Here is a 72,089-nt window from a genome sequence, read left to right on the forward strand (position 1 = left end):
TTATTTATTTATGCATAGTAGTTTATATCTTTTAATCCTTTATCCCAATCTTGCCCTTCCATCCTTTATTTACCCTACAGATACCCACTAGTTTTCTATATTTGTGAGTCTGTTTCTGCTTTGTTACGTACATTCATTTGGTTTATATTTTTAGATTCTACATATAAGTGATAGCATGCATTATTTGTCTTTCTCAGTTTGAATGATTACACTAAACATAATATTTCCACAAGTCCATCCATACTATTACAAATGGCAGAATTTTTCTTTTTTATGGCTGAGTAATATTCCAGTGTGTGTGTGTGTGTGTTTGTGTGTTTATCTCTTCTTTATCCATTCATCTCTTCACAGACAGACAGGTTGCTTCCATGTCTTGGTTGTTATAAATATTTTTGCTGTGAACGTCAGGGTTTAAGCATCTTTTTCAATTGGTATTTACATCTTTTTAACAGATATGTACCCAGGCCTGGAAATGCTAGATAGTAATGCAGTTCTGGTTTTAGTTTTTTGAGGACACTCCATACTGTTTTCCATGAAATTACTTTCCTATCAACAGTGTAAAAGGTTTCCTTCTCTCTATATCCTCAGAAACATTTATTTGAAGACTGTTCAGTGATAGCCATTCTGATAGATGAGAGGTCATAAATACATTGTTGTTTCCATTTGTATTATCTAGGCAAGAGTACAAGAGTGGGTTGCCATGCCCTCATTCAGGGTCTCTTCAGGATCCTAAGCCTCTTTTCATGCTACTATCAGCCATTTGTGTGAGTTCTTTGGAAAAATGTCTATTTATGGTTGTTTATTTTTTGACATTGAGTTGTATAAACTATTTATATATGTCAGAAATTAATGTCTTGTCTGTCATATCATTTGCAAATATTTCCTCCCATTAAGTCTTTTTGTTATGCTAACAGTTTCATTTGCTCTGCTAAAACCTTTTAAGTTCAATTAGGTTCTATTTGTTTATTTTTACTTTTCTTTCTTTTGTCTTAGGAGACTGACCCAAAAAGTATTACTAAGATACATGTTTAAGAGTGTTTTGCCAATATCCTCTTCTAGGAATTTTATGGTTACAGGTCTTGCATTTAGGTCTTCCACTCACTTTGAGTTTATTTTTGTATACACCATTAGGAAATGTTCTAATTTAATTGTTTTACATGCAGATCTTCATTTTTCTCCAGCACTACTTATTAAACATACTATATTTTCTCCACTGTATATACTTGCCTACTTTGTTATAGATTAGTTGGTCTAAATGTGCAGGTTTATTTATGGAAAATGTGTTCTGTTCAATTGATCTTTGTGTCTGTATTTGTGATGATATTATTTTTTTCCTTCTGCTGACACTATGTTCTTTTTCTAATTCCTCTATAAGGTATGCTGTTGCTGCTAAGTCGCTTCAGTCATGTCCGACTCTGTGCAACCCCATAGATGGCAGCCCACCATGCTCCCCCATCCCTGGGATTCTCCAGGCAAGAACACTGGAGTGGGTTGCCATTTCCTTCTCCAATGCATGAAAGTGAAAAGTGAAAGTGAAGTCGCTCAGTCGTGTCCTACCCTCAATGACCCCATGGACTGCAGCCTACCAGGCTCCTTCGTCCATGGGATTTCCAGGCAAGAGTACTGGAGTGGGGTGCCATTGCCTTCTCCTTCTATAAGGTGTACTAGATTATTTATTTGAGAATTTTCTTGTTTCATGAGGTAAGCCTGCATCACTACATACCACTTGAAAGTGCTTTTGGAAAGCTGTTTTTTCTATTTTCTTTTGTCTCAAGATATTTTCTGATTTCGTCATTGCCCCACTAGTTTTTTGTAGCTTGTTCATTAGTCTCTGTTTGTTTTTTATTTTCTCCTTTTACTTCCTGTAGTTGATTTCTAGTTTCCTACTCTTGTGGTCAGAAAAAAAAAAAAAAAATGCTTGATATAATGTCTAGCCTCTAAAATTACTGAGGCTTGTTTTGTGACACAGGATGTGATCTCTACTGGAGAATGGTCCATGGATATTCTCCTGCTTTTGAATGGAATGTGTTATACATATCTATCAAGATTAATTGGTCTATTGTGTCATTCAAGATTACTGTTGCTTTATAAATTTTCTTTATGGATGATCTGTACACTGGTGGAAGTGGAGTATTAAAGCCCCTTCCTATTACTATATTATATAATTCTCCCTTTATTTCTGCTAATGTTTGCTCTATATATTTTGGTGTTCTGTATATGTACTGTATTCGGTGCATATGTTAACAACAGTAACATTCTCATCTTGTACTAATTTTTTTATCAATATAATGTCCTTCTTTGTCTTTTGTTATAGCTTTTATATTAAAGTATAATAATATACTTATAATGATATAAGTATCATTATCTCTTATTTCTTGTTCTTTCTGCTTACATGAAATATCTTTTTCCATCCTCTCACTTTCAGTTCATGTGTGTCTTCAGTTCTGAAGTGAGTGTCTTGAAAGCATTGTATTCATGGATTTTTTTTTTTTTTTAATTTTTGTGTATCTTTTTTTTTTTTTTTGGATTACCATCAGGTTCTGACATGTTGTCCTATAACTATGTACTTGCTTTAAACTGGTAGTCACTTGTAGTCCCACTGGCTTTCCAAGCAGCCAAGGGAGTTCATCTTCCTTGTGCTGGCCTAAGGACTGGAGCACCAAATATGTCTCAGGCTACTCATTCTCCAGGGAGGATCTCCACACCTGTAATCTTCCTTTTCTTCTGAATCCCTTCCCAAGGGTACAGGTCCTAACCCAATTGCTTCTTTCCTTTTTCTTCTTCATTCTATGTGAATATTTCTTAGAGCCTTGGTTGTATAGAAGTTTTCCTGCCAATTTCCAGTTAATTTTCAAAGAAAATTGTTCTATTTGTTGTTGTTGTTCAGTTGCTCAGTCTTGTCCAACTCTTTGCAACCCCATGAACTGCAGCACGCCAGGCTTCCCTGTCCTTCACCATCTCCTTGAGCTTGCTCAAACTCATGTCCATTGAGTCGGTGATGCCATCCAACCATCTTATCCTCTGTTGTTTCCTTCTCCTCCTGCCTTCATCTTTCCCAGAATCAGGGTCTTTTCAAATGAGTCAGTTCTTTGCATTAGGTGCCTAAAGTACTGGAGCTTCAGTTTCAGCATCAGTCCTTCCAATGAATATTCAGGATTTATTTCCTTTAGGGTTGACTGGTTTGATTTCCTTTCTGTCCAAGGGACTCTCAAGAGTCTTCTCCAACACCACAGTTCATAAGCATCAATTCTTTAGTGCTCAGCCTTCTTTATGGTCCAACACTCACATCCACACATAATTACTGGAAAAACCATACCTTTGACTAGACAGACCTTTGTCAACAAAGTAATGTCACTGCTTTTTAATACACTGTCTAGATTTGTCCTTTTCTTCCAAAGAGCAAGTGTCTTTTAATTTCATGTCTGCAGTCACCATCTGCAATGATTTTGGAGCCCCAGAGAATAAAGTCTATTGTTATTTACATTGTTTCCCCATCTATTTGCCATGAAATGATGGGACTGGATGCCATTATCTTATTTTTTTGAATGTTGAATCTTAATTTTTCAATGTTGCTCTTAGTTTCTGAATGCTTTGTGTGGTTGAGGAGGAAGAGCTGGCCTCCTACTTGGCCATCTTGACCAGTTTCCAAAGTCTTTTATTTTAAATACTCTTTTATCCTGAGACACCTTGAGGGACACTAGAGGGCAGTGATATAACTGGACTTTCATTTTGGTAATCTCTTTATGGGAGCTGTCTTCAGTGTCATTTATAGGAGCTCAAAGTGAAGTAAGGAGACTATACAGGAGGAATGATGATTATTAGAATATTTTCTCTCTGCTTAAACCTATTCTATGTTATGCCTTATGATCTGGCGCACTACTCTCTAAACCTGCTAACTTCCAATTAGTTGTGTCAATAGAGATGTCAGTGACTCCCTGGAAACTGAAGGAGAAAGGAATGACTCTATCCTTCCCTTTGTTTCTTGTCCCTTCAGTTGGACCCCAGCAGTTCACTAATAATTCCAGAGGCAGTAATCAAGCCCAGTTTGTAGTTTCTTCAAAATTCCATTAACCAATCTTTTTCTGCCTTCTGAGTTTCAGGTCCATAAGTCTCATCCTTGAGTTTCCAGGCTTTTAATTTATTTGTCTATATCACCATTTACAACTTAAAGAGCACATATATGACACTAAAACTGTAAAAAAAAGCAAGAGAGTTACTACTATAAATGTCAGGATGGTGTTTACTCTAAAATGATCAGGGGGATCTAGAAGGGGAATGCTGGGGAGATGGAGACTTCTGTTGTGACTGAAACTTTATTTATTGGATGATTGTTTTATGATAATTTATTGTATAATCATTAACTATGCTGTATATTTCTCTTTTATATACTTTCAGTGAATGTTTTATTTCACAATAAAAATCACAGATAAATTTAATGTAAAGTGTAGTGTTATTCTGTCAGTATGTAAACAATATCTATAAATTGCTTAATAGATCTCTAAGTTGTTGAAACAAAAGCAAATGTGGAAAATTTTACCAAATTATTAGGTTAGCAAAGCTTTCTCTTCAATCAAAATTTGTATGAAATGTTTTGATACATGTGTTTTGATTTTTTTTTCCAATCTTTTTCTTCTGGTATTGAGATATACATTGCTTTTTTCCTTTTGTTGTTGTAATGAAATTTATTTATAGAATTTCAGTATTAAATACATCTTTCCTTCTTGGTTTGAACATAATTATCCATTGATTTCAGAAATTTAAATTGAAAGAAGATTAAAAAGACAAAATGTTATTTGAATGTTTACAGGATTACTCAGACAACACTTTTAAATAATTCTGTTAGTAATTACAGTTTTTAAACATTTAATTTCATTTATATTACAATGTATAATAATTACTTATCTGTGCATTCTTTACCAATCTCAAAGTTATTTTTAGATATTATTCTTTTAAAGATAAATTTTGCTTTTGCTAATACGTTATATCTTATAATTTAGTTTTTCCATTCTTCCTGCCTTCATTCTGTTATTCTAAGTTACCTCTGTGCTTAAAATGTAAGCTTCTCTTTCTCTTCTATGTATATACTATTCTTCAAAATACTATATTAGAAACTCATGTTTTTATATGCAACAATTTTAGTCTCTTTGCATTCCCAATTGATTTTAAATTTCCATTTTTTTCATATTTATATTCTCAGTTCAGTTCAGTCACTCAGTCGTGTCCAACTTGTTGCGACCCCAAGAACTGCAGCACACCAGGCCTCCCTGTCCATCACCAACTCCTGGAGTCCACCCAAACCCATGTCCATTGAGTCAGTGATGCCATCCGACCATCTCATCCTCTGTTGTCCCCTTCTCTTCCTGCCCTCAATCTTTCCCAGCATCAGGGTCTCTTCCAATGAGTCAGCTCTTCACATGAGGTGGCCAGTGTATTGGAGTTTTGGCTTCATCATTAGTCCTTCCAATGAACACCCAGGACTGATATCCTTTAGGATGGACTGGTTGGATCTCCTTGCAGTCCAAGGGACTCTCAAGAATCTTCTCCAACACCACAGTTCAAATGCATCAATTCTTTGGCACTCAGCCTTCTTCACAGTCCAACTCTCACATCCATACATGACCACTGGAAAAACCATAGCCTTGACTAGATGGACCTTTGTTGACAAAGTAATGTCTCTGCTTTTTCATATGCTGTCTAGGTTGGTCATAACTTTCCTTCCAAGGAGTAAGTGTCTTTTAATTTCATGGCTGCAATCACCATCTGCAGTGATTTTGGAGCCCAGAAAAATAAAGTCTGACACTGTTTCCACTGTTTCCCCATCTATTTCCCATGAAGTGATGGGACAAGATGCCATGATCTTCGTTTTCTGAATATTGGGCTTTAAGCCAACTTTTTCACTCTCCTCTTTAATTTTCATCAAGAGGCACTTTAGTTCTTCACTTTCTGCCATAAGGGTGGTGTCATCTGTGTATCTGAGGTTATTGATATTTCTCCCGGCAATCTTGATTCCAGTTTGTCCTTCCAACAGCCCAGCATTTTTCATGATGTACTCTGCATATAAGTTAAATAAGTAGGGTGACAATATACAGACTTAGTGTACTCCTTTTCTTTGAACTTCTATCAACTTTTAAAAATATGTTTACCAAGGCTCTCTTATTACATGAAGACAAGTATAAAATTGTTCATGCTTTTTGAGTGACTTAGTTCTTCATAATTCCATAGTGATTTCTACTTGATGAGAAAAATCTATTTTGTATTAAATTGGCATGCTGCTGCTGCTGCTAAGTCGCTTTAGTCGTGTCTGACTCTATGCGACCCCATAGACAGCAGCCCACCAGGCTCCCCCGTCCCTGGGATTCTCCAGGCAAGAACACTGGAGTGGGTTGCCATTTCCTTCTCCAATGCATGAAAGTAAAAAGTGAAAGTGAAGTCACTCAGTCATGTCTGACTCTTAGCGACCCCATGGACTGCAGCCTACCAGGCTCCTCCATCCATGGGATTTTCCAGACAAGAGTACTGGAGTGGGGTGCCATTGCCTTCTTCAATTAAATTAGCATAGCTTTATTCAGATTAACATTTTATGCAGATTTCCACCCATAAGTTGTCTTTCAGGCATTCAATGTTTGAACATTTTGGTACTTATCTCATTAAAAGCTGTAGTTTGATTTTGCATTTTCATACACACAGACCATTATTATTTTTGTTTTTAATCTACCATGTTTAATTTGCATATCATATTGTTACCAATTATTTTGCATTTAGTTATATATATATTGTGTACTTCCAAATTACCTCGATTTTTTAAACCCTTCTTTTGTTCTTTTATTACTGTCAGTGGAGTGTATAATTTCCTTGGTTCTGTCTCATCACAACAAAAATATGAAGCGACAGACATTAAAGCCCACGGTGTGTCACAGCTCTCGAACAGATCAGTGTTACAGCTCAGTGTTACAGCTCAGTTTTATTTAGAAAATAAAGGAAAATATATTCTAGAGGCATGAGGGCATGCCCACCCAAAAGACGCGAGAGAAAAGAGAGAGAGACAGAGTGAGAAAGCATGAGTGAGAGAGACACTCCCAGCCCTTTGGCTCCTCTTGATATGTTTTTTTCTCCTCCCCCAGGCCTGCCCTATGTAAACTGGGTTATCAGGAGTGCTGTTTGTTCTACCTAAAGTCCTCACTCTGGTCCTTAGACCTTCCTTTGTTCTATTCTCACAGGCTTTTCCTTTCCTTGTTTTTTAGCCACCGCCATTCTGGACTCCTTTTTCCTATTCTAATTAGCTAACATTATCATAAACATACTACAGTCCATTACATATGGACTGATTAAGATTACCCTTTCCCATGCCACATTTCTTGCTATCAATTTGGATGTATTTAAGATTGCCGGGAGAAATATCGATAACCTCAGATATGCAGATGACACCACCCTTATGGCAGAAAGTGAAGAGGAATTAAAAAACCTCTTAATGAAAGTGAAAGAGGAGAGTGAAAGAGTTGGCTTAAAGCTCAACATTCAGGAAACGAAGATCATGGCATATGGTCTCATCACTTCATGGGAAATAGATGGGGAAACAGTGGAAACAGTGTCAGACTTTATTTTTTGGGGCTCCAAAATCACTGCAGATGGTGACTGCAGCCATGAAATTAAAAGACGTTTACTCCTTGGAAGTAAAGTTATGACCAACCTAGATAGCATATTGAAAAGCAGAGACATTACTTTGCCAACAAAGGTCCGTCTAGTCAAGGCTATGGTTTTTCCAGTGGTCATGTATGGATGTGAGAGTTGGACTGTAAAGAAAGCTTAGCACTGAAGAATTGATGCATTTGAACTGTGGTGTTGAAGAAGACTCTTGAGAGTCCCTTGGACTGCAGGGAGATCCAACCAGTCCATTCTGAAGGAGATCAGCCCTGGGATTACTTTGGATGGAATGATGCTAAGGCTGAAACTCCAGTACTTGGACCACCTCATGTGAAGAGTTGACTCATTGGAAAAGACTCTGATGCTGGGAGGGGAAGGAGGAAAAAGGGATGACAGAAGATGAGATGGCTGGATGGCATTACCTACTTGATGGACATGAGTTTGAGTGAACTCCGGGAATTGGTGATGGACAGGGAGGCCTGGCGTGCTACAATTCATGGGGTCGCAAAGAGTCGGACATGACTGAGCGACTGAACTGAACTGAACTGAACATTAAAATAAAACTATTTTAGTTGGTACTTTAATATTTTTACCTATAATATTTACTTTTAAATTCTAGAATACATTGACAGAGTAATATTCTCAAATATAATAGATTTAAAACATTTTAGCAGATCTCCCTATCCAAATTTACAATATTTTAGTTCTATTTTGTATTTTTACTGCCAAATATATGTGACAAATTCTGTAGTCTTAAAGTTTATTGCATATTTATCACATTAACAATTAGATAAAAAGTAGATATTTTAAAATTTTTGAGTATTTTATTTAATGTTTGACTAGAAAATATCCTAAAATTTACTTTATATTTGAGAGATAACTTTCTGGTGAATTATATACCTTTTTATAGGATGCATGAGTATGTTTCTCAAATCTTATTTCCCCTTAGAATTATCTTGGAATATTTTAGATAACAGCATTCAAAGTTTTAACTTCATGAAACCTGATTAACTGTATTTTTTATAGACAACCTCCCATCCAATTTCAGGTGATTGTAATAGCAGCTATCTTTAAAACAACTGGTTCACCTGAACTGTGGGCTCTTTGCAATCTGAAAAAAATTGTTTTTGCTATTTTTTTCTATTCCTAGTACTTTACAAAATACATCACATACGTTGGCTGCATGCTAGACAAATGAATAACCACATGCCATAATGAAATTCAAGACTCATAGATATCAAAATCTGGCATGTTCCCTAAAGTCAAGAACAAGACAAGGGTACCCACTCTCACCACTACTATTCGACATAGTTTTGGAAGTTTTGGCCACGGCAATCAGAACAGAAAAAGAAATAAAAGAATCCAGATTGGAAAAGAAAAAGTAAAACTTTCACTGTTTGCAGATGACATGATCCTCTACATAGAAAACCCTAAAGACTCCACAGAAAATTACTAGAACTAATCAATGAATAGAGTAAAGTTGCAGGATATAAAATCAACACACAGAAATCCCTTGCATTCCTATACACGAACAATGAGAAAATAGAGAAATTGAGGAAACAATTCCATTCACCATTGCAATGAAAAGAATAAAATACTTAGGAATAGATCTACCTAAAGAAACTAAAGACCTATATATATAGAAAATTATAAAACACTGGTGAAAGAAATCAAAGGGGACACAAATAGATGGAGAAATATACCGTGTTCATGGATTGGAAGAATCAATATAGTGAAAATGAGTATACTACCCAAAGCAATTTATAGATTCAATGGAATTCCTATCAAGCTACCAATGGTATTTTTCAGAGAACTAGAGCAAATAATTTCACAATTTGTATGCTAATACAAAAAAACCCTCAAATAGCCAAAGCAATCTTGAGAAAGAAGAATGGAACTGGAGGAATCAATCTGTCTGACTTCAGTCTCTACTACAAAGTCACAGTCATCAAGACAGTACGGTACCAAAACAAAGACAGAAGTACAGATCAATGGAACAAAATAGAAAGCCTAAAGATAAATCCATGCACCTATGGACACCTTATCTTTGACAAAGGAGGCAAGATATACAATGGAGAAAAGACAATCTCTGGTCAGCCACTTGTAAAAGAATCAAACTAGAACACTTTGTAACACCATACACAAAAATAAACTCAAAATGGGTTAAAGATCTAAATGTAAGAGCAGAAACTATAAAACTCCTAGAGGAAAACATAGGCAAAACACTCTCCGACATAAACCAAAGCAGGATCCTCTATGACCCACCTCCCAGAATATTGGAAATAAAAGCAAAAATAAACAAATGGGACCCAATTAAAATTAAAAGCTTATGCACAACAAAGGGAACTATAAGCAAGGTGAAAGATAGCCTTCAGATTGGGAGAAAATAGTAGCAAACGAAGCAATGGACAAAGAGTTAATCTCAAATATATACAAGCAACTCCTGCAGCTCAATTCCAGAAAAATAAATGACCCAATCAAAAAGTGGGCAAAGAACTAAACATACATTTCTCCAAAGAAAACATACAGATGGCTAACAAACACATGAAAAGATGCTCAACATCACTCATTATCAGAGAAATGCAAATCAAAACCACAATGAGGTACCATTTCAGACCAGTCAGAATGGCTGCTATCCAAAAGTCTACAAGCAATAAATGCTGGAGAGGGTGTGGAGAAAAGGGAACCCTCTTACACTGTTGGTGGGAATGCAAACTAGTACAGTCACTATGGAGAACAGGGTGGAGATTCCTTAAAAAACTGGAAGTAGAACTGCCATATGAGCCAGCAATCCCACTGCTGGGCACACACCGAGGAAACCAGAATTGAAAGAGACACATGTACCCCAATGTTCATCACAGCACTGTTTATAATATCCAGGACATGGAAGCAACCTAAATGTCCATCAGCAGACGAATGGATAAGAAAGCTGTGGTGCATATGCACAATGGAGTATTACTCAGCCATTAAAAAGAATACATTTGAATCAGTTCTAATGAGGTAGATGAAACTGGAGCCTATTATACAGAGGGAAGTAAGCCAGAAAGAAAAACACCAATACAGTATACCAACGCATATATATGGAATTCAGAAAGATGGTAAAGATAACCCTGAATGCAAGACAGCAAAAGAGACACAGATGTATAGAACAGGCTTTTGGACTCTGTGGGAGAGGGTGAGGGTGGGATGATATGGGAGAATGGCATTGAAACATGTAAATTATTACATGTGAAATGAATCTCCACATGCATGATACAGGGTGCTCGGGGCTGGTGCTGGGATGACCCAGAGGGATGGGATGGGAAGGGAGGTGGGAGGGGGGTTCAGGATGGGGAACACATGTACATCCATGGTGGATTCATATCAATGTATGGCAAAACCAATACAATATTGTACAGTAAAATTAAATAAATAAAACTGAAAAAAAAAAGTAAAGAAAACAATGTCCATTCACTTTTCTCTTGAAGTGTCTTTTATTTGATTTCAATGATTTCATTTATTTTTTGAGAATAGAATTATATGCATCACCATAATTTTCCATCTCCCTATTTTAATCCATAATTTGAAACTCTTAGTCATTGTTAGTATTTCACAATGCACTTGTTTATCTCCATTATATAAAATCAGACCTATTTTCTTATTATAACTTAAAAAGTTTAAAGTTAGCGATAGTTTTAAATGCAAGCAGCAGTTCTGACTTGTAGCTTATTCCACAAGGCAGCTGTGAACTAAAGATTTTTAAAACTGCTAGATGTCTGGTGAAATAGGTAGGCTTAATTAATGCCAAATGATGCTCACACCAGGAAAGAGATTTCTTGCAGTGAGGGAGGAAGCAGCACATTTAACTTGTTATTACTAAAGGAAATGTTATACTGGGGCTGGATGTTGAAGGCACAAAGGCCTATCTAACAATCTGTCAAATTAGATTCATTTGCATTCAATAGGTAATAAAGCTATATTTAAATAAATATCAATACAAGCTATATTTATTTTGAATTGATTTGTCTTAATTTTGGTTTCCAGCAGTTTGTTGAAAGTTAAATTCAATGTGGAGAGATAAGGGGGAAATGGCATTCAATCACATTTTAGCATTACTATAGATTATTCTAAATCCTGACTACCAGCTTAAATAGTGATCTTTCTATTTAACCATTAATTCATATTCCTGGTTGAACATATATAATAAACACAGTGTACCTATATTTGTATGTGTGTATAATCCTCATATGTTTTTAATTTCTCTAGACATATTATTTTCTAACATATCTGCTTAATTTGAAATGATGTTTACAGAAGTCTATTAATTAGACTGAAATTTTTATCAATATTTAATTGTAATTTTAATCTTGATGTATTTAACTGATTTGTTATTTGGTGCATACAATTGTAAAACTATTGTGTTTTCTCTATAAGTTTTGAATTTTATGATTACCCAATGTCCTTTTATACTCAATGATTTGCATTTTAAAGTACATATTTTCTTTTAATTTTAATGTGTGTAACTATTGTTATGTAAAATTCCTTAGAATAAAACTTTTAGAAAGAAGTTGAGGAGATACTGTTGTATACATATTTTAGCATGTTTTATAATTGTTGCTTTGAAATTTTTGTCTGATAAATCCAAAATCAATGTCATTTCAGATGGTATTTGCTTTTGAGAATCAATTCCACTTTTCTTATTTTCCATATGTGCACTTATTCTGGATTGTATCTTGGACATTGCAAGTATTCAATTGTAGAGTTTCTGTACTATTATGACTGAAGAGTTTGAGCTTATTAATACTATTGTTATGACAAACACCTGACTTTGTTGCCTTCAGACTGTAGTTCACTGAGATTTACTTCTGGTTTCTGGGAGTAAATTATTTTTAAAACCTAGGAATCCTTAGGTGGAAAGGAGCTAGGCGGTCTCTATTTCTCTGAACTAGGCATGCAGAGGAAGGCTTCCTGTGGAACGTCTGTTGATGGTTTCCTGTTAGCACATATAAAGAAAAGTTCCTTGCTATCCAGGATCCCTACACTCTCTGAGGTAGGTAAGACTCAGTATACATAGATAGACTCTTTTTGCTTTTAGAAATTAGTGTGTATTTCAACTCTGTGAATTAAAAAAAGGTAATTTCTACAATGATCCCTATAACCACAGATCTCTGAAAGCCAAACTCTGCTACATTATTCAAATCTATAATACACTTCTCTTGATATTTTAACAGGTAATGAGGGAGAAAGCCATGTCTTGTCTACCTGTTTTATCTGCCAGAATCATGAGTGCCCTAATTCATTATACAATGCTGCTGTGTAGACCCCAGAAATTTTTTGACTTAGAAAAGGCAAATAACTTGAGGTTAGGCATGTTAAAGGTGGAATCATATTCTGATCAACATGATTTTGCTTATATTCTTTACACTGAGACTGAATCAAATACATATTAATATATTCTTAAGTGAGTGTCTGTTTTTCTATGATTTTGATGTTCTTACTTTTCTTGCATACCTTGGCCAAATGCCCTGCTTCTTTAGTTGACCAGATTCTGCTTACACAGACCAGACTGTACCCTAGTATGGTACCAACACACCAAAACTTATCCCACTGCCTGATAATTATGTTCCTTAATAAATATAAATAAAACATTTATGTAAAATATAAAAGAATGAAATCAAAAGACGCTTACTTATTGGAAGAAAAGTTATGACCAACCTAAATAGCACATTCAAAAGCAGAGACATTACTTTGCCAACAAAGGTCCGTCTAGTCAAGGCTATGGTTTTTCTAGTGGTCATGTATGGATGCGAAAATTGGACTGTGAAGAAAGCTGAGCACCAAAGAATAGATGCTTTTGAACTGTGGTGTTGGAGAAGACTCTTGAGAGTCCCTTGGACTACAAGGAGATCCAACCAGTCCATTCTAAAGGAGATCAGTCCTGGGATTTCTTTAGAAGGAATGATGCTAAAGCTGAAACTCCAGTACTTTGGCCACCTCATGTGAAGAGTTGACTCATTGGAAAAGACTCTCATGCTGGGAGGGATTGGGGGCAGAAGGAGAAGGGGACGACAGAGGATGAGATGGCTGGATGGCATCACAGGCTCGATGGTCGTGAGTTTGAGTGAACTGTGGGAGTTGGTGATGGACAGGGAGGCCTGGCGTGCTGTGATTCAGGGGGTTGCAAAGAGTCGGACATGACTGACCGACTGAACTGAACTGAACTGACCCTTCTGGTTTATTATATATATAGAAAAACTATAAAGATTGTATAATGTAGCTGATCCAGATGTGGCAACACTTTAATTGGTAACAGTTTTTAATGTTTTTTTAAAAAAATAATATTCATAATTCAAGGGATGTGCCTATAGCTTTGCATGTCTTCCAACAAATCATTACTCAAAAATAGAGTCCACTGATCAGAGTCATTCTCTGAAATATTACCTCGTCTGTCACATGGTAATAGTGGAGACATCAAGACTGTTTTTAGTACACTTCCATAGAAATTTGTTGAAACACTTCTTATATGAGGAATGTAAAAACAATTGAAATGATCTTGCATTTTTATGTCTTTATTTCTCTATTGTATAGTATTTTCCTTTTTATTACACTTTATGGTATTATCTGTTTGCAATTTATTGGAAATTAAATAAATAAATATATATTAGGGTCATGGTAGAGAGATCTGACAGAATGTGATCCACCAGAGAAAGGAATGGCAAACCACTTCAGTATTCTTGCCTTGAGAAGCCCATGAACAGTATGAAAAGGCAAAATGATAGGATACTGAAAGACAAACTCCCCAGGTCAGTAAGTGCCCAATATGCTACTGGAGATCAGTGGAGAAATAACTCCAGAAAGAATGAAGGGATGGAGTCAAAGAAAAACAATACCCAGCTGTGGATGTGACTGGTGATAGAAGCAAGGTCCAATGCTGTAAAGAGCAATATTGCATAGGAACCTGGAACGTCAGGTCCATGAATCAAGGCAAATTGTAAGTGGTCAAACAAGAGATGGCAAGAGTGAATGTCGACATTCTAGAATCAGCGAACTAAAATGGACTGGCATGGGTGAATTTAACTCAGATCACCATTATATCTACTACTGCAGGCAGGAATGCCTCAGAAGAAATGGAGTGGCCATCATGGTCAACAAAAGAGTCTGAAATGCAGTACTTGGATGCAATCTCAAAAATGACAGAATGATTTCTGTTCATTTCCAAGGCAAACCATTCAATATCACAGTAATCCAAGTCTATGCCCCAACCAGTAACGCTGAAGAAGCTGAAGTTGAACGGTTCTATGAAGACTTACAAGACCTTTTAGAACTAACACCCAAAAAAGATGTCCTTTTCATTAAAGGGGACTGGAATGCAAAAGTAGGAAGTGAAGAAACACCTGGAGTAACAGGCAAATTTGGCTTTGGAATACGGAATGAAGCAGGGCTAAGACTAATAGAGTTTTGCCAAGAAAATGCACTGGTCATAACAAACACCCTCTTCCAACAACACAAGAGAAGACTCTACACATGGACATCACCAGATGGTTAACACTGAAATCAGATTGATTATATTCTTTGCAGCCAAAGATGGAGAAGCTCTATACAGTGAGCAAAAACAAGACCAGGAGCTGACTGTGGCCCAGATCATGAACTCCTTATTGCCAAAATCAGACTTAAGTTGAAGAAAGTAGGGAAAACCACTAGACCATTCAGGTATGACCTAAATCAAATCCCTTATGATTATACAGTGAAAGTGAGAAATAGATTTAAGAGCCTAAATCTGATAGATAGAGTGCCTGATTAACTATGGTATGAGGTTCGTGACATTGTAGAGGAGACAGGGATCAAGACCATTCCCATGGAAAAGAAATGCAAAAAAGCAAAATGGCTGTCTGGGGAGGCCTTACAAATAGCTGTGAAAAGAAGAGAAGCAAAAAGCAAAGGAGAAAAGGAAAGATATAAGCATCTGAATGCAGAGTTCCAAAGAATAGCAAGAAGAGATAAGAAAGCCTTCTTCAGCGATCAATGCAAAGAAATAGAGGAAAACAACAGAATGGGAAAGACTAGGGATCTCTTCAAGAAAATCAGAGATACCAAAGGAACATTTCATGCAAAGATGGGCTCGATAAAGGACAGAAATGGTATGGACCTAGCAGAAACAGAAGATATTAAGAAGAGGTGGCAAGAATACACAGAAGAACTGTACAAAAAAGATCTTCAGGACCCAGATAATCACGATGGTGCAATCACTGACCTAGAGCCAGACATCCTGGAATGTGAAGTCAAGTGGGCCTTAGAAAGCATCACTACGAACAAAGCTAGTGGAGGTGATGGAATTCCAGTTGAGCTATTCCAAATCCTGAAAGATGATGCTGTGAAACTATTGCACTCAATATGCCAGCAAATTTGGAAAACTCAGCAGTGGCCACAGGACTGGAAAAGATGCATTTTCATTCCAATCCCAAAGAAAGGCATTGCCAAAGAATGCTCAAACTACTGCACAAGTGCACTCATCGCACAAGCTAGTAAAGTAATGCTCAAAATTCTCCAAGCCAGGCTTCAGCAATACATGAACTGTGAACTTCCTGATGTTCAAGCTGGTTTTAGAAAAGGCAGAAGAACCAGAGATCAAATTGCCAACATCTGCTGGATCTTGGAAAAAGCAAGAGAGTTCCAGAAAAGCATCTATTGCTGCTTTATTGACTATGTCAAAGCCTTTGACTGTGTGGATCACCATAAACTGTGGAAAATTCTGAAAGAGATGGGAATACCAGACCACCTGACCTGCCTCTTGAGAAATTTGTATGCAGGTCAGGAAGCAACAGTTAGAACTGGACATGGAACAACAGACTTGTTCCAAATAGGAAAAGGAGTTCGTCAAGGCTGTATATTGTCACCATGTTTATGTAACTCATATGCAGAGTACATCATGAGAAATGCTGGACTGGAAGAAACACAAGCTGGAATCAAGATTGCCGGGAAAAATATCAATAACTTCAGATATGCAGATGACACCACCCTTATGGCAGAAAGTGAAGAGGAACTCAAAAGCCTCTTGATGAAAGTGAAAGTGGAGAGTGAAAAAGTTGGCTTAAAGCTCAACATTCAGAAAATGAAGATCATGGCATCCGGTCCCACCACTTCATGGGAAATGGATGGGGAAACCGTGGAAACAGTGTCTGACTTTATTTTTCTGGGCTCCAAAATCACTACAGATGGTGACTGCAGCCATGAAATTAAAAGACGCTTACTCCTTGGAAGGAAAGTTATGACCAACCTAGATAGCATACTCAAAAGCAGAGACATTACTTTGCCAACAAATGTTCATCTAGTCAAGGCTATGAATTTTCCTGTGGTCATGTATGAATGTGATAGTTGGACTGTGAAGAAGGCTGAGCACCAAAGAATTGATGCTTTTGAACTGTGGTGTTGGAGAAGACTCTTGAGAGTCCCTTGGACTGCAAGGAGATCCAACCAGTCCATTCTGAAGGAGATCAGCCCTGGGATTTCTTTGGAAGAAATGATGCTAAAGCTGAAACTCCAGTACTTTGGCCACCTCATGCGAAGAGTTGACTCATTGGAAAAGACTGATGCTGGGAGGAATTGGGGGCAAGAGGAGAAGGGGACGACAGAGATGAGATGCATGGATGGCATCACTGACTGGATGGACGTGAGTCTGGGTGAACTCTGGGAGTTGGTGATGGACAGGGAGGCCTGGCGTGCTGTGATTCATGGGGTCACAAAGATTCGGACACAACTGAGTGACTGATCTGATCTGATCTGATAATATTATGTATATATACTAAAAAGAAAGTATCTTTACCACTGCCATAGCAGCCTAGGCTATGGCTGGAAGTACAAGTATATTGATGCCAACAAGCCTGTGCCTGTTGGTAAATAATTAAGAACTTCACTCAAGAAAAGGATTTGAGACTGCAGAGTTTAAGAGGATCCTGGCAGTGTCAAAGTGAAGGATGCCTAAAGACAAGAAAACATACTGTAAAATTTAGTGTACGATGCAGAAACAGAACCAGTTTCAGGAAGATAGTGGCATAGGAAGAATAAAAATAAGACTTGAAGGATCTTGATAAAAATAATCGTAGGCCTGGATTCATTTTCTCATTTACCAGAGAAGGAAATGGCAACCCACTCCAGTGTTCTTGCCTGGAGAATCCCAGAGACGGGGGAGCCTGGTGGGCTGTCGTCTCTGGCGTTGCACAGAGCCAGACATAACTGAAGCGACTTAGCAGCAGTAGCAGCAAAACCAATGATAACTAAGATCATGGCATCTGATCCCATCACTTTATGGGAAATGGGGAAACAGTGGAAACAGTGTCAGACTTTATTTTTTGGGGCTCCAACATCATTTCAGATGGTGACTGCAGCCATGGGATTAAAAGTCGCTTACCCCTTGGGAGGAAAGTTATGACCAACCTAGATAGCATATTGAAAAGCAGAGACATTACTTTGCCAACAAAGGTCCATCTAGTCAAGGCTATGGTTTTTCCAGTGGTCATGTATGGATGTGAAAGTTGGACTGTGAAGAAAGCTGAGTGCCGAAGAACTGATGCTTTTGAACTGTGGTGTTGGAGAAGACTCCTGAGAGTCCCTTGGACTGCAAGGAGATCCAACCAGTCCATTCTAAAGGAGATCATCCTGGGTGTTCTTTGGAAAGACTGATGCTAAAAACTCCAATATTTTGGCTACCTCATGCGAAGAGTTAACTCATTGGAAAAGACTCTGATGCTAGGAGGGATTAAGGGTAGGAGGAGAAGAGGACGACAGAGGATGAGATGGCTGGATGGCATCACCGACTCAATGGACATGAGTTTGGGTAAACTCCTGGGGTTGGTGATGGACAAGGAGGCCTGGCATGCTGCAATGCATGGGGTCACAAAGAGTTGAACAGGACTGAGTGACTGAACTGAACTGAACTGAACTGAAAAACAATGATACCAAGGATTTTCCATGGGATATAATGAACTTTGTAATTGTTTTGGAGTTGCAAGCAATGAGTAAAACAAATAAAATTATACATGTATGTCTAAAGAAACATAATCTCAAGAGTATAAAACTTTGTTGTTCCATTGCTAAGTCATGTACAACTCTTTGTGAACACATGAAGTGCAGTACACCAGGCTTCCCAGTCTTTCACTGTCTCCCAGAGTTTGCTCAAACTCATATCCATTGAGTTGATGATGTCATCAAATCATCTCATCTTCTGTCACCCCCTTCTCCTCTTGTCCCCAATCATTGCCAGAATCAGTCTTTTTCAATGAGTCAGTTGTCTGCATTAGGTGGCCAAAGTATTGGAGCTCGAGCTTCAGCATTAGTCCTTCCAATGAATATTCAGGGTTGATTTCCTTTAGGATTGACTGGTGTGACCTCCTTGATGTCGAAGGGAACTTTAAGTCTTTTCCAGTGCCAGAGTTTGAAAGCATCAATTCTTTGGTGCTCAGCCTTCTTTATGGTCCAACTCACACATCTGTACATGACTACTGGAGAAACTATAGTTTTGACTATACGGACCTTTGCCAACAAAGCGATGTCTCTACTTTTGAATACTCTGTCTAGGCTTGTAATAGCTTTTCTTAAAAGGAGCAAGCGTCTTTAATTTTGTGGCTGCAGTCAACATTTGCAGCGATTTTGGAGCCCAAGAAAATAAAATCTGTCACCATTTCCACTTTTTCCCCATCTGTTTGCCATGAAGTGATGAGACTGGATTCCATGATCTTAGTTTTTTGAATGTTGAGTTTTAAGCCAACATTTTCACTCTCCTTTTCACTCTAATCAAGAGGCTTTTTAGCTCCTCTTTGCTTTCTGCCATTAGAGTGGTATAATCTACACATCTGAGATTATTGATAATTCTCCCAGCAATCTTGATTCCAGTTTGTGAGTCATCCAGCCTGGCATTTTGCAGAATGTACTCTGCTCACAAGTTAAATAAGCAAGGTGACAATATACAACCTTGACGTACTCCGTTCTCAATTTTGAACCAGTCCATTGTTCCATGTCTGGATCTAACAGTTGCTTCCTGTCCTGCATACAGATTTCTCAGGAGGCAGGTAAGGTGATCTGGTATTCCCACCTCTTCTAGAATTTTCCACAGTTTCTTGTGAACCACACAGTCAAAGGCTTTAACATAGTCAAAGAAGCAGATGTGTGGGTTTTTTTTTTTTTTTTTTTTAAATTCCCTTGCTTTTTCTATGATTCACCAGATGTTGGCAATGTAATCTCTGGTTCCTCTGACTTTTCTAAATCCAGCTTGTAGATATGGAAGTTTTGGGTTCACGTGCTGAAGCCTAGCTTGAAGGATTTTGAGCATATTCTTGCTAGCATGTGAAATGAGTACAACTGAATGATAATTAGAACATTCTTTGACATTGCCTTTCTCTTGGATTGGAATGAAAACTGACATTTTTCAGTCCTGTGGCCACTGCTGAGTTTTCCAAATTTGCCAGCATATTGAGTGCAACAGTTTAACAGCATCATCTTTTAGAATTTGAAATAGCTCAGCTGGAATTCCATCTCCTCCACTAACTTTGTTCATAGCAATGCTTCCTAAGGCCCACTGACTACACACTCTAGGATGTCTGGCTCTAGGTGAGTGACCACACCATAGTGGTTACCTGGGTCATTACAATCTTTTTTGTACAGTTATTCTTGCCTCATCTTCCTAATACACAGTTATTCTGTGTATTCTTGGCACCTCTTCTTAATCTCTTCTGCTTCTGTCCTTTAACGTGCCCATCTTTGCATGAAATGTTCCCTTGGTATCTCCAATTTTCTTGAAGAGATCTCTAGTTTTTCCTATTTTATTGATTTCCTCTATTTCTTTGCATTATTCATTTAAGAGGCCTTTCTTCCCTCCATTCTATTCTCTGGAACTCTGCATTCAGTTGGGCATATCTTTCCCTTCTGCTTCTCTTCTTTTCTCAGCTGTTTGTAAGGCCTCCTCAGACAACCACTTTGACTTCTTGCATTTTTCCCCGCCTTGGGAATGGTTTTAGTCACCATCTCTTGTGTATTGTTATGAACCTCTGTCCACAGTTCTTGAGGCACTCTGTTTACCAGATCTAATCCCGTGAATCTATTAGTCACCTCTACTGTATAATCATAAGGGCTTTGATTTAGGTCATACCTGAATAGCCTAGCAGTTTTCTCTACTCTCTTCAATTTGAGCCTGAATTTTGCAATAAGGAGCTCATGGTCAGAGCCAAAGTCAGCTTCAGGTCTTGATTTTGCTGACTGTATAGAGATTCTCCAACTTTGGCTCAAAGAGTATAATCAATCTGATTTTGTTATTGACCCTCTGGTGATGTCCATATGTAAAGTCATCATATCTGTTGTTGGAAGAGGGTGTTTGTTATGACCAGTGCGCTTTGTTGACAAAACTGTTAGCCTTTGCCCTACTTAATTTTTTTACTCTAAGAGCAAACTTGTCTGTTACTCCTTGTATCTCCTGACTTCCTACTTTTGCATTCCAGTACCCTATGATGAAAAGTACATCTTTTTCGTTTTTTTTTTTTTAATTATTCTTAAAATGTACTTTTTTCATATTATAAAGTTTTCCCTGGAAAAATTTTTCAGTACATATTTAATTAGACATTTCTAGCTTAAGTATCATTTTGAGACAAAGAACAGTAACTGAAGGAAAAAAATATTTATGTTTAATGGAAAATTTTGATGGAGGCTAGATTATACAGAAAAGTCAATTTCAGTCTTTGCTTTCTTTTATTTCTAACAATTCACCAATAATTAAAAAAGCTATGAAACATTTTAGGAACATATTATTATATACTTAATCAAACTGATTTTTAATGTAAATGCAACTAAAACATTTACCAACTGTGACTCTCTTCCCCATAGTCTGTTAGTACAAGTTTAGCACTAACAAATTGCAAAGATGATAATATTCACAACAAATAAATATCTCAAAATCTATATTAATGAAAGTGTTCCAATATAGTAGGATCATATGAAATGATTATTGTTACAAGTAATATTAATTAATGTATGTATTTGAGAATCTCTTCAAATTTTTAAGATAAAATCAGTTAAGTAAAATATTTCAATGGATATCTTGGAAGTCATAATAAACTGCATTATTTATTTCTGCATCATTTAACAGAGAATGAAAAATGAGTGGGACTTAATTAAGCTAAATAGAAATATGTCATAGTGATTGTAGGCATTTTATAAATTTATTATTGAATAATTTAATTCCTACATAAAATAGTTATTTTAAGATTAAAAAGAATATTTATAAAAAACAGATATAGAACAAATGATAGCAAGAGATACATCATTTGAATTATACATATAACTCTGTATTAATTGTTTACAAAGATCATTTTATTTTCTGACTTTTATATCGTCTTACATAGTAACATTGATTATTTGGAATTATGCCAGATTTAATTAAATGGCTATTCTATTACTGCTTGAGTATGTGCCTGTGTTTAATATCTTTTATTTTTTTTATGCATATTGGGCATGTCAGCAAATTTCCTGATTACCTTAAGCCCAGTTTGGATAACATACTTTTAATGAATAACATAGTTAAGAGTCAGCTCCCATAATTTGACCCATAATAAAAAATGAATAAATAAAACAGCAAACTTCAGTAATACATTTAAACTCATTTCTTCTTGTAAACTAATCTATTTACATAATATTTAAATATAGTTGGTGCCTAAATATCTGTTCTATCAATTTTAAAGCCCCCTGCTATCTTTTACTGCCCAGATTCTTCAGTAGACATCATTTCCATCCATTTGAAAGTTCTAGAAATACTGAATGCCTGAAGGGAACTGGTCAATCTTTATTCTCCCAGGAAACTCCTTCAGTTCAGTTCAGTTCAGTTGCTCAGTCGTGTCCGACTCTTTGCAACCCCATGAATCACAGCACGCCAGGCCTCCCTGTCCATCACCAACTCCCAGAGATCACTCAAACTCATGTCCATCGAGTCAGTGATGCCATCCAGCCATTTCATCCTCTGTCGTCCCCTTCTCCTCCTGTCCCCAATCCCTCCCAGCATCAGAGTCTTTTCCAATGAGTCAACTCTTCACATGAGGTGGCCAAAGTACTGGAGTTTCAGCTTTAGCATTATTCCTTCCAAAGAGTTCCCAGGGCTGATTTCCTTTAGAATGGACTGGTTGGATCTCCTTGCAGTCCGAGGGACTTTCAAGAGTCTTCTCCAAAACCTAACTCCTCCACTAATTTACACAAAAGTAACTTCATGGAAAGAGTTTTGAGAGAGACTATCTTTGAAAGGGTTCATATAGCTATTTGTGATACTTTCCACTCTTTTAAAACAATGTATATTATGTTTCTTACATTTACGTGACTTACAGAAGCATGTAATTGGTTCCACTTCAAAGAAGCTGCCCGAGTGTCTAGACCTCTACATGTAAAATGTATTTATAAGTTTGTGGCAATTCAAAAGAAGAGCACTTTTAGTGAACAAATGAAATATAAAACTTTAATTTCCCTCTTATCAGAACATCTAGCTACATCTTACTTTTCCACAGACTCAAATTTAGAACAGGCTTAAGATTCAAATATCAATTACATGCACTTTAGATTATTATTTTTGGTTTTACGTTTGACCTATCTTTTCATTCTGATGATGGAAAAAGACTTTCATCAATGAAAAGCCCTAGATATTTAGGAAGGTGTATGGGGGCTGGGGACAGGGGGATATGAGTAAAAGAAACCTATATGGGTAAGTTTACATCGTTCAATATATTTGATTTTAGCCTTTATACTGGTGTGATTTGCTTGAGGTAGAGCAGTTTCTGACACAATACCTCTAAAATGATTGGGCTACTGACAACAGCTTCTATTTTCTTTTATCTGTGTAATACCTAAGCCATTTGTTTATGCTGCTCTATAGAGGAGAGGACGTTAACACCAATAATATCTATTCTGTAAATAAATCCCTGCCAAAAACAAAAGGTGAAAAACATTAAGGACTCATCGTGTCATATCTATATAGTCACCAAACTGCATAAAAGCAACTAAGCAACAAACCTAAAATCACCAAAGACAAAAAAAAAAAAGGTAAACTTCTATGAGTTCTTACATTCTAATTGCTACCACAATAAAGTTAAAGAAGCACTGTCTTGGGCACAAGTAACAGTGTCCTTTGTTCTCAGCATAATGTCAAATTTTGCTCTTTATGCAATACTTGAATAAAACAGATTGTTAGCCTTCACAAAATTACACTTGGAACAAGCTTTGAATCAAATATTTTTACCTTTCTTTTCCTTTTTTTTAATAGCAACTATCCCAGCAATTTTTATATTAATTCATTTCTATGGTCCATGTCTAGAAATATGTGTGGTTTATTTTGCTTATCTTAGCTTGGCATCTTCTCATTATTATGACTATTTGTTTTTTTCTCTTATTTGCCATAAACAGATAATTATTCATTTTTCCTCAGGTATTATGTTTTTCAAACATATCTTTGGGCTTTGTTTTTGTTCTATTACTTAAGACATTCACACTCTTCACAGCTAATGTTTTGCAGTAGCGGCTGATACAATTTTTTCAGTAAAAGAAAAAACTTTCTGAACTTCTTTCTTAGTACTTGGGCATTAACAACCTCTCCAAGACCATATGGTACAGATGGCCATCCCATTTCATCTGGCACTTTTCCAAATGCAGTTCAAATTTAACTCCAAATTATTCAAAGTCAACTTATAGAAAGAAGTTAATCTGCCTTCTCTTTAGTAACAACTGGTGCATGGCTATAAACTTAGAAATGGGATTATTAAGTGGACTGAAAGATGCCCACACTTGTTTTCTCTGATTTCTGAAATATCACCTGTGAAAGCTATTATAATGTCAAAGTGTTTGTTTTTCCTTTTTATGAAATAAAATTTATTATCAAACTAAAACCATTAGGCTTTACATGAAAAGCCAATATCTAAAATATTTAATAAAAATATATAAAATATACTGGATAAAGCCCAAAGTAAAAAATGACTTGTAAAACATTTTAATACTAGAAAAATACAGAAAGGATAAAATGCTAAGAAAAAATAAAGCATAGTCTGTTTCCATTTAAATTTTGACAAACTGACATCAATAAATTATTAGTAAAAATAAATACTTTTGTAGAATTAAATTCCTAGTTAAAGAAATTTGAATATTTAAGAGCTATTGACTAAACAGCTAGGGTGTTCATAGAATTATATTAAGTTTGGAAACAAATGAGAGAAAATTTTTTTTCATCTTCAATAAATACAGTTTAATGAAGAACACAGCTGAATAAATGAATACTGACAATAAAACCTGATAGGCTGAGTATTATAACAAGAGATTTAAACAATATGTTTGAGATTTCGAGAAAAACAGCTTTTTTTTTTTTCAGAGAGTGAGGGAATGTCTGACAAAAGGGAAGATAGCTCATTTTCTTTAAATCCAAATATTCTGTCAAGAACATTAAATGGAGAGGAAAAGGTACAAAGAAAGATATTAATGCCCAGCACACACATTAACCATACTGCAGTAGAAATAATGTTGGTAAATGTCATAAGAATTTAGCTAAGGTATTCCATGGTATTGCTACCTCCTCGACCTCCATTTTTTTGCCCAAACAGCCTGCAGAGGTACCTTAAAATGTAAACTGCAAGAGCATGTTCTACATGATAGCCCTCAAAGTGGCAAGTAAATGTAAGTTCCTGACATGACTTCATCAATGGCCCTTTTGATTAACAGTCTCCCTTGCTTCCTAGGATCTACGCCTTCCCCCATTCACATCCATTATGTAAGACACTGCTTGCTGCTGCTGCTGCTGCTAAGTCGCTTCAGTCGTGTCCGACTCTGTGACCCCATAGACGGCAGCCTACCAGGCTCCCCCGTCCCTGGGGTTCTCAAGGCAAGAACACTGGAGTGGGTTGCCATTTCCTTCTCCAATGCATGAATAGTCCTTAAAATATACACACATCTATGGTTTGGTTTCTCTATGTTCCTGTATTCAAATTTTCAAAGAAAAGTTTTATAGCCAGAGTTTTATCCTTAATGTTTTGGTTAGACTTCATAATTTGTTGCTTAAAGTTTTTTAGGACAGGTAAAACGAGCAGCTTTTCCCATTTTGAAGAAAAACCTTGTCATTTATTTTCTTGATGTGGAAAATAAACCAGTTTATTGTGATAAAAAAAAAGAAAAGAAAAGTGAAAGTGAAGTCGCTCAGTTGTGTGCGACTCTTAGTAATTCCATGGACTGCAGCCTACCATCCATGGGATTTTCCAGGTAGGAGTACTGGAGTGGGGTGCCATTGCCTTCTCTGATAAGACACTGCAGAGCTTAACAAAACCCTTTTATTTTTGGTTTTAATAGACCAATCTGGCTTTAACCTGGGAATCCCTAAAATTCCACTGACAGAGCCCAATAAAGACACGAGTCCCAGATCCTATGCCTCTCTCTCTGTCTCTGTGACTACACCGTTCCTTGACCTCCCCTTGTAGCCTCTGTAGGTATGCCTTGCATTTCATGCAGGACCTAAGAGTAATAAATTACTCCATTTCAACTCCCCTGTGGTCTTTTGTAAAACCGGTTCATCATTCAACACCCTGAGTTCTACTTAACAGGTGTTAATTTAACTAAGTCATAACATACAGAAAATGGAAATTAGGACATTTTATGAAAGAGCTTTATCTCATAATAGAGGGTGTATGTTTTCATTTTAAAAACATGAATTGAGTAGGGTGCTCAACCATAAACATGACATAAAGGAACTGTATTTTTAGTAAGGAAAATTTGGTATTTCTGAGGAAGAGGGAGAGAAGTCAGAAGAGACACTTAGCAGGACAAAGTAAGATACTAGTGCAGCAGAGAATGCTGGTAAAATAGAGAAATGATGCAAAACTGGAAACATCCAGACTTTTGTAAAGTACTTTACTAGATAAATTATACTTTCTCTTACATTTTGTTCCCATTGAAATAATGGTAAGCCAAACCCTGATTTTGCATAAATCTCCTGTTGTCACTGTCAGAGAACTAGCTTTTCAGTACCTTAGCTTCTATCATATATCTGATGAAGAGTTAACTTTCCAATTATATAAGAAACTCTTAGAACTCAATAGCAAAAGGACAAAAAACTTGAATATACATTTCTCCAAAGAAGACAACAAGTGCCCAAGAGGTATATGGAAAGATAACCAACATCAATAATCATCATCGGTACATGCATGCTAAGTCACTTCAGTCACGTCCGACTCTTTGGGACCCCATGGACCATAGCCCACCAGGCTCCTCTATCCATGGGATTCTCCAGGCAAGAATACTGGAGAGGATTACCAAGCCTTGCTCCATGGGATTTTCCCAACCCAAAGTTTTAACCTGTTGTCTCTTATGTCTCCTGCATTGGCAGATGAGTTCTTTACCACTAACACCACCTGGGAAGCCATCAATAATCATCAGGGGAAAATGCAAAGCAAAATCACACCCATTAGGATGGCTATTATCAAAAACATTTAAAAAAAAAGATAAAACAAAAATATGGTAAATGTCAGTGACAATATGAAGAAATTGGAAATTCTGGATACTTTTGGTGGAAATGTAAATTGTATTATCTTTTTTCTAGGTTGAGTTCTTTCATTATTTTAGTTGTATGAATATGGAATCTCTCTCTTCCTCTCCTCTCTCTTCCTATATTGTCCCTAATATCCAAAGATAAACCTGCTAGTGTAGTGCAAATTAGTAAACAATGTTGATTTGGCTTTATTTATTCAAACTATTGGCCATCACCTAAACTACTATTACATGTGGCAATAACTCTGGCATCCATCATTACCAAGAGGAAATCCAAATAGGAGGAATAAATCCATTTAATTTTGAATCAAATTAACTTGTCTTCTACTTTCAACTGAAATTCTGTTTGAGAGAGAGAGAGAGAGAATAGGAAGGAAGAGAATAAGACAGGGAGGGAGGGAGAGGGAGACAAAGAGAGAGAGAAAGCTATAATATATATTTTCCCACACTAGATGTATTATTTTTAAAAGTATTATTACTTTTATTAACTCCACACTGATTATTAATGCAGACATGTCTTCTGTTGTTTGTTTTTCCTTCTTAAAAGTCAGGAAAGCTTATTGTGAAACAAAATAACTTTTAAAGCCACAGTAAAAATTCAATAATTTTGGTTATATAGACCTGCTGTAAATGTAGAAATATTTAATGTTGTAAATAGTATTGACTTCATACGGTTCCAGATACTTACAGCAAACAACGATTTGGGTTTTGTTTAGTACATTTTTAAATTAAATACATATATATATATATATTATATATAAAATATCCAGATCCCTTAGGCACCATTCCTACTCAAATAGATTTTAAAATTGAAACTCATTTAGTGCCATGGCAGCAGTGTTACTGCATCAGAAACAGCACAACTAAGAGCTGTTCCTAAAAACAAATGGGGTCAATATTTATTCTCCTTGTATAAGCACTCTGTAAGTTGAATGACTCAACCTCTGTTTTCACTAATTTATATCTGACAAGATATGAAATATGCCATTGCTCATGTACAGTTGACAGGTTCTTTGATTCTTCTTGTTATTGTGTTTTGGGGTACAAGTTTTATTTCCTCATTAAAAATAATGGACTTTTAATTTCATTTAAATTCATTAGCAGTAAAACAAAATAAAGGACTTCCCTTGTAGTTAAGCCGGTAAACAATCTGCCTGCAATGCAGGAGGCCAGGGTCAGTCTCTGGGTTGGGAAGATTCCCTGGAGAAGGAAATGGCAACCCACTCCAGTATTCTTGCCTGGAGAATGCCAGGGATGAGCGAGTTTGGCAGGCTACAGTCCATTTGGGTCACAAGAGTCGGACACAACATAGTGGCTAAACCACCACCATAACAAAATAAAGCAACTATAAAGGCAATAGCATCAATAACCCAACATGTTCAAAATGAGAAAAATCAACTAACATTAAAAGAAAATAAACACAAACTATATTTGTAGTTAACTCCATCTTTATACTTTAGTTTTAGTTACATTAAGTTACTAAGCTATTAAGAAAGTCATGGTTTTTTATTTGATTTGTGCTTACTTTGAAAATTTTTTGTTTATCCACAAAGCAAACAAAACCCCAAATAAAACATGTTCTATAAGCTACACATGAACTATCAAATAAAGCTTATTTAGTTTTACATCCTGTATATTTAAGTTGTACTATAAGAAATTAAATTATGTAAATAAATATACAAGAATATCTTTCTATTAATAGGAAGGGCAATGTTTATTTTTGTAAAAATATTTTTTTAATGACTGGTGTTATCAAGGGTATAGCATATAGTTGTTTTTTTTTTTCTTACTCTCCTAGCATGACACACCCAAGGATTCAATTATAATCTGTATGACCTGTCTATATTATCTGTTATGTATGCGAATATTGAGTCATTTTATAATGAAACTATATTAAGAAGCCACAGTTCAACATTTTTGTGCAATGACCATACTTTCAGTGTGATTTATAACATTGTTGCTGTTGTACTTGGTTGCTCAGTCATGTCCGAATCTTCCCAATCCCATGGACTGTAACCCTCCAGGCTCCTCTGTCCATGGGGATTCCCCGGGCAAGAATTCTGGGATGGGTTGCCAGGCCATCCTCCAGGGGATCTTCTTGACCCAGGAATTGAACTGGTGTCTCCTGCATTGCAGGCAGATTCTTAACTAGCTGAGCTACCCAGGCAGCATTATTAATCCATATATTTATATTTATACACACACACACACTGTGTGTGTGGTAAATTCCAGGGTAGATTTAATTAATTGTTATATTAAATGAATCTAAAATTCTAACTTTCTTTGGGAGAACTTTTTATGTAAGGAAGTTTTTACATTGATAAATGTAGTATATGAAAATTAGTGATAATAATAGTCACCATTTAATCTGGACCAAAAGCTGTGCTACTTTCCATATGTTACTTCATTTGATTCTAAAGGGAAGACTAAAATCTTTTAAGTGCACATTTTTAAATAAATGAAGCAGTAATTTCTGCCATGGTTAGTAAATTTAACTGCAAAACTAAAGCTTTTCTCTATCACATTCTATTAGCATCCTTGAAAAACTCAGTATTGAGAGAGTCAGGAACCCATAATAAGACTTGTCTGGCAGGGTGAAAAAATTCTGCTCTTATGGTGTGAACTGTGGTTCAGGATGTTTCTGAATACATATGCTCAGAACTCTGTCTAGTAGTTCAAAGTATAACCGTGTATGATAGCTGCTCAGACATGTCCAACTCTTTGCCATGCCAGGCAATGTTGCCTCCCAGGCTCTTCTTTCCTTGGAATTCTCCAGGAAAGACTACTGGAGTGGTTTGCCATTCTCTTTTCTGACTTTCCTGACCTGGGATTGAACCTGGGTCTCCTGCATTGCAGCAGAGAAAGCCTTATAACTGTGTGTGTGTGTGTGTGTGTGTGTGTGTGTGTATTTATAGATTTGTTAGTGCATGTCCTACGAACTATAGATTGATTAGAGTCAGTATCAAAATCATGCAAAAGTTGGCATTAAATATAAACATTCTAAGTGGTGGAAATTTACATCAGTATGAAGGGCAATAAGAAATTCAGAGAATATTCAAACCATAAGCACTGAAGTCGTTCAGTAAGTAACATCAGTTCAGTTCAGTCACTCAGTTGTGTCCAACTCTTTGCACACCCATAGACTGCAGCATGCCAGGCCTATTTGTCCATCACCAACTCCCAGAGTTTACTCAAATCATGTCTATTGAGTCGGTGATGCCATCCAACCATCTCATCACCTGTTGTCCCCTTCTTCTCCCACCTTCAATCTTTCCCCAAATCAGGGTTTTTTGAAATAGGTCAGTTCTTTGCACCAGGTGGCCAAAGTATTAAAGTTTCAGCTTCAGCATCAGGTCTTCTGATGAATATTCAGGACAGATTTCCTTTAGGATGGACTAGTTGGATCGCCTTCCAGTCCAAGGGACTCTAAAGAGTCTTCTCCAACAGCATACTTCAAAAGCATCAGTTCTTCAGAGCTCAGCTTTCTTTATAGTCCAACTCTCACATCTGTGCATGAGTACTGGAAAAACCATCGCTTTGGCTAGACGGACCTTGGTTGACAAAGTATGCCTCTGCTGTTTAATATGATGTCTAGGTTGGTCATAACTTTTCTTCCAATGATAAGCACCTTTTAATTTCATGGCTGCAGTCACCATCTACAGTGATTTTGGAGCCCCCCCCCCAAAAAAAATAAAGTCAGCCACTGTATCCCCATTTATTTGCCATGAAGTGATGGGACCAGATGCCATGATCTTCGTTTTCTGAAAGTGGAGTTTTAAGCCAACTTTTTCACTCTCCTCTTTCACTTTCATCAAGAGGCTCTTTAGTTCTTCTTCACTTTCTGCCATAAGAGTGGTGTCATCTGCATATCTGAGGTTATTGATATTTCTCCTGGCAATCTTGATTTCAGCTTATGCTTCATCCAGCCCAGTGTTTCTCATGATGTACTCTGCATAGAAGTTAAATAAGCAGGTTGACAATATACAGCCTTGATGTACTCCTTTCCCGATTTGGAACCAGTCTGTTGTTACATGTCCAGTTCTAACTGTTGCTTCTTGACTTGCCTACAGATTTGTCAGGAGGCAGGTCAGGTGGTCTGGTATTCCCATCTCTTGAAGAATTTCCCACAGTTTGCTGTAATCCACACAAAGACTTTGGCATAGTCAATAAAGCAGAAGTAGATATTTTTCTGGAACTCTCTTGCTTTTTTGATGATCCAACAGATACTCACAATTTGATCTCTAGTTCCTCTGCCTTTTCAAATTCCAGATTGAACATCTGGAAGTTCACAGTTCATGGCTTCACTGTTGAAGCCTGGTTTGAAGAATTTTGAGCATTACTTTGCTAGTGTGTGAGATGAGTGAAATTGTGTGGTAGTTTGAGCATTCTTTTGCATTTCCTTTATTTGGGATTGGAATGAAAACTGCCCTTTTCCATTCCTGTGGCCACTGCTAAGTTTTCCAAATTTGCTGGAATATTGAGTGCAGCACTTTCACAGCATCATCTTTTAGGATTCGAAACAGCTCAACTGGAATTCCATCACCTCTATTAGTTTTGTTTGTAGTGATGCTTCCTAAGTCCCACTTGACTTCACATTCCAGGATGTCTGGCTCTAGGTGAGTGATCACATCATCAATATTATCTGGGTCATGAAGATCTTTTTTGTATAGTTCTTCTGTGTATTCTTGCCACCTCTTCTTAACATCTTCTGCTTCTGTTAGGACCATACCATTTCTGTCCTTTATTGAGCCCATCTTTGCATAAAATGTTCCCTTGGTATCTCTGATTTTCTTGAAGAGATCTCTAGCCTTTCCCATTCTATTGTTTTTCTCTATTTCTTTTTGTTGATCACTGAGGAAGGCTTTCTTATCTCTGCTTGCTATTCTTTAGAACTCTACATTCAGATGGTATATCTTTCTTTTTCTCCTTTACTTTTGGCTTCTTTTCTTTTCTCAGCTATTTGCAAGGCCTCCTCAGACAACCATTTTCCCTTTTCACATTTCTTTTTCTTGGGTATGATATCATGAATTTCTGTCCATAGTTCTTCAGGCACTCTGTCAATCAGATCTAATCCCATGAATCTATTTGTCACTTCCACTATAAAATTGTAGTAAAATAATTTAGGTCATACCTGAATGGTTTAGTGGTTTTCCCTACTTTTTTCAATTTAAGTCTAAATCTGGCAATAAGGAGTTCATGATCTGAGCCACAGTCAGCTCCTGGTCTTGTTTTTGCTGACTGTATAGAGCTTCTCCATCTTTGGCTGCAAAGAGTATAATTAATCTGATTTCAGTATTGACCATCTGGTGACATCCATGTGCAGAGTCTTCTCTTGTGTTGTTGGAAGAGCATGCTTGCTATGGCCAGTGCCTTCTCTTGGCAAAAGTCTGTTAACCTTTCACCTGCTTCATTCTGTATTCCAAATCCAAATTTCCCTGTTACTCCAGGTATTTCTTGACTTCCTACTTTTTCATTCCAGTCCCCTATAATGAAAATGACATCTTTTTTGGGTGTTAGTTCTAGAAGGTCTTGTAGGTCTTCATAGAACTGTTCTACTTCAGCTTTCTTCAGCATTCCTGATCGGGGCATAGACTTGGATTACTGTGATATTTAATTTTTTTTTTTTTTGGAAATGAACAGAGATAATCTTGTCATTTTTGTGATTGTATCCAAGTACTGCATTTCAGACTCTTTTGTTTACTATGTTTATTACTCCATTTCTTCTAAGGGTTTGTTGCCCACAGTCATAGACATTATGGTCCTCTGAGTTAAATTCACCCATTCTAGTCCATTTTAGTTTGTTGATTCCTAAAATATTGATGTTCACTCTTTCCATCTCCTGTTTTACCACTTCCAATTTGCCTTGATTTATGGACCTAACATTCCAGGTTCCTATGCAATATTTCTCTTTACAACATTGGACTTTACTTCCATCACCAGTCACATCCAGAACTGGGTGTTGTTTTTGCTTTGGCTCCATCTCTTCATTCATTCTGGAGTTATTTCTCCACTGATCTCCAGTAGCATATTGGGAACCTACAAACCTGGGGAGTTCATCTTTCAGTGTCCTATTTTTTTTTGCCTTTTCATAGGGTTCTCAAGGCAAGAATACTGAAGTGGTTTGCCATTCCCTTCTCCAGTGGACCTCATTTTATCAGAACTCTCCACCATAATTGTCCCTCTTTTGTGGCCCTACATAGCATGGCTCATAGTTTCATTGAGTTACACAAGGCTGTGGTCCATGTGAACAGACTGATTAGTTTTCTATGATTATGGTTTTCAGTCTGTCTGCCCTATGATGGAGAAGGATAAAAGGCTTATGGAAACTTCATAATGGGAGAGACTGACTGAGGGGGAAACTGGGTTTTGTTGTGATGGGTGGGGTCATGCTCAGTAAATCTTTAATCCAATTTTCTGTTGATGGGTGGTTCTGTGTTCCCTCCCTGCTATTTGACCTGAGGGCAAACTGTGGTCGGGAGGTAATGAAGATAATGGTGACCTCCTTCAAAAGGTCCCATGCATGCACTACTACACTCAGTGCCCCCAACCCTAGAGCAGGCTACTGCCAACCCACACCTCTGCCAGAGGCTCCTGGACACTCCTGGGCAAGTCTGGGTCAGTCTCTTTGTGGGGTCACTTCTCCTTTCTCGTGGGTCCTGGTGCATACAAGGTTCTGTTTTTGCCCTCCAAGAGTCTGTTTCCCCAGTCCTGTGTAAGTTCTGGTGGCTCTCTGGTGGGGTTAATGGAGACCTCCTCCAAGAGGGCTTATGCCATAGCCGGTCGACTGTACCCAGAGCTCATGCCCCTGCAGCAGTCCACTACTGACCCATACCTCCTCAGGAGACACTCAAACACAGCTCTGTCTCAGTCTCTGTGGGGTCTCTGGGATCTGGTATGCACAAGGTATGTAACACAGCACCATCAAAAAGCATTCAACTTCCAGAGAAGACAGCTGGAAATGATGAGTTCTATTCTAGAGAGAACAAACTAAGTCATGTACTACTCTAAGACTTTGAACCTAGTGGTAAAAATCTGTTTATCAAAAATAAACTTGTGCTAAGCGAAATAATTCAGGCAGAGAAAGACATATATTGCATTGTGTCACTTATATGTGGAATCTCAAAAAGGAAATTAAAAGGGCAAACTCAAAAGAACAAGTAGAAAAATGGTTTCCAGGAGTCAGGTGAGTGGGGGAATAGAGAAAGGTTGGTTAAAGAGTATTGTAAGCCTTTCAGCTACAGGATGAATAAAGTCTGAGGATCTAATGTATACATGGTTACCACTGTGTATTCAAAACTTGCTAAGAGAGTATAATATAAATGTTCTCACCACACCCCCAAGTAAATGAACAGACAAACAAAAACACACCAAAAACCAAAGGTAAACATGTGAGGTGATAGAAAAGTTAAGTCCATGTAGGAGGATCCTTTCAAATGTATGGACATATCAAATCATCACCTTGTACACTTTAAATATCTTATGGTTTTATTTGCCAATTATACATAAATAAAGCTGGGGAAAATGAAGCTGGACTGGATTATTCTAAAATGATATAAACTGGAAGTAGTTATCTATTGCTTCATAAACAAAATGTTACTCAAAATTTAGTAGTCCACACAACAATTACTAGCTCACAGTTTCCTTGGGTCAGGAATCCAGGAATATATTACCTGGGTCTTGTGGTTTAGGGTTTCTCATATGCTACAACTAAGTGATCAGCTAAAATGTAATTCTGTCAACTGGGAATTGAGCTTTTTTTAAGCTTAATTTCTGCTCAGCTTTAAGTATCTATCTGTATGCTGACAACCTGCAAGTCTTTGCAATAGTCAAGAGAGGATAGTTTGTCTAATAGTTTAATCAGAAAATGTTCATAGAAAATGCATTTCTGGAGTTGTTTTATCTTGTTAATAGTTTGTGCTTTTTGTTTGAATGTCAGTTTGGTTTTACAAGAAACTTTTTTTTTTTTTTTGCTTGAGTGTCCTATGTTAATTATTGTTTACTGATCAAAAGCATATTTGTTGAAAAGTTTGATTCTTTAATGTATTTTTCTAAATCATTTTAGAAAACAATCTTAAAGTTTAGGTGAAAGAGTGCTAAAATGATAGCTTTTAAAAAGAGAGAACAGAAAAATAATGGAGTCCAATACTATGACTATACATATATTTAGTTTTATTTTATCTTTATTGTGATAACATGAGATCTACTCTCAATAGATTTTTAAGTGCACAAAAATTGTATGTCTTGAGGTTGTAATAATTGAAACCCACAGGCAGCATAAAATAAATAAAAACACATAAATATCTAGCATTCATGTCTATAAATAAAATAAATTGCAAATAAGACTTCAAAAATAATGGGAAAATGTCTTATTAATTATTATTGGATAAGGAATATTTGGGAAGTGTTGAGAGTAAAAACCTTTTTTATGATAGTACATTGTATTCATTTTTAGGTTAAATATGAATTTTACTATTAAGAGATGCTTACCAATGCTTAAATAAAATGGAAAATATAATATGAAATTCTGATACATGAAAATAAAATTTTTATGTGTCATATGTAATTTTTAAGATCTAAGAAAATTAAAAGCATCATTACATTTTAAATTTGGAGATATAGTTAAATATACAGTGGTCCAGTATAATGTATTTTTATTATTTTTAATATAAATTTATTTATTTATTTATTTTAATTGGAGGCTAATTACTTTACAATATTGTATTGGTTTTGCCATTCATCAACATGAATCCACCACGGATGTACCTTTTACTCAATATCCAAATTGCTCCACTCTGAGATGGTATCTTAATCTCTCCAAGGTTTTAAGTTAATAAAACTTAAAACACTAACATTATGTTTCTGGAGTTAGAGTGAAAATCAAATGCAGCTATTGGTTATTATTGATGTTAGTGTGGTTACTGCAATAAATTATGCAAGACAATCAGAATCATATACATGTAGTTTACCGCATACACATACATATGTATATATTTAAAACTGAAGGAAGTTCATCAAAATTAAAATAACTCTGGTGCTCTGTCCAATTTTTACAAATTTCTAGGATACATACATGATGTGTCATATTCATTTAAATTACCTATTTATTTCATATAATTTAATTTAGGCATGTTATACATAGTCATTTGATTCACATGTAGTATGCTTAAGTTATATGTGTCATATTCAAATATGTATCACTTAACATAAGAATATTTTAACATTAATAAAAGAGGCTTTCCTCTTTGTAGACAAGCACTTTTTTCACCCGAGTCCCTGCCAATCACTGATTTCAGTTCTGTGCTTCTTGTTTTACCTTTCCTAGAATGTCATATAAGTGGATTATACACTTGAAATCATTTAGAGTCTAGCTTCTTTCTCTTAAAATAATGCATTTATGATTCATTAATGCTTTATGTGCCATGAGTTTGTTCCTTTCATTTATATGCACACATTTTTCTTTTCTCCATTTGATGGTGAGTTGCTTCTAACAAATAAAGATGTAAAAAGAATTTGTATTCAAGAATGGCAGATTCATTTTGATATTTGGCAAAACTAATACAATTATGTAAAGTTTAAAAATAAAATAAAATTAAAAAAAAAAAGAATTTGTATAAACAGAAACTTTTTCTTTCAATTGGAAAATGCCTAGATAAGAGATTGCAAAGTCATCTGGTAAATGTTTAACTTCATAAAAAACTGGCAAGCTTTTTCCAAGTGACTATACCCATTGCATTCCCACCATAAAATATGAGAGCGCCAGTTGCTTGGCATTCTCATCAACAATCAGCATTTCAGAGACATTTAGTCACTCTACTAGCTGAGAATGGTGAGTTAAATAGATCACTTTTCAAAGGAGAATCTAGGTAAAACCCACTTGGTCATCATGTATGGTGTGTTATACATGTTGCAAAATTCAAATGATTATTGTTCCAGTATTTTTGCATCTGTATTCAGGAGGAATATTGTGTTGCAAATTTGTTTTTCTTTTGCTGCCTTCTAATTTGGGATCCAGGTAACACATGGTTTGGGACTTCCCAGGTGGCAGAGTGGTAAAGAATCTGCCTACCAATGTGGGAGACAGACACTGGTTCTATCCCTGGGTAAGGAAGATCCCATGGAGGAGGAAATGGCAACCCACTCTGGTATTCTTGCCTGTAATATTCCATGGACAGGGGAGCCTAGCAGGCTGCAGTCCATAGGGTTGCAAAAAGTCAGACACAACTTAGCAACTGAGCACACATACAACACATGCTTTATAATATGGATGATGTGTTGCTGCTGCTGCTGCTAAGTCACTTCAGTTGTGTCCGACTTTGTGTGACCCCAGAGATGGCAGTCCACCAGGCTCCCCCGTCCCTGGGATTCTCCAGGCAAGAACACTGGAGTGGGTTGCCATTTCCTTCTCCAATGCATGAAAGTGAAAAGTGAAAGTGAAGTCGCTCAGTCGTGACCGACTCTTAGCGACCCCATGGACTGCAGCCTACCAGGCTCCTCCGCCCATGGGATTTTCCAGGCAAGAGTACTGGAGTGGGTTGCCATTGCCTTCTCTGGGATTAAGCGTTACCACTTCTTAAATTCTTTGAACAAAATTATGTAGTATTCATATTACTTTTTAGAGTAGTTTTGTGAGCTATAAGTCACATACCATAAAACTCATCCTTTTAAATGTATGGATTGGTGGATTTTCAGTATAATCACTGAGATATGCAATCATTATCATTATCTAATTATAAAAAACATTATCATCACCATTGTAAGCAAACCTGTGCCAAATCTGTATCAATAGGATAAATCTTAATTGTTCATGATATATAAAATTTTTAATATACTGTTTCTATCTGGTAATTTTCTTAGGACTTCTGAATTTATACTTATAAGGTATCATTCTGTAGTTTACTTTTATTGCCATATCTGGTTTTGATAACAAGTTAATGCTGGCCTCACAAAATGGTCTCCTCTTCCTCTTTTACTTTTTGGATTAGTTTGCAAAAAAAAAATTGTGTTCATATTTTAAGTATTTTGTAGAATTCAAGAGTGAGCCATCTGGGCCAAGGTGTGAGTTGTGAGAAGTTTCCTAATTACTAATTCAAACTTTTTTCTCATTATAGATTTATAGGAATGTATCTATTTTATTTGTGTTATCTAACCTGTTGGCTTAAAGTATCCATATTATGTCATTATATCCTTTTTAAATTTAGTATCTTTTATTCAATAGTTGGAGAAGGATATGGCAATCCACCCCAGCATTCTTACCTAGAGAATCCCGTGGACAGAGGAGCCTGGTGGACTGCTGTCCATGGAGTGGCACAGAGTCAGACACGACTGAAGCGACTTAGCATGCATGCATGCATTGGAGAAGGAAATGGCAACCCACTCCAGTATTCTTGCCTGGAGAATCCCAGGGATGGAGGAGCCTGGTGAGCTGCCTTCTGTGGGGTTGCAAAAAGTTGGACACGACTGAAACGACTTAGCAGCAGCAGCATTCAATAGTAATGTTCCCACAATTCTTGATATATGAATCTGAGTTGCTTGTTTTGTTTGTGTTTTGAGTTCAGTCTAGTTAATTGTTTATCTTTTCATAGAAACAACTTTTGGTTGTGTTGCTTTTATTGTCTGATTTATTTTCTTGTTAATAGTTTTATTCTAGTCTTTACTATTTCCTTCCTTTTAATTCTTCAGAGTTTAGTTTTCCCTTATTTTTCGACTTTCTTAAGTGTGAAGTTTAGGCTATTGGTTTGAGATCTTTCTTCTTTTTCAATACTCAAGTTTACAGTTCTAAATTAATTTCAATGTGTGCATGTTTAGTGTCTTCAGTTAGGTCTGACTCTTTGCAACCCTATGGATTGAAGCCTACCAGGCTCTTGTGTCCATGGGATTCTCCAGGCAAGAATATTGGAGTATTGCCCTCCTCGAGGGGATCTTCCTGACCTAGGGATTGAACGTGTGTCTCTTACTCTCCTGCATTGACAAGTGAATTCTTTATCACTAGCACCACCTAGGAAGCCCAAGTTTCCCTTTATTTACTACTTTAATGGTAAGCTATAATTTTTGGCATAGTGTGTGTTTGTTTCAATCAACTGAAAATATTTTCTAATTTCCCTTTTCTTTGATGGGCTATTGGATATTTAAGAAAATGTGGTTTGATTTCTACAATTTTAAAAGCTTCCCAAATTGCATTGTTATTGTTACCTACCTTCATTTGATGCCCATACTTTATGTTGTTTCAATTATTTTAACATTTATAGAGATTTGTTTTCTGGTCTAACATACAGTCTATCATAGATAATTTTCAATATGCAGCTGAATGAATGTATATTATTCTATTGTTTCATGGAGTGCTGTGTAGCTCTCTAATTGGCTTATACTGTTGCTTAAACCTCTATTTGTTTATTGATTTTATACCTACTTGTTATATCTACTGTTCAAAGTGGGATAATGAGGCTTCCAACTACCATGAAATTTTCTGTTTCTCTCTTCAGTTATTTCCGTTTTTTACATCATAGATTTTGTGGCTCTGTTTTTAGGTGCATGTATTCATAATTGTTTAGTTTTCTTGATGAACTGATCTTTTTATCAACTAAAACATCCTTCTCTGTTTTTAGTAATAATTGTTGCCTTAAGAGTCAATTTTTTTTCTGATATCAACATAGCCTCTGATATGATATCAACATAGCCTCTTATGGTTAATGTCAGATAGCATATTCTTTTTTTACCCTTTTGCTATAAACTATTTGTATCTTTAAATCTAAGTTATGACTCAAAGCTGACACAGAGTTCCATCATGTTTTTGTTTTACCCTTTTGCCAATCTCTGCTATTTTTTGAAGTGTTAATTCATCTACCTTTAAGAACTAAAAAGGCATAAGTTCTGCTTTTATTTGCTATTGTTTTCTATATATTATTTATTTTTTGGCCTATCCTCCTATCATTTTCTACTTTCATAATAAAAGAAGTATTTTCTAGTTTATTGATTACTTCCTCTATTCCCTCCAATCTAGTGATGAACCCATTTACTGATCTTTCTAAAATTTCTAGTTTATATATTTTTAGGTACAAAATGTTAATTTGATTCTTCTTTATCCTCTATAATTTCCTTATAATTTCTATTTTTTTCCTGAGAATTACCATTTTGCATTTGCTATAAAATTTTCATACTTAAGTGAAGAATTTTTATTGTAGCTGCTTTAAAATCTTTTTGTCAAGTAATTCTCTAGTATATTTCTTATGGCTATGTTGGGACCTAGTGATTTTTTTTTTTTTCTAACATTTTGAGATTTTCCAAGATCTTAGTGTAATGATTGACTTTCAGTTGAAACAGGGCATTTTCATATCATGTTGTGATACTGCTGAAACTTTTAAAGCTTTTTTTTAAAAACCTAAGCTGGCTTCCTGTTATATTACTCCAACAAGGGAAGGGGAGAGAGACTGTCTTATAAATTTCAATTAAAGGTAAAAGCACAGGCTTTCAACTCAGCCTCCACTGACACTTGAGTGAGCTGGACATCTAGGTAAAGGTAGCAGTTCCATATCTACTGATAGAGTGGTGTGGTGGTAACTCCTGAAAGTGGTGACATGCCATTAAGTCTCCTCCAAGAGCACCACAGTGGAGATGGGTAGGAGTTCCTCCTTAATGCTTAGTGCCAGTGAAACTTTAGGCTTTCCTTCTGGTCTCCACTGAAATCATGATGAGTGGAGGTTTTGCTACTACTGGTGGAGTTGAATGGTCTCTTTACTTGGCTTTCTCTGACAGTAACCTGGTGAAGATTCTAGAGAATCTCATTACAGCCTTATGAGTGTGGCAGCTCAGGCTCCTGCTTATGGTTTTGCTGTAGGTAAGTACATAGATGTGATATTTTCTGTGGCACTTGATTGGAGTAGAGTGGGTATTGTCTAAAGGTTTTTGTCTGGCTAGATTCTCCCTTTTTCCTGGTCATTTGGCTAGAGAGAAAAGGTTTTCATTTGAGATTTACTTCTGACTGCAGCCATAGTCATTTCCATTTTTTTCTGTTTCTTCATCTCCAACTGTGACAGATGTGAGACAAACAACAACAACCACAAAACAGGAACTCAATGTACTTTGCCCCTTGTTCCTAGATTTTTAGTTTATCTACCTTCTCTCTACCTCTCAGTTTTCTTATATTTGTTCTGTATATGTGATGTTTTGGGAAGTTAGCTGTACTTAGTAGGAGGATAGAAATAAGTATATATATCCATCTTCCCAGATGTAAGAGAAGCTCTTTTTCACATTTGAAGGATAAATTTCCTGTATATAGAATTATTAGTTAACATTTTTTCCTTTTCTTTCAGCACTTTGAATATCATCCTTTTCAAGATTCTCTCTTTGGATTCTGACAGTTCAACTATGATATGGCTAGGTGTGGATATCTTCAGGTTTATGTTCTCTGGGATTTGTTGAATTTATAGCATATGAAGATTAATTTTTCATCAAAATTGATGTTTTGACTATTATTTCTACAAATATTGTTCTGCTCCTTTATTGATAGTTTCTATTTGCCAAGATACTGTTTTTATATTTTTAATTTCTTAGACATGGTTTCCTTTTGTTCTTTAAATACATTCTTAATAATTGTTTACAAGTCTTTGTACAATAATTGAATGTCTGTACATTTTTTTAAGAAGAGTTTCTATTACTTTATTTCCCCTTCTTGTTTCTTTACATGCTTTGTAATTTTTTGTTGAAAACTGGGCATTTCAAACAATATAATACAACAGTTCTGGAAATCAGATCTCTTTCATTCCTCAGGAATTATTGTGGTTGTTTTAGTGACTACTTTTTATTTGTGATTTTCCTCAATTAATTCTGTAACATTTGATTATTTGTTGTATAAGATCATTGTGGTATCTGCTTGATTATATTAAGAGTAAGCTAATGACTGGATATAGAATTCCCAGATGACACAGTGGTAAAGAATCTGCCTACCAGTGCCGAGAACCCAAGAGACGTGAGTTTGATTCCTGGGTTGGCAAGATTCTCCAGAGTAGGAAAATGGCAACTGGCTCCCTTATTCTTGCCTGGAAAGTTATTCTTGCCTGGAAAATTCCATGGAAGAGGGTCTTGGAGGGCTACAGTCCATGAGGTCACACAGAGTCAGACACAAATAAGCAACTGAGCACACAGTACACACAATGGTTAGACATAAATTTTTTTCTTAAGTGTCTCTGAGCCTTTGTCAATAGGTTTCATGAGTACCTTGAGGGACACTTTAAACACTTCTGCAACTTAAAATTCTGCCTTTACTTTACTTAGTGCTATCACTTATCAAAAAGATCAACCTAATATTATATACTGGGTGGGATTGTGTATAGACTTCACATGCATCTGGCTTTTTAGACTTCCAGGAACAGACTGGAGCTTTGCAAAGGTCTCTACTGACATCTCATTCCCACCATTTCATTTCATGGTCAGCTTCTTGTTTATAAAAACTGTTATTGCTGCATCAGAAAGTTATGATGATAAATATTTGTCACTAATTATTTTTGATAAGGCTTCCAGGGAAAAGGCTGTTAAAACTGAGCTCATAGCTCAAGTAAAAACAAGCAATGCCAATGGCTATTTCAACAGAATTGCAAGACAGACCAAAAATAAAAATTATCTGGTGTTGTGACTTTGTGGGGAGATTGAAACACATTATATTTGGAAGGCTGCTGGTCTCCATGATGTCATAACTACTATGATCATGAAGTTATTGGTTTTCAAAGTTAATGTGGATAGGAGTGATGGGAATGGAATAAGGGAAACTAAAATGCCAATAATCTCATCATCAGAATCAGCCATTTTTCCTACATAAATATTTATCAGATTGTTCCAAGTCTTTAGTTAATTACCTGAATTTTAAAATATTGATTTAGACAGTGTTTGCTAACGTTCTTGTATACTTATGGAGCTCCAGACATATAGAGGTTTTACTTTATCACTGCAGATATCCTCCTCGATATAGTTTTCTAAAAGTTTGGTTGAATTTGCTAGAGAAATTTTCTGGGCCAGGAATATTCTTTCTCTAAATATTTTTATTATGCAATTTATTTAATCCATACAGGATTACTCATGTTACCTATTCCCTCTTAAGTATACGTATATAAGTTGTGGTTTTTTTTTTAATTCTTTGTCATATTCTCTCATTATATTTGAAAAGTCTTTATGATCTGTAATAAGGTTTCCTCTTTCAGTCTTGACATTTGTGATTTATGTGTCCACTATCACTCTCTTTTTTCCTCCCTGGTCAGTCTAACTAGAGGTTTTCCATTTTGTTGATATATAAAAATAATAAAATAATTTTCATTATTTTCTCACTTTCAATTTTATTGACTATGTTCTTATCTTATTATTAGTATCTTGATTCTGCTCTTTTGGATGGTATTTTGTATTTTATTTTATAGCTTCTTATAAGGATAATTTATAACTTAAATTTCCATAGAGCATTACTTTAGCCGCTTTCCTCAAATTCTGGTATGCATACAGTTTTCACTTTCATTCAAGTCCTTATATATTCTAGGTTCCTTTGTCACTTCCTCTTTGACCCCATGCATTACTCAAAAGGATGTTGTTTAATTTTCAAATATGTATGAATAGTCTGATATATTAATTACCAAAAGATATTAAAAGTTTTTAATACCTGTATTAAATATGTTAAAAAATGTAAGCAGATTAATAAGATGTATAGAAAAGAATGAGATCCAACTTCTAAAGGTAACAACTGAAAAATATATACTGGATGAGATTAATGGGATGCTGATATTGCAGAAAAGGCTAGTAATGTAGACAAGATAGCAATAAAAAGTATCCAAAATGAAACACAAAATAAAACACATCAAATGCAATGTCTAGAGCATCAGCTGAGATGTATGAGAACATTAGGTGGCCTAATGTACATGTAATTGGAATACTGAGTAAAGAGGAGAGATATGGGATTAAAGAAAAAAAAAAATCTTTGAAAAAATACTGGCTGGATATTTTTGAAATTAGTAATTCTTTTTTCCTGTAACATCATCACCATAAAATTCTAACATATTGAAAACAGTTTGATAACTGTTTTAATGTTTTTGGGAAGTAATTCAAGCATCTGCTTTAGTCTGGGATTATGCTGATGAATTGATTTTTCATTTCATTGTGGGTAATATTTCCCTGCTTCTTTGGACACCTGATAATTTTTTATTAGCTCCACATATTGCAAATTTTACCTTGGTGAGTGATGAATATTTTTGTATTCTTATATTTGAGATTTGTTCTGAGACATGGATAAGTAACATGGAAACAGTTTGATCTTTCAGGTCTTGTTTTTAAAATTTGTTAGTCTGTACCAGACAGAAAAGTGTTTGAGGTTAAGTGTTCCCCATTTTTTGGGCAAAACTCTTGTGGATATTCTATCCAATGTTTCACAGTTGTGAGTTGTCCAATTTATCTGGCAGGAACAGGCACAATCCCAAGCTCTACGTAAAAGCCAGATACTCTCTTTTATCCCTTCAGGTGGTTCTTTTCTTACTCCCAGGTAACTTCCTTACATGCCTGCACTCATGCATATTAGGCTAAATACTCTACTGTGAGTCTCTGCAGATCTCTGTGGTCCTTTTTTGATGCAGCTCTATTACACTCTTGCCTACAAACTTTAGCCACTTATTTTCCCAGACTCATAGCTCCCACTTCTCAAATCAGATAGCAGGCTGAACTCTAGACTTGCTCTTTCTCTGTGCTATAAGATGAAAGCTTTCTCAAGGAACTATAGGAACTTATCCCTTTTGTTTTCTGTCTTGCAGAGATTATTGTCCTCCTTTGTCATTGTGTCTTTCTCTCCATGTTCCTTTCAAGCCTTCGCAAGAGAGGGTTTCTCCAACCTCTCTGTCACTCCGCTCCCAATCCTGCTTGTATGTTCAAAGAAGAAAAAAGGAAAATGAGACTTCGGGCAGGTGTGAAGTCTATCTGTGGCTAAAAGGGTTCCATGATATATACTGTTACCACATACTTGGCCTTCAGCAACTGGTTAAGATCAGTAATCAAATTCTCCTATCTGGCTTGTATTATGGCTGGCCTCTTTCAGATAAACAAGTTCTTATACCACATTTCTTCTTACAGGTGACTGTTTTTCCTTATATTTCAACTTAGTTGATATACCTGTGCATATATAGTTCTGAAATGCTCAAGAAAAATTGTAATTTTGTTTTTCTGCAATAAGTTTGAGGGAGACATCTTCAAGTTTTCTCCCTCTCAGGTGAAAGCTTATGCTTAACATTTAAACATTTTTCTTGTAGGGATGGGAGTTATGAATGGTGACAAGAAATGGATAAGATCAATGCCTTATAAGCTTACATTTTGTCTCTAATATTTGTATGAGTTTGTAAGGTGCCATAACCAAATACTGTAGAAATAGTGGCTTAAATAATAGTTTAGTTTAGTTTTTTTTTTTTTTTCCACCCTCACCATCCTGGAGTCTAGGAGTCCAAAATCAAGGTGTAAGCAAATCTGGTTTATTCTGAGGATTCTCTCCCTGCTTGTAGATGGCCATTTTCTCACTGTGATCTCATGTGGTCTTCCTGCATTTGTCTTTTCTGTCCTCATCTCTTCTGCTTATGACACCATTCATACTCAGTTAGGACTCTGACCCTCTACGACCTCATTTTATCTTAGTTACCTCCTTAAGGCCCCATCTCCAAAGAAAGTCACATTTTGAGGTACTGGAGGTTCAAATTTCAACACATGAAAGGGGGAGAACACTTCAGGCCATAAGTGTATTTAAAGCAGCAATCTTGCAAATTAGAGTTAATTTTTAATATTGTATATTTAGTAATTTAAAAAGCACTTGTTAAAATATTTTAACTTGAAAGAGAGGAGGTTATTTTTAGATGTTTAAGAGTCACTTCTCATATACAAGTGAAAACCAGAAGAATATCAAGGAAATAAATTATAATTGTGAAACAAATATGAGCTTTTTAAGTATATTATCCACTTAGCTACTGTTTCAGCACATAACACAGTCAGTTTTGAGACAAACTAAACAATATTTCAGCTCCATAATTCCAGCTGTTACCTTTATATTGGAAGATGAAATTCCTTTAAATTAGAATGCTTTTTAATAATTTTAAAGATGATAAAATTTACCCATTCAGTATTTGTAACTATGGAGAGCATATACTTTACAAAAAAAAAAAAAAATTCTGTAGATCAGCAGAATCATATAAATTAGAATTATAAAAACCCAAGACCTCGGAGATAATTTAGATCTCCTAGTGATGTTTTCTTTCTTATATTACTGTTAGTGGTATTTACTTCAATGTAAAATGCAACACAGCTGTTCCTTGCAAAGTAGCTCAAAATGTTTGTTTCTTTGTAACATATTATTACTTGTTATTTCACTCAAATTTATTCTACTGCTTTTCTTATTTGACTTTTACCTGTATTAGTTGTTAGTTTACATAGTTATGTGTGTACACATACGCAACACATATCTGTTGTGAGTGTATGTGTGTATATATACACATTCTCCTTTAGTTATCTCAGTCTACGGAGCATAAATGTGTTCTCTGAAATGTTCTTCCCTCTATAGTCAGAGATTTGAAGCATGAGAAGACATTCCCATATATCATCCCAGTCCTTAATGCCGTAGTGAAATTCACCACAGTTCAGAGCTTCTTCATGCTTATATTAAGTCAGTCTTCTAATACGACACTCTGAATTGATACCTTTCCTATGTGCTTTCTTCCTCATAGATTTTTCAATACTTTTCCAAGTCTCAGACAATGATAGCTACTTAATTTATACAGAAAACAAAATTTTCAGGAAATCTCTCCAACCCTTTAACTTTTGAAACTCTATTTCTCTCCCACTTGTAGTACCACTCTTAATAAGCAGGTTGGGGAAAGGAAGTTAAATTGTAGTGAAAAATTATATCTAGCCAGGAGAGTCTTTCCACTATTTGAAAGTAAAACTAGACAATATCTTTCTGTCCACTGCACAGATTCTGCCTCTGTTCCATCAATCACTGAATTTGAATAATTCACACACTTGTACAATTTTCCAGCAGGTAATAATTACTTTTTTGCTTTTTTGGCAATATTGGTTCAAGATTAGGCACACAAGTAAATCCAGTATCAATAGAAACCACTTATACTGACTGGTAAAAGGCTTATGTTTGCATTCTTTCTCAAACAACTGATTATAATATATCTGAATACATAATACTGAAACCATATGTAAAGAAATAAAATGTGACAAATTTTCAACCTTGTTTGCTTTAAATGTGAACATTAGAAGTCTTATGTTTTCCCCAAAACAAAGGATTTAATCTTATTGATTCAGATTTGAAGTGGTCTTCTAGGTCAGTCAGATATACATTCTTGTATTCATATGGAAGTCAGAAAGATATATTTAAAAGAGTGACCTGGATAAATGTTAGAATATATTTTAATATTTGTGAGATTCAAATTATTTATAACTCTAGCTTTCACAGCCAAACATAGGGGAGTGATAAATATAGAGGAGTTAAGGCAATAACATACAAAAATAATAACAAAGCATCTGTACTTTGAATTGAAGGCAAAGCAACAAACAAGTAACTATCTTTTCTATGGCAACTACTGTTAAGTAGCTGATAGCCACTAAAAGGCCTTTACCCTGTAAGTTTTCTTGCCCTCAAAAGCCATTGGGTAAATAGTGACCCATATATAATTGTTTCCTTTGTTTTTCTTTACATGATTGTAATATGTGGCCCTGCCCTTAAGGAACATTCACACTAGTTGTGGAAGTAACACACACACACACATACACACACAAATGAAATAATCAAATAACAACAGAAAGCAGTTTATGGATAGGAGACTGTGTGAAGGTTTAGATGAAAATCATTACTGAATTCAGTATACTGAAGAAGAGAATGACAATTATGAGCGTTAGGACTAACATAAATGTCTCTGTATTTCCTCAAAGTACAGAGCTCACTCAGGCTTTCAGAGTTAATGTTAGAATTGGTGGGAATGGGAATGGAAACCAAGTTTATAGGAGAAAGGTATGGCAGGTAAATCTGGAGTTGGGCAGAGGCGGCTTATTGACAGTAAAACCAGGCCAGGAAGTGAGCTGTCTCCTAAGCAGCTTTGAGACCCTAGATATGAATTTCATCTCTCAAGGTCTTACACTCATAGGGTGTTAGGTGGAAGACTCAGTGCAGGTCTCAAGTCTCCTGACCCTGCTAACCACAGTAAAGAAGGACTACTGTCCTGTCATGTGTGTCAAAATATGCATCTGTTTAGGCATCAAAATATAATCATGTTTCAGTTCAGTTCAGTCGCTCAGTCATGTCCGACTCTTTGCGACCCCATGAATCACAGCACGCCAGGCCTCCCTGTCCATCACCAACTCCCGGACTTCACTCAAACTCACATCCATAGAGTCGGCGATGCCATCCAGCCATCTCATCCTCTGTCATCTCCTTTTCCTCCTGCCCCAAATCCCTCTCAGCATCAGAGTCTTTTCCAATGAGTCAATTTTTTGAGAATCACTGGCTTCCAGCTATGATGTTTTACTGAACCATTCTTTAAAAATAACAACAAAAAACTCACTGATCAAGGCTGGAGTGTATTCTTTATACCAGCAGAAAATTCAGCAGACAAATTAACTGTAGATCCACATTAACAGTTTATACTAATGAATAAGGTCCAAGTCGTACTCTCACACTTCTCAGCTATCAGCATCCATGGTCGTAAGGGTGCTGTACCCAAGAAAGGTAAACCAATTTAGCTGAAACTTTTGAAAGGAATAAAAGCACATCTCTCTCTCTCGCTCTCTTGACCTCTTTTCCTCACTCTTTCCTCACACTTTTAAAGCCTCTATTCATTAGCAATGTAGGTATTTTTAAGTGTTTTTGTATCCTTTTCTTATACTGTGACTTCTCTGGTGTGTGATTCTCAGGTCTAATGACCCTCCTTACTCTTTGCTGTCAACAGTCCTTTGTAAGTATGCCTGTGTTTCTCTTGATATTCAAAAACATTTTCTCACCAGGTTAAACACCTTTTAAGCCCTAAGTACCTGGAGAAGGAAATGGCAACCCACTCCAGTATTCTTGCCTGGAAAATATCATGGATGGAAGAGCCTGGCAGGCTATACAGTCCATGGGGTGGCAAAGAGTCGGACAGAACTGAGCGGCTTCACTTTCACTTTTCAAGCCCTAAGTTAAGGCAGACTTGCACTGTGTTAAAACTTCTATTTAATTAGTTATTATTTTAAAAAAAAAGTCACAAGAGTCTCCAATGCTAGGTAAGACGATAATACAAATGCTCATACATGGTCTAATATTTAAACATTTTTTTCTTCACTAAGTCTTAAATCTTAAGAAAATTTATTGTCAATATACTGTAGTAGAAACAATAGACTATGTACCTAAAAAATTCTAAGTTCATACTCTAATTTTTAATTTTCTAACTATAACCTTAGGGAAATTAGTGAATGACTTACAGTGGCCTCATCTGTAAAATAGTGATTTAATTTTGTTTCACAAGATGGTGTGAGAACTAATTGCCTAGTGAGATTCTGGGAACATGGCAGGAAAAAACAAATTGAAATTTCCCCTGCTTCTTCTCCTGCAAGCATATTAACTCTGAGTTTAAATTGACCTGTTTGTGCTTCAAATATGTCTGCTCAAGGTGTAGTCTGATAATCGTGTAATCCTGCAGGCCCAAGGTGATACTGTGCAGATTTCTGTGGCAGCATAGAAAGACCCCCTTGTGACACCCTGACTATGCTTTTTTTCATGTGTTAGGGCCTGACTTACACTATCTGTTAAGCAAACACATGACCTTTTCATACACAGAGTTCATTCTATCTCCAGAATATGTCTTGAAGTTTCTAATGCCATCCTGCTCCTACTGGAATAAATACTATTTCTGATTGTCTGCAGCAGATTTCTTAGGCTGCTATTGCAAGCATCCCTAACACAGCTATAAACCTAGACCAGAAACACATGAAATTTGACCCTGGTTTTTCAAAGTGAACTGAGAATTGCCTACCTATTATTTCTTCTACTAAACGTTTGTGTAGTATTTCTTACCTGCCTGGGACTATTCTAAGCACTTGGGATATAATGTTGAAAAAGGCAGACAAGGTAGCTCTTATCAAAGTGGGGATCCTGAGGATAAACAAACAGTTTAATAAAATAAATTAGGGCTTTGCACAGATGAACACTGCTCAAGGGTTAAAGGTGATTAGGAAAGGGATTCCTGAAATGGGATACTTAAATTGAAAAACAACACAGTAGAAAACAGCTGACTCAGCAAAGACCTAAAAGGTTGTTATGTAGAACAAGAATGAAGTTCCAAAACAGCTTCTAGCTTGTCATTAGCTTGACAGACAGACCTATTGCCCTTTAGCAACTTAGAGATTTTTATATAAAAAAAAAAATTCATTACTATTTTATGTCTATATGATATTTATGTTTTACTTATAAAAGAACTGAGCAAGGCTGTTGGTTCTCATTTAAGGAACATATATTTCTGGTTCAATGTTAAATATTTTACCTAATTTTACATTTATTTTTAATATATTCAGTATGTAATTTTTAAGAAAATCACTAGTAAAATCATAACAACTTATTTACTGTGGTTTTCTCATCTTATACTTTTCTAATATCCCCATATATATGAATATAAAATCTATGTAAGTTGGAGTAAATTATTTCCCTAATAAAAAATACATTCTTTGCTTATTTAATTTGTATTGCCCTATATTGAATGTCCTCTTAAAACTGTTGTTTGAACTTTTCAAATAATATATCTATATGCTACTGCAAAAAATTAAGTAATTAAAGTCAAGTGGTTTATAATTTGTTGGTATAACTGATTTTTCTCCGAAGGCTTAGGCATCTGAAGTCAAGTACACTTTCCTAGAACTGTAAAGTATGTTCTTGTCTCTATGGTAGCTCTTCATTAGTAAATGCTGGAATGTTTAGTAACTGAATAGTATGTGAGGAACACAAGGCAGGAGGATTTAAGTTTTCTTAGATTTGTATAGGGTCTAGTGGGCAGCAAATTTTTCAGTTTAAACTACTTTTGTTGTTTTTTATTTTTATTTACTATATCTGAAGTAACAGACATGGAAAAAATATGACTTTTTCATAATACAAAGCTCTGTTGTTACAAAGAAAGATGTCACTATCAAAAAGACAAAAATTAGAAACTTAGCATTACAAACAATTTGGCTACAATCTAATTCTACTAAGAAATGATATCTGTAGGTCTAGAAGATCATTTCTCAATTTGTGAACTCTTGAACCCTTTGAGGTTCCTGAGACGCTTTGCAGGGGACAGTGAGTTCTGATTTTTATAATAATCATATCATTTTTTTAAGGGCTTCCCAGGTGGTGCTAGTGGTAAAGAATATGCCTGCCAGTGCAGCAGAAGCAAGAGACCCAGGTTCAATCCCTGAGTTTCAAAGATTCTCTGGAGAAGGAAATGGCAACCAACTCCAGTATTCATGCCTAGAAAACCCCCATGGACAGAAGAGTCTGGCATTTTATAGTCCATGAGGTGGCAAGGGGTCAGACATGACTGAGCCCTTGTCAGCGTCAGCATTACAAATTACCACAAACCGTGCATCTTAAAAAGAAAGCAAATTAACAGTGCTATAGATCACAAGTCTTAACACAGGCCTCACCAGATTGAAGTGAAAAACATCGGCATGGCTATTATTCTTTCTGGGTGGTCTATGAGAAAACCTGTTTGCTTATTAACTCAGGTGGTTGGAAGATTAATTCTAGGCAGCTGTAGGACTGAGGTTTCATTTTCTTGCTGGTTGTCAATAAGGACCATTTTCAGTTTCCAAAAATTATGCACATTTCTTGGCCCATGGCTCTCTATATCTTCAATTCAGTGACAGTGAGTTAAATGTCTCTCACAATGCAAATTTCTGTCCCCACCCCCTTACTCTCTTTCATTGTACCTGGGTAAAGTTCCCACTTTTAAGGGATCAGGTGACTATATTGGGTCAAATAAACAACACAATAATCTCCCAAACTCAAGGTCAGTAACTTAATGACATCTGCAAAGTCCCTGTTATATAAGCCACGTGTTCACAGGTTCTGGGTATTAGAATATTTTGATATTGACATGTCTTATGATTGAGTTGAGTTCAGTTCAGTCACTCAGTCATATCTGATTCTTTGTGACCCCATGAACAGCAGCATGCCAGGCCTCCCTGTCCATCACTAATTCCTGGAGTCCACCCAAACCGATACCCATTGTGTCAGTGATGCCATCCAACCATGTCATCCTCTGTCCCCTTCTCCTCCTGCCCTCAATCTTTGCCAGCATCAGGGTCTTTTCCAATGAGTCAGCTCTTCACATCAGGTGGCAAAAGTATTGGAGTTTCAGCTTCAACATCAGTCCTTCCAATGAACACCCAGGACTGGTCTCTTTTAGGATGGCCTGGTTGGATCTCCTTGCAGTCCAAGGGACTCTCAAGAGTCTTCTCCAACACCATAGTTTAAATGCACCAATTCTTCAGCGCTCAACTTTATTTATAGTCCAACTCTCACATCCATATACGACTACTAGAAAAACCAGAGCTTTGACTAGATGGAACCATTTGAATGCAGAGTTCCAAAGAATAGCAAGGAGAAATAAGAAAGCCTTCTTCAGTGATCAATGTAAAGAAATAGAGGAAAACAACAGAATGGGAAAGACTAGAGATCTCTTTAAGAAAATTGGAGATACCAAGGGAATATTTCATGCAAAGATGGGTTCAAAAAGGACACAAATGGTATGGACCTAACAGAAGCAGGAGATATTAAGAAGAGGTGGCAAGAATACACAGAAGAATTGTACAAAAAAGATCTTCATGACCCAGATGATCATGAAGGTGTGATCATTCACACTCACCTAGAGGGGACATCCTGGAATGTGATGTCAGGTGGACCTTAGGAAGCATCACTACAAACAAAGCTAATGGAGGTGATGGAATTCCAGTTGAGCTATTTCAAATCCTGAAAGATGATGCTGTGAAAGTGCTGCACTCAATATGCCAGAAAATTTGGAAAACTCAGCAGTGGCCACAGGACTGGAAAAGGTCAGTTTTCATTCCAATCCCAAAGAAAGGCAATGACAAAGAATGCTCAAACTACTGCACAATTGCATTCATCTCACACGTTGGTAAAGTAATGCTCAAAATTCTCCAAGCCAGGCTTCAGCAATACGTGAACCGTAAACTTCCAGATGTTCAAGCTGGTTTTAGGAAAGGCAGAGGAATCATAGATCAAATTGCCAACACCTGCTGGATCATCAAAAAGCAAGAGAGTTCCAGAAAAACATCTTCTTTATAGACTATGCCAAAGCCTTTGACTGTGTGGATCACAATAAACTGGGAGAAATTCTGAAAGAGATGGGAATACCAGACCACCTGACCTGCCTCTTGAAAAACCTATATGCAGGTCAGGAAGCAACAGTTAGAACTGTGCATGGAACAACAGACTGGTTCCAAATAGGAAAAGGAGTATGTCAAGGCTGTATATTGCCACCCTGCTTATTGAACTTATATGCAGAGTACATCATGAGAAACGCTGGGCTGGAGGAAGCACAAGCTGGAATCAAGATTGCTGGGAGAAATATCAATAACCTCAGATATGCAGATGACACCACCCTTATGGCAGAAAGTGAAGAAGAACTAAAGAGTCTCTTGATGAGGGTGAAAGGAGAGTGAAAATGTTGGCTTAAAGTTCAACATTCGGAAAACGAAGATCATGGCACCCAGTCTTGTCACTTTATCGCAAATAGATGGGGAAACAGTGGAAACAGTGGCTGACTTTATTTTTCTGGGCTCCAAAATCACTGCAGATGGTGACTGCAGCCATGAAATTAAAAGACGCTTACTCCTTGGAAGGAAAGTTATGACCAACCTAGACAGCATATTAAAAAGCAGAAACATTACTCTGCCAACAAGGATCCATCTAGTCCTATGATTAGGACAAGAGATATCTTTGAGTGATATTATTCTGCCTACCAGATTGACTTTGCCTTTGTATCTTTGTTGGCATTTGAACTAAGGGTGCAAAGGCAGTAGCATATAAACTGTGTTTTAATACAATCAAGGCATTGGCATCAAACTGTATTTGAAGTTATAGTATTTTCACCTCCATATGTTCAGTTAGATAAAAATTAAAGCACATAAAAAGTATCCTTGGTCTTCCTTGGTGGCTCAGTGGTAAGGAATCCGCTTGCCAATGCAGGAGACATGAGTTCAATCCCTGATCTGGGAAGATGCCACATGCCTCAGAGCAACTAAGCCCGTGTACCACAACTACTGAGCCAGTGCTCTAGAGCCTTGGAGCTGCAGCTACTGATCCCAGTGCTACAACTAGTGAAGCCTGTGTGTCCTACAGCCTGTGCTCCACAATAAGTGAAGCCACTGCAATAAAAGTTCATGAATTGCAACTAGGAAGTAGCCTCACAGCAATGAAGACCCAGCACAACCAAAAAAAAAAGTCCTTGATGAAGCAGCAAATTATTAATTTTAATGACTATTAGTCCTTAAGTACACCTGTTTTTATTTTTACCCCATGTCTGAGGCCAGGGTTGGTGGCTGGGAGGACCTACTCCACGCCCGAGGCCAGGGGCAGTGGCCAGGAGGAGCAACCCAACCTCCAAGGAGCAGTGGCTGCGAGGGCGCAGGAGGGCCTAGAGGAGCTATTCCAGGTTCAAGATCAGAAGGGGCGGTGGTGAGGAGATACCCCTTGTCCAAGGTAAGGAGCAGCGGCTGCACTTTGCTGGAGCAGCCATGAAGAGATACCCCACATCCAAGGGAAGAGAAACCCAAGTAAGACAGTAGGTGTTGCAAGAGAGCATCAGAGGGCAGACACATTGAAACCGTACTCACAGAAAACTAGTCAATCTAATCACACTAGGACCACAGCCTTGTCTAACTCAATGAAACTAAGCCATGCCCGAGGGGCCACCCAAGATGGGCGGGTCATGGTGGAGAGGTCTGACAGAATGTGGTCCACTGGAGAAGGGAATGGTAAACCACTTCAGTATTCTTGCCTTGAGAACCCCATGAACAGTATGAAAAGGCAAAATGATAGGATACTGAAAGAGGAACTCCCCAGGTCAGTAGGGGCCCAATATGCTACTGGAGATCAGTGGAGAAATAACTTCAGAAAGAATGAAGGGATGGAGCCAAAGCAAAAAGCATACCCAGCTGTGGCTGTGACTGGTGGTAGAAGCAAGGTCCGATGCTGTAAAGAGCAATCTTGCATAGGAACCTGGAACGTCAGGTCCATGAATCAATCAAATTGGAAGTGGTCAAACATGAGATGGCAAGAGTGAACATTGGCATTCTAGGAATCAGTGAACTAAAATGGACTGGAATGGGTGAATTTAACTCCAATGACCATTATATCTACTACTGAGGGCAGGAATCCCTCAGAAGAAATGGAGTAGCCATCATGGTCAACAAAAGAGTTTGAAATGTAATACTTGGATGCAATCTCAAAAACAACAGAATGATCTCTGTTCGTTTCCAAGGCAAACCATTCAATATCACAGTAATCCAAGTCTGTGCCCCAACCAGTAACGCTGAAGAAGCTGAAGTTGAACAGTTCTATGAAGACTTACAAGACCCATGAACACCCAAAAAAAGATGTGCTTTTAATTATAGGGGACTGGAATGCAAAAGTGGGAAGTCAAGAACACCTGGAGTAATAGGCAAATTTAGCCTTGGAATACGGAATGAAGCAAGGCAAAGACTAATAGAGTTTTGCCAAGAAAATGCACTGATCATAACAAACACCCTCTTCCAACAACACAAGAGAAGGCTCTACACATGGACATCACCATATGGTCAACACCGAAATCAGATTGATTATATTCTTTGCAGCCAAAGATGGAGAAGCTCTATACAGTCAACAAAAACAAGACCGGAGCTGACTGTGGCTCAGATCATGAACTCCTTATTACCAAATTCAGACTGAAATTGAAGAAAGTAGGGAAAACCACTAGACCATTCAGGTATGACCTAAATCAAATCCCTTATGATTATACAGTGGAAGTGAGAAATAGATTTAAGGGACTAGATCTGACAGATAGAGTGCCTGATGAACTATGGACTGAGGTTCATGACATTGTACAGGAGACAGGGATCAAGACCATCCTCATGGAAAAGAAATGCAAAAAAGCAAAATGGCTGTCTGGGGAGGCCTTACAAATAGCTGTGAAAAGAAGAGAAGTGAAAAGTAAAGGAGAAAAGGAAAGATATAAGCATCTGAATGCAGAGTTCCAAAGAATAGCAAGGAGATATAAGAAAGCCTTCCTCAAACAATCAATGCAAAGAAATAGAGGAAAACAACAGAATGGGAAAGACTAGAGATCTCTTCAAGAAAATCAGAGCTACCAAGGGAACATTTCATGCAAAGATGGGCTCGATAAAGGACAGAAATTGTATGGACCTAACAGAAGCAGAAGATATTAAGAAGAGGTGGCAAGAATACATAGAAGAACTGTACAGAAAAGAGCTTCATGACCCAGATAATCACGATGGTGTGATCACTCACCGAGAGCCAGACATCTTGGAATGTGAAGTCAAGCGGGCCTTAGAAAGCATCACTATGAACAAAGCTAGTGGAGGTGATGGAATTCCAGTTGAGCTATTTCAAATCCTGAAAGATGATGCTCTGAAAGTGCTGCACTCAATATGCCAGCAAATTTGGAAAACTCAGCAGTGGCTGATATAGATATATTATCTATATAGATAAATTATATCCATTTACCAAAAGTTCTTTGGGTTTACCATAGTTTTAGAAATACGAACTAATCCTTATATCAAAAATTTTAAGGAAGGTAGAATTAACTGATGTTACAATGTTTCATTTTAGTAAGTGCTAAGTCTGTTACTAATGACATTGTTAGATATTAAGGATAAAAAGGCAAATCTATATTGTTACATGGTTTAAATATCTTACAAGTATATCTCAGAGATATTGTGGATTCATTTTCAGACCACCACAATAAAGCAAATATTGCCATAAAGAGAAACACATTTTTTTGGCTTCCAAGTGTAAGTTACATTTAGCCTATTAAGTGTACAATGGCATTACGTCTAAAAAACAATATACATACCTTAATTAAAAAATATGTAATTGTTAAATTACAAGTATATCTCAGAGATATTGTGGATTCATTTCCAGACCACCACAATAAAGCAAATATTGCCATAAAGAGAAACACATTTTTTTGGCTTCCAAGTGCAAGTTACATTTAGCCTATTAAGTGTACAATGGCATTACGTCTAAAAAACAATATACATACCTTAATTTAAAAATATGTAATTGTTAAAAAATGCTAACCATCATCTGACAATGCAGGATTGCCATAAACCTTAAATCTGTAAAAAATGCAACATCTTTGGAACCCAAATTGAGGTATGCCTGTATATAATATTAACGGTAAACAACTAACAGGTATTGGTTGATTTGCAAAAGTATAATTGTATTTTTTATATATTAGGAACTATTTTTACTTTGTTAGTAAAAATTTAATAGATGCAGCTTATAGATTTAAGAGTACATATCTCTCTTAAAGTTGTATCAGTTTCTTCCTCATATTTTGAAGCTCTGTGTATTGTTAAGTGTATATATATATTGGAAATTTTTAGTTTCTGGGAGAGTTAACTCTTTCTCATTATATAATGGATCTCTTTGTCCCTGATAATCTTCTTTGTTTAGACTTTGCTTTGAATGAAATTAATACTGCTCTTTCAGCTTTCTTTTGATTATCATGTAACTTTTAACCTGTGTCATTATACTTAGTGTCTGTTCCTTATAAACAATATACATCAAGAGTTGCTTATTTTTCTCAATACCAATTGCCCTGGTGTGCTAAACCTATTGATATATTTAAAGTGATAACTGAGATAGTTAGAATCATATTTTGCCTGTTTGTAACTGCTTTTTATTCATTTTATAATAATGTATGTTATATATATAATTGTCTCCATATATGTGTGTTCAGTTCAGTTCAGTCCCTCAGTCATGTCTGACTCTTTGTGACCCCATGGACTGCAGCACGCCAGGCTTCCCTGTCCATCACCAACTTCCGGACCTTGCTCAAACCCACGTCCATTGAGTCAGTGATGTCATCCAACCATCTCATCCTCTGTCATCCCCTTCTCCTGCCTTCAAACTTGCCTGAATCAGGGTCTTTTCCAATGAGTCAGTTCTTTGCATCAGGTGGCCAAAGTATTGGAACTTCAGCTTCAGCATCAGTCTTTTCAAAGATTATTCAGAACTGATTTCCTTTAGGACTGACTGGTTTGATCTCCCTGCAGTCCAAGGGACTCTCAAGAGGCTTCTCCAACACCACAGATCAAAGCATCGATTTTTTGGCACTGAGCTTTCTTTATGATCCAACTCTCATATCCATACATGACTAATGGAAAAACCCTAGCTTTGACTATATGGACCTTTGTTGGAAAAGTAATGTCTCTGCTTTTGAATGTGCTGTCTAGGTTGGTCATAGCTTTTCTTCCAAGGAGCAAGTGTCTTTTAATTTCATGGTTGCAATCACCATTTGCAATGATTTTGGAGCCTAAGAAAATCAAGTCTGTCATGGTTTCCATTGTTTCCCCATCTATTTGCCATGAAGTGATGGGACAGGACGCAATGATCTTCATTTTTGAATGCTGAGTGCTGAGTCAGCTTTTTCACTCTACTCTTTCACTTTTATCAAGAGGCTCTTCAGTTCTTTGCTTTCTGCCATAAGGGTGGTGTCATCTGCTTATCTGAGGTCACTGATATTTTTCCCGGCAATCTTGATTCCAGCTTGTGCTTCTTCCAGCCCAGCATTTCTCATGATGTACTCTGCATATAAGTTAAATAAGCAAGGTGACAATATACAGGTTTGATGTACTCCTTTCCCAATTTGGTACCACTCTGTTCCATATCTGGTTCTAACTATTGCTTCTTGACATGCATACAGATTTCTCTCACATATATATTAAAGATTCAACAAAAGACAAATAAATCTGTCTTTGTTAGATCATGAAGAGGAATATTAAAAATTGGTTTTATGGCCTATTACATGGAAAGTCATTATTTTGCATAGCCATTAAATAGTTATAATAGAAAATTCTAATATCTGGCTATTATTTTATTTAAGAATAGTTCTCTATCAAGACATATTAAAAGTTTTCTTATTCAGATACATGATCTCTAGATAATTAAGCCCTGATTCTTGTCTTTACTCCATCAGAGATCCATTATCTGAATTTCATATTTTAATTGGAGATTTATCATAGTAAGTAACAAATTTTCTATGGCAAGAAATGAAAACCTCTGTGGTATTAAAAATCTGGTTTATACTCCTTTATAATAATTACATATGCTTAATATAGTCATTATTATTTGACTTGAAAATGTGCCTTAACTAGGTTTATAAAAGAACAGGGCAAATTGTCCTTTGTTTTTTTCTGGCATTTGGATTTCTTTTTAACAGAGTATTAGATATAGCTGTGACACATTCTGAACTAATGAAAACATACTTAATATGAACATATTTAAAAGAATTAAGAGTACTGTAATTTAGATTCATCTTAAAAAACTTGTGGTCTAATTTAGGTGGTTTACTTTCTTTCATTATTAAAGAGAACTTGTATTAGAAGTTTAATATTGATATGACTAAAACAGTCAAGAGGCATTATAACTTTTCCACTTGGTATTTCTTAAATAAAACAAAAGTAATTATTCTGATTGTTTTAAAATATGGCTCTTAATATAACTGTGTTTGAAAAGTTCATAAAGAAAATCAAATTACCAAAGTTAGGGATGAAAAATAATTAAAAGCAATCTTACACAGGCAGAGTTATGAGACTGCCCTAGAAAAAACACTTTTATCAAATTCAAATTATCGCTATTTTATTTCTTAAACAGATAAGTTTTTTTCTTCGTGCAAAAATATCTTTCTATCAAAGTAATTCTTTAGTAAGTAAATGCCTATTGTTACGCAATAAGCCAGCAAATTTGGAAAACTCAGCAGTGGCCACAGGACTGGAAAAGGTCAGTTTTCACTCCATTCCCAAAGAAAGGCAATGCCAAAGAATGCTCAAATTACTGCACAATTGCACTCATCTCACACGTTAGTAAAGTCATGCTCAAAATTCTCCAAGCCAGGCTTCAGCAATATGTGAACTGTGAACTTCCAGATGTTCAAGCTGGTTTTAGGAAAGGCAGAGGAACCACAGATCAAATTGCCAACATCCACTGGATCATCGAAAAAGCAAGAGAGTTTCAGAAAAACATCTATTTCTGCCTTATTGACTATGCCAAAGCCTTTGACTGTGTGGATCACAATAAACTGTGGAAAATTCTGAGATAGATGGGAATACCAGACCACCTGACCTGCCTCTTGAGAAACCTATATGCAGGTCAGGAAATAACAGTTAGAACTGGACATGGACCAACAGACTGGTTCCAAATAGGAAAAGGAGTACGTCAAGGCTGGGTATTGCCACCCTGCTTATTGAACTTATATGCAGAGTACATCATGAGAAATGCTGGGCTGGAAAAGTACAAGCTGGAATCAAAATTGCCAGGAGAAATATCAATAACCTGAGATATGCAGATGATATCACCCTTATGTCAGAACGTGAAGAGGAACTAAAAAACCTCTTGATGAAAGTGAAAGAGGAGAGTGAAAAAGTTGGCTTAAAGCTCAACATTAAGAAAACAAAGATCATGGCATCCGGTCCCATCACTTCATGGGAAATAGATGTGGAAGCAGTGTCAGACTTTATTTTTTTGGGCTCCAAAATCACTGCAGATGGTGATTGCAGCCATGAAATTAAAAGATGCTTACTCCTTGGAAGGAAAGTTATGACCAACCTAGATACCACATTCAAAAACAAAGACATTACTTTACCAACAAAGGTCTGTCTAGTCAAGGCTATGGTTTTTCCAGTGGTCATGTATGGATGTGAGAGCTGGACTGTGAAGAAAGCTGAGCACCAAAGAATTCATGCTTTTGAACTGTGGTGGTGGAGAAGACTCTGCAAGGAGATCCAACCAGTCCATCCTAAAGGAGATCAGTCTGGGGTGTTCTTTGGAAGGACTGATGTTGAAGCTGAAACTCCAATACTTTGGCCACCTTATGCGAAGAGTTGACTCATTGTAAAAGACCCTGATGCTGGGAAGGGTCAGGAGCAGGAGGAGAAGGGGATGACAGAGGATGAGATGGCTGGATAGCATCACCGACTCAATGCACATGAGTTTGGGTGAACTCCGGGAGTTGGTGATGGACAGGGAGGCCTGGCGTGCTGCAATTCATGGGGTCGCAAAGAGTCGGGCATGACTGAGTGACTGAACTGAACTGACTGAGCTGAGAAAGTTTGTTTTTATTTCTTTGAAGTTCTTCTTTCAAATGACTTTATTCTAAGTTTTCTAAGAGACTGTCAAAGGTCAACTCAAGTTCAAATCAATGATTTAATTTAAATTTGATTTCTAGAAATTGCTAATCCTTCATTTATTGTTCAACCTTTCAATACACTGGTTTTAAGAAGTTAAATGGCTGTGAGTTCCACTGAATAGCATACAGTGCAGACAGTAGGATTCTATCTTTAATAAAATCTATTTTGGGATGACTTAATCGTTACATCATGTGAGTTGAGTTTCTCCTCTTTTTTTCTTTTTCTCTCTGTCTTGCTAAAATCCACAGACCAAATACTACTTCCCAGTCATTTTCCTTTGTCATAGATATCATCTTATAAAACATGCACTGTTTTAAGAAAAAGAGAAATCATGTTCAATAAAGTATATAACAATTACTGAATAGATACAAGTTATTATAATTAAAGTTTCATTAGAAAGGGTTTAATGAAAAGACACAAATAAATCTACCCCTATCAGACCATGAACAGGAATACAGAAACATGGTTTTATGGGTCCTAAACAATGGAAAGTAATTACTGTTGTTAACTACAGCAATGGAAATCCATTAATATAGTTATAATACAAAATTTGAGGTTTTGACTATTATTAATTTTGCTCATGAATATTTAAGTCTATATCAGGACTTATGTTAGCAAAAATTGTCCATACATGAAAAACAAAAGAATATTTATGCTAATAGGGATTCTTTCTCTGCTATTGCATGACAAATTGAAATACTAAGTTTATGCCTGTAGTTGTTTGTGATTTTGGGGAAGCAACTCAACTTACATTTTTTTTTTTTAAACTTCTGATGTCAACAGAAATAGAGATAGCATCAGATTGTAAAAAGAAATTTATTTGGTTCTTCATTTCAAAGAAGTATGAATGTCTATTGAATTTTGATGCTGAGCTTCTGATTTTCAGGCTAGAGAGAGAGAGACAACTCAATTACAACTTATGCTGTAGTTTTAGTGACTAATTGAAAACATGGAGTCTTATTCAACTCTGTGCCATTAGTACTAAAAGGAAAATACTTTTTATTTTTTAATGAAAGGCTATATTTTTAACACAAAATATTCAGCAAAATATTGTTACCAATAACTGTCATGTAGTTATTTCATATACAGTATGTAGAGATCTCTCTGTCCATATCATGTACAGTGTGTGTATGTGCTTCCTTGCTCAGTTGTGTCCGACTCTGCAACCCTATGGATGTAGCCCACTAGGCTCCTCTGTCCATGGGGATTCTCCAGGAAAGAATATTGGGGTGGGTTGCCATCTCTCTTCTAGGGCATCTTCCCAATCTAGGGATGAAACCCAGGACTCTCACATTGCAGGTGGATTCTTTACTGACTGAAACACCAGGGAAGCCCATGAATACTAGAGTGGATAGCCTATCCCTTCTCCAGGGGATCTTCCTGACCCAGGAATCAAACTAGGGTCTCCTTCATGGCAGGTAGATTTTTACCAGCTGAGGTACCAGTTCAGTTCAGTTCAGTTCAGTCCCTCAGTCATGTCCAACTCTTTGCGACCCCATGAATTGCAGCAGGCCAGGCCTCCTTGTCCATCACCAACTCCCAGAGTTCACTCAGACACAGATCCATCGAGTCAGTGATGCCATCCAGCCATCTCATCCTCTGTCGTCCCCTTCTCCTCCTGCCCCCAATCCCTCCCAGCATCAGTCTTTTCCAATGAGTCAACTCTTCACATGAGGTGGCCAAAGTACTGGAGTTTCAGCTTTAGCATCATTCCTTCCAAAGTAATCCCAGGGCTGATCTCCTTCAGAATGATCTCCTTGCAATCCAAGGGACTCTCAAGGGTCTTCTCCAACACCACAGTTCAAAAGCATGAATTCTTTGGTGCTCATCTTTCTTCACAGTCCAGCTCTCACATCCATACATGACCACTGAAAAAACCATAGCCTTGACTAGATGGACCTTTGTTGGCAAAGTAATGTCTCCACTTTTGAATATGCTATCTAGGTTGGTCATAACTTTTCTTCCAAGGAGTAAGCGTCTTTTAATTGCATGGTTGCAATTATCATCACCCCACTCCAGTACTTTGCTTGAAAAATTCAATGGATGGAGGAGCCTGGTAGGCTGCAGTCCATGGGGTCGCTAAGAGTCGGACACGATTGAGCGACTTTCCTTTCACTTTAATGCATTGCAGAAGGAAATGGCAACCCACTCCAGTGTTCTTGCCTGGAGAATCCCAGGGACGGGAGAGCCTGGTGGCTGCCGTCTGTGGGATCACACAGAGACAGACACGACTGAAGTGACTTAGCAGCAGCAGCAGCAGTGATTTTGGAGCCCCAAAAAATAAAGTCTGACACTGCTTCCACTGTTTCCCCATCTATTTACCATGAAGTGATGGGAGCAGATGCCATGATCTTTGTTTTCTGAATGTTGAGTTTTAAGCCAACTTTTTCACTCTCCTCTTTCACCTTCATCAAGAGGCTTTTTAGTTCCTCTTCACTTTCTGACATAAGGGTGGTGTCATCTGCATATCTGAAGTTACTGATATTTCTCCCAGCAATCTTGATTCCAGCTTGTGCCTCTTCCAGCCCAGCATTTCTCATGATGTAATCTGCATAGAAGTTAAATAAGCAGGGTGACAATATACAGCCTTGACATACTCCCTTTCCTATTGGAACCAGTCTGTTGTTCCATGTCCAGTTCTAACTGTTGCTTCCTCACCTGCATATAGGTTTCTCAAGAGGCAGGTCAGGTGGTCTGGCATTCCCGTCTCTCTCAGAATTTTCCACAGTTTATTGTGATCCATACAGTCAAAGGTTTTGGCATAGTCAATAAAGCAGAAATTGATGTTTTTCTGGAACTCTCTTGCTTTTTCCATGATCCAGAGGATGTTGGAAATTTGGTCTCTGGTTCCTTTTTTTTTTTTTTTTTCCTCTACCTTTTTTAAAACCAGCTTGAACATTTGGAAGTTCTTGGTTCACGTATTGCTGAAGCCTGGCTTGGAGAATTTTGAGCATGACTTTACTAGTGTGTGATATGAGTGCAATTGTATAGTAGTTTGAGCATTCTTTGGCATTACCTTTCTTTGGGATTGGAATGAAAACTGACCTTTTCCAGTCCTGTGGCCACTGCTGAGTTTTTCCAAATTTGCTGGCATACTGAGTGCAGCACTTTCACAGCATCATCTTTCAGGATTTGAAATAGCTCAACTGGAATTCCATCAACTCCACTAGCTTTGTTCGTAGTGATGCTTTCTAAGGCCCACTTGACTTCACATTCCAGGATATCTTGCTCTAGGTGAGTGATCACACCATCGTGATTATCTGGGTCGTGAAGATCTTTTTTGTACAGTTCTGTGTATTCTTGCCACCTCTTCTTAATATCTTCTGCTTCTGTTAGGTCCATACCATTTCTGTCCTTTATCAAGCCCATCTTTGCAGGAAATGTTCCCTTGGTATCTCTAATTTTCTTGAAGAGATCTCTAGTCTTTCCCATTCTGTTCTTTTCCTCTATTTCTTTGCATTGATCGTGGAACAAGGCTTTCTTATATCTCCTTGCTATTCTTTGGAACTCTGCATTCAGATGCTTATATCTTTCCTTTTCTCCTTTGCTTTTTGCTTCTCTTCTTTTCACAGCTATTTGTAAGGCCTCCCCAGACAGCCATTTTGCTTTTTTGCATTTCTTTTCCATGAGGATGGTCTTGATCCCCGTCTCCTGTACAATGTCATGAACCTCAGTCCATAGTTCATCAGGCACTCTATCTATCAGATCTAGTCCCTTAAATCTATTTCTCACTTCCACTGTGTAATCATAAGGGATTTGATTTAGGTCATACCTGAATGGTCTAGTGGTTTTCCCTACTTTCTTCAATTTCAGTCTGAATTTGGCAATAAGGAGTTCATGGTCTGAGACACAGTCAGCTCCTGGTCTTGTTTTTGCTCACTGTATAGAGCTTCTCCATCTTTGGCTGCAAAGAATATAATCAATCTGATTTCGGTGTTGACCATCTGGTGATGTCCATGTGTAGAGCCTTCTCTTGTGTTGTTGGAAGAGGGTGTTTGCTATGATCAGTGCATTTTCTTGGCAAAACTCTATTAGTCTTTGCTCTGCTTCATTCTGTATTGCAAGGCCAAATTTGCCTGTTACTTCAGGTGTTTCTTGACTTCCTACTTTTGCATTCCAGTCCCCTATAATGAAAAGGACATCTTTTTTTGGTGTTAGTTCTAAAAGGTCTTGTAGGTTTTCATAGAATCATTCAACTTCAGCTTCTTCAGCATTACTGGTTGGGGCATAGACTTGGATTACTGTGATACTGAATGGTTTGCCTTGGAAACGAACAGAGATCATTCTGTCGTTTTTGAGATTGCATCCAAGTACTGCATTTCAGACTCTTTTGTTGACCATGATGGCTACTCCATTTCTTCTGAGGGATTCCTGCCCTCAGTAGTAGATATAATGGTCATCTGAGTTAAATTCACCCATTTCAGTCCATTTTAGTTCGCTGATTCCTAGAATGCGGACGTTCACTCTTGCCATCTCCTGTTTGACCACTTCCAATTTGCCTTGATTCATGGACCTGACATTCCAGGTTCCTATACAGTATTGCTCTTTACAGCATCGAAACTTGCTTCAATCATAGGTCACATCCACAACTGGGTATTGTTTTTACTTTGGCTCCATCCTTCATTCTTTCTGGAGTTATTTCTCTACTGATCTCCAGTAGCATATTGGGCCCCTACTGACCTGGGGAGTTCCTCTTTCAGTATCCTATCATTTTGCCTTTTCATACTGTTCATGGGGTTCTCAAGGCAAGAATACTGAAGTGGTTTGCCATTCCCTTCTCCAGTGGACCACATTCTGTCAGACCTCTTCACCATGACCCGCCCATCTTGGGTGGCTCCTCGGGCATGGCTTAGTTTCATTGAGTTGGACAAGGCTGTGGTCCTAGTGTGATTAGATTGACTAGTTTTCTGTGAGTATGGTTTCAGTGTGTCTGCCCTCTGATGCCCTCTTGCAACACCTACTGTCTTACTTGGGTTTCTCGTACCTTGGAAGTGGGGTATCTCTTCATGGCTGCTCCAGCAAAGTGCAGTTTCTGCTCCTTTCCTTCTGACCTTGAACGTGGAATAGCTCCTCTAGGCCCTCCTGCACCCGCTCCTTGGAGGTGGGGTTGCTCCTGGCCGCCGCCCCTGACCTCGGACGTTACAAATATTTTCTACCAGATACTTATTGATTATGCTTTTCGAAGAGCACAGATGTTTGGAATTTTTATAAATTCCAATTAACAATGTTTCATCTCATAGTTCATACATTCTCTGTCCCCTTAAGAAATCTAGTCTAATTAAAAATTGTGAATATAATACTCCTTGTTTTATTTTATTGTCTTACTGATTTTAAGTTTAGGCCTAATGGTTCATCTCAAATTGATTTTGTGTAAGACATGATAAGAGCCAAGTGTAGCAGCAAGTGATGCTGCTGCTTTTCCTTCTTCCTTTTCCTCCACTTCTCCTCCTCCTCTCCTTCCTCTTCCACTATGAAAAACTTACACTTAAGAATTGGTGAGTTATTATTCCTTTTCTTGAGGATAAAGTATCTACACGAATTACTTGAAGTTCTTCATGGGAGATTTCTTTATTCTCCTCCATTTTTAAATTAATGCAGTCATTTATTTATCAGTATGGACTCATAGTTATTTTATACATTTGTTTATAATCCTATTCTACTTGGTTTATTTCGTTATTCATGTTGTTTTGACTAATGAGAGAAGAGGGCAAAATATTTGATAATTCTGTATTGCAAAGTCATTAAGGGTTAACTTTTAAGCAATTTACTAGATTGCCAAAAAAATTAGTAACAATGGATTTAAATGAGACAGAGAACTCTGTGTAAATGATTAAGTCTAAAAATTTATTAATACAGCACTTAGCATCTAGGAGCTAAGTTCAATCATTAATGCCTTATTATGTAATAATCAGAATTTGTTTAAGCATAAATTCTTCAGATAAACATTATATATAAAAATAAAATACTTGAAATGAGGAAGAAAAATAACTGCTTCTGCTTTCAGAATCTGAATTCTTACATTCAAAATCAAGTTTAAAAAAATCAGACATAAATTAAGGTCTTAACTGTCTGTACTAAGAAAATTTATATCAACGTAGACTTTTATGAATGGTTGAAGGAAACACCGACAAGGAAAAAGCAACATGTCATTAATATTATAGCTAAAGCAAAAAATATTTCATTCTGTGGGACAATAAAACATGAGACACAATAAAAACATGTTTGTTTTTATATTCTAAAAACTCGATTGTTTACATTGAATTATGGACACAATGCAGATAAACTTATTTAGAAAAGTTTAGCTGCTCAGTCATGTCCGACTCTTTGCAACCCCATGGACTGTAACCTACCAGGCTTATCTGTCCATGGGATTTTCCAGGCAAGAGTACTGGAGTGGGTTGCTATTTCATTCTCCAGAAACTTATTTAAGTTGTATGTAAAAGTCTGGACTGCTTAAAAGGTCTATAAGTAAATCAACAGAAGATGTGTGCTATGTGTTAAGTTGCTTCAGTCATGTTTGACTCTTTGCGACCCTATGGACTGTAGCCCTCCATGCTCCTCTGTCCATAGGATTATTCCAGGCAAGAATACTTGAGTGGGTTGCCACTTCCTTCTCTAATGGATCTTTCCAACTCAGGGATCAAACCCAGGTATCTTATGTCTACTGCATTGGCAGGTGAGTTCTTTACCAGAAGCTCCACCTTTTTAAATTGTTTTAAGACATTCTATGTGACATGAATAGATGTGTGATGTACAGTGTTAAAATGAAAAACTTATTCACTTAAAAGTGCTTCAGATTATATGCAAGAAGTTATGATAAATAACCCCTTTGTTCAATGAGAAGCTCACAACAGAAAGCAGAAACATTTAGGAGAGAAAATATCATTACATTTAGCAGTAAATTGAGTAAAGTCATGTTTTTTGTGCATTGTTTGCTTTTTATACATTGTCAGAACACAAACTTTAAATGTAACTTTGAATTCGAAGAACCACTATTGTTGCAGAATTCAATCACCCACAGAGATATAACATAACATATGACACACAGAAACAGCATTATTAGGGTAATTTTTGACTTAGGAATTTCCAAATCAGAGTCTTAATCTTTTCCTTATATCTGGGGAAAAAGCTGTTAAAATTAGCCACATGGATTATTTCATTTTATAGGTTAAAATGTTAGTGCTCGAAAAATTTTAATGATCTCTCCAGCTTTTCATAATAGCAGAAGCAGAATGAAAACTCAAGACCTTTCCCTTACTCACATTTTCATTTTTCTATTCAAATGTAAAATAGATATTATAAAGAACTAGATCATTTATATATTTTAAAAACAAGACGGTAACAAAAGTATTCTAAAGTTATCACAAGTGTTCATAATCACTGGGTATGGAAGTTGTCCACATTTTCCACCAGTTATTACAAAAAAAAAAAATAGTAGCTTTCATCCCCACACATATATACATGCACACAAAATATCAACAATATGGTGATGTAGTCATATTAGGACGAAATAGTGCTTCATGAAATTTATTAAAAATTACCTCAAAATATAGTTTTTAATGATATTTACAAAATTCAGTTAACCTGCTTATATAAGATTGAGCACACAAGCTTAAGGCAGAAGAACCAGAGATCAAGTTGGCAATATCTGTTGGATCATAGAAAAAGTGAGGGAATTAAAAAAAAAAATTGTACTTCTGATTCATTAGGACTAAGCTAAAACCTTTGACTGTGTGGATCACAATGAGCTGTGGAAAATTCGTAAAGAGATGGGAATACCAGACCAACTTAACTGTCTCCTGAGAAACCTTTATGCAACACAAGAAGCAACAGTTAGAACTGGACCTGGAAAAATGGACTGGCTCAAAGAAAAACGGGTATGTCAAGGGTGTGTATTGTGATTCTGTCGAGACCAGCTCAACAAGCAGGGTTTCCAAAAAGTGCGATACGGTGAGAGAATGAGAAACGAGACACAAGAATTCATAGAAAAGTGAGGATTAGGGGACCAACACCACTCGAAGGTGAAGGTGCCAAAACTGAATCCAAGCCAGCTTTATTATACTTCCAGCTGTGAATGAAAGAATATGTGGGGAGTTAAACTATAACTCATGTGGCCTTCAGGGCCAAAGAACAAAATGATCACTAACCTTTGAGTAATTAGGAAACAGTAATCAATAACAAATCAGTAACTAAGACTAATATTCTTATCTATAGATTTTCCACTAGATACGTAAAACATGTGACTCTGAGATGACAGTTGAGAAACAGTCTGGGGTCGGTTTTCCGACCCCAGGATCATATCTTGTTTTCAAGATTATGAACTGTTCCCTCTGGACTTGTTCCAAGAGTCTCATGCCATATAGCATCCATTTTATCAATAATTATAAATTTCTTTTGCAGCCCTTGCCAGGGCCTGCTTTTCTTTTATGCTTCCTGTCTCCTACATGATTCTGCTTATTTAACTTATATGCAGAGTACATCATGCAAAATGCTGGGCTGGATGAAGCATAAGCTGGAATGAAGACTGTCGGGAGAAATATCAATAACCTCAGATATGCAGATGATACCATTCTAATGGCAGAAAGCAAAGAGGAACTAAAGAACTTCTTGATTAGAGTGAAAGAGGGCAGTAAAAAACTGGCTTAAAACTCAACATTCAAAAAGCTAATATCATGGCATCCAGTCCCAGCACTTCATGGACAATAAAGGGGAAGAAAAGGAAACAGTGACAGATTTTATTTTATTTTATTTGGCTTGAAAATAACTGTGGATGGTGACTGCAAGCACAAAATTAAAAGATGTTTGCTCCTTGGAAGAAAGCTATGACAGACCTAGAAACCATATTAAAAAGCAGAGACATCACTTTGCTAACAAAGTTAGTCACACAGTCATAAGTCAAAGTCATATAGTCAAAGCTGTGGTTTTTATGGTAGTCATGTACAGATGTGAGAAATGGATCATAAAGAAGGATGAGCACTGAAAAATTGATGCTTTCAAATTACAGTGCTGGAGAAGACTCTTGAGAGTCCCGTGGAGAGCAAGGAGATCAAACCAGTCAATTCTAAAGGACACCAACCCTGAATATTCATTGGAAGGACTGATGCTGAAGCTGAAGCTCCAATACTTTGGCCACCTGATATGAAGAGTTGACTGATTCGGAAAGACCCTGATTCTGGGAAAGATGGAGGGCAGGAGCAAAAGGGAGCAACAGAGGATGAGATGGTTGGCTGGCATCATCAATTCAATGGACATGAGCTTGTGCAAACTCTGGGAGATAGTAAAGGACAGGGAAGCCTGGAGTGCTGCAGTCCACAGGGTCATAAAGAGTTGGACACATCCTAGTGACTGAACAACAACAATAAGCTTGAGTAAGATTCCTTGAAAGTATATTAATAAAATATTAGATAGAACCATTAAACTTGTGTAATAGAGTCTATTCTGTATTCTGGACTTATACAACTTTAGAATATAACAAGAAGTTATAAAAATCTTAAATATAGATTCTATATATTTTTGAAAGGGCATTCAATAATTCTTCATTAATGGCACACTGTCTTCAGTGTGACATACTTAAAAAATATTATCTAATAAGTCACTTATATAAGTTCTTTTCAGATGAATTTGTAGAAATCTGTAAAAGATTATAGATAGATGCTCTTTATTCTTGAACACAGAAACTTTCTTAAACTCAAAGGACATATAAATCCTTAAAAATGAGAAAGTCATGACTTATAAAAATTAATTCTTCAAAATTATATACTATATTAAGTTCAGAGAAAATGATATCAGTTGTTTCTATTAACATATTTCTGTCTTCCTCTTTTAATCATGTTTTCTTTCATACATCTCTGCTCTCTTTCACTTCTTCAAAAGAAAAATGTAAAACAATGCACACTGACAGATCTAATAGTTTAATCAAATTTTATAAAAGCTTGGGGAATATTTAGAATTTTACATGAGTCTGATTTTAAAGAGCTGTTTTGCATTAGCAGTCTAGGGAGTTCTGACTTTCTAATACATCAAGGCAGAAGAACAAACATTTGTCATCTAACTGCATAAGATGAACAGAAGTATCTTGCAACATCACTCATAGGAACTACTAGAGGTACAATACAATGAGCATGTTGAAAATATATGGAATTTATTTTCCTGAAAAGGAAATGCCTATCACTAGATGCAAAATATCAGCTTGATAAATGATGCTGGTTATTTTAAAAAAATATTTTCATATCCCACAGGGAAAAAAACCAAAGCTCAATTGTTAAATTATTTATATTATGGTCAGAATGCAAATTGGCTGGCTTATAAATATCTTTAAAATCAAATGAGCGAACAAGAAATCATCTTTACTACCAATTTGATTTATCCAGGTCTTGTAAAATGTCCTGGGAGGTGTGTGTGTGTGTGTAACTAATTTTATTTTTTCATTGATTTTTCTTCAATTTGTCATCTTCTTGATACTGAAACTGACTTTACTTATTCTGAGTTGTGGC

Source organism: Bubalus bubalis, chromosome 3 (genome assembly GCF_019923935.1).
Source record: "Bubalus bubalis isolate 160015118507 breed Murrah chromosome 3, NDDB_SH_1, whole genome shotgun sequence".
NCBI lineage: Eukaryota > Metazoa > Chordata > Mammalia > Artiodactyla > Bovidae > Bubalus > Bubalus bubalis.